This window comes from Acomys minous, assembly GCF_964271855.1.
Source record: "Acomys minous genome assembly, chromosome: 1".
Lineage (NCBI taxonomy): Eukaryota > Metazoa > Chordata > Mammalia > Rodentia > Muridae > Acomys > Acomys minous.
Genome location: NC_140483.1, coordinates 59,229,521 through 59,301,609, shown reverse-complemented (window position 1 = coordinate 59,301,609; position 72,089 = coordinate 59,229,521). Strand labels below are relative to the sequence as shown.

The 72,089-nt window shown below is 42.9% G+C and overlaps 1 protein-coding gene across 4 annotated transcripts; it reads right to left on the bottom strand.

Moving 5' to 3' along the window:
- Positions 1-21,742: 21,742 nt before the first annotated feature.
- Positions 21,743-51,585, bottom strand: CD55 (CD55 molecule (Cromer blood group)). 4 transcript variants are annotated; one of them, XM_084778638.1, is made up of 11 exons: positions 51,464-51,585; positions 51,175-51,308; positions 50,395-50,580; positions 48,110-48,301; positions 46,458-46,557; positions 44,556-44,641; positions 39,671-39,862; positions 36,644-36,850; positions 35,543-35,623; positions 34,764-34,784; positions 21,743-21,885 (listed from the first exon to the last, which is right to left on the bottom strand). In XM_084778638.1, the coding sequence occupies exons 2-11, from the start codon at positions 51,266-51,268 to the stop codon at positions 21,758-21,760; spliced, it is 1,287 nt and encodes a 428-aa protein (XP_084634764.1). In that variant the 5' UTR covers positions 51,269-51,308; positions 51,464-51,585; the 3' UTR covers positions 21,743-21,757. The 4 variants fall into 4 exon arrangements, with proteins under 4 accessions (XP_084634764.1, XP_084634766.1, XP_084634765.1 ...); XM_084778640.1 differs by lacking the exon at positions 51,464-51,585 and having other exon boundaries at positions 36,746-36,850; positions 51,175-51,405; XM_084778639.1 differs by lacking the exons at positions 21,743-21,885; positions 51,464-51,585 and adding an exon at positions 23,149-24,448 and having other exon boundaries at positions 51,175-51,405.
- Positions 51,586-72,089: the final 20,504 nt, after the last annotated feature.

Below are 72,089 nucleotides of genomic sequence, written 5' to 3'. Positions count from 1 at the left end.
CTGATCCGTGGTGGTGGGTTTAGCCCTAAATAACCTGGTATTAAAACATTATCCATCAGTAAAGGTGCAACCTGTGTTACAGGTGGGGTCTGAGTCGGGGGAGAGGGCCCACCCACTGAAGTTTCCAGGTCACTGTGTTCAAGAAAAATAATTGTACTAGAGTCACATGGTAAAGTACTACAAATAGAGACAGACTATTAAGAAAGGGAGCGGGCTGGCGAGCTGGTCATTTGCATAACACCTCCCTTTTCTTTTGTTTGCAAGTCGCAAGCTCTCCTGGAGCGCTCTCTACCTCTTACAAGTAATCTAGGCCAGAAGGGTTTCCAGCCTTTTCCTGTCAATTGGCTTCTTCAAATGCTCTTCTTGATGCTCCTCCACCTCCTCCTCCTCCTCCTCCTCCTCCTCCTCCTCCTCCTCCTCCTCCTCCTCCTCCTCCTCCTCCTCCTCCCCACACCCCTTCCCGCCCACCACACCCTCCACTTCCAGAGCAGTCCCGGAATGTTTTAAGCAGAAATGTGATGGTCGATGAGTTTTTTGAAACTTCTTCCATGCTAACGAGTGGTACAACCCCACCTAAGAAGGTGCCCCCAAGCTGGCCTTACTTTGGATGGATTTACTGTAGTAGGGGTTGGCTGGGCTGCCTTCACCATTCTGAGTTTAGTTTATAAACACTGCGTACCCTGGAAGACACAGTTCTTACCACATTACAAGGTTTAAGCAAGAGCAGCATGATTGGACCAACCAGTACCTCTAGGAAGAGTGAGAGTCAGAAAAACCCAACTGTGCTCCTCCACAAGAGACATTGCTGGATCTTGTTCTCAAGGATATACAGTAGGATTATTTTTTAAAAATTAACAAAAAAAAAAAACAGAAACAAAACATACTGATGGTTATATACTAATAACGTAAAAAATGTAAAAAAATAATAATAATCCGATGGTGGAAGAAATGAAAAGAAAAAAATGAGGAAACAAAGATATGAGCAAGCGAGAGATCACCCACAGATAGATCTGAACAAAACTCTCCACAGTGTTTGCATTCTAGCTGGGTGGCTGTGGGGCTCCTATCTGGCTGGTCATCAACTTATGCTCAAGCCTGAGTAATCTATTGTTCCTTGTGAAAACCTAGTCCGGTTTCCGTTTTGTACTGTTGCTTGTCACTTTCCGTGAGGCTATGCTTTCCTGAGGGCGTTTAAGATGAAGGCAATATTAATCGTTCTTTTTCATGCTAAGGTCAATGGAGGCCGCTTCTGGGGTACGCTTGGGGACTTAGGAGGGGCCCTGTGGCTCCTTTGCCACTTGTGCTATCTGGTAGGTTGGGTCAGGTTGTCACTGACCTCATGATTTCCATCAGAATCACAGAGGACATTGTTTTCCATGTTGACCCTCCCCCCTCTCTGTTGTTAGACCAAAGGCTTTCTCAGAGGCCCTGATGAAAGAACAGAGACTATGAGTTCCCTGTCCTGACCCAGAGGCAAACTTAACAAGGTCCAGCCTGGGGCTGGGGCCAGCACCTCAAAGTTTAAGGTTTCAGATCCTGGGAGATCTTCGGTTCTTTAGGTTTCTCCTGCAGAGACTGGAGTTACCAGCCCCACCTCCGGTGTATGTTCAGCCTGTGACAAACTAGATAAGAATTCTGTGGAAATTTACCTAACTCTACTAGGAACTAGAGGTCGGGATGTCCTCGCTAACTTATCTCAGCTTTCGTTTAACTGCCAGGTTGTGAGGAAACTCCTTCAGCTAAGCATTTACCTTAGTTTCTGTTATAACTGCTTGCTTCAAACTGCTTACTCTGTGAGACTCCACCTTCTCCCCTTGTAGCTGCTGAGCAAAATGGCTGAATGAGGTCTGTGCCCTTATACTCCGTGTCCTGAACACTTGAGGATACACGTAGGTCCCTGAGCCTTTGGGGGTGGTGCCAGCCAGTTGGAATAAAGGCTTTCAATTGGCTGTACAGGGTATCTGAGTGGTCATCTTTGGTGAGCTCCCCCTAACACCTTGGCCTCTTTGGGCGAGAGGACAGGTTGCTATCTTTAAAAATGAGATGGCACGCAACAGGTATGATATGGAGAGATTTATTTGAGGGAAAGGAAAGGCAGAGGAGTTAGGACCTGAGTGAGCCATGAAGGTAGAGAGACAGAGATAGAGACAATGAGAGAGAAAGGGAAAGAGGGCGCCCCTTAGAGCGCGAGAGAGAGACAGAGAGACAAAGAGAGAGTGTGTAGTGGCAGGTTTGTCATTTTTCTCCTGGACCCCTGGCAGTGGAGGCAGCAAGTGGTGATGTCATAGGTTGCTAAGCAACCCAGAGGCAGGCACTTACATGCCAAGACATTGACCCACCAGAGCTATGCATAATGGTCCCAGCAAAACTGTAAGATTCCTTTTCTCCATCGATGCATTCAGGTTGTTTCTTCACCATTGACTGTCTTTTAAGAAGTATAGAGCCCAAGGAAGTCAGTTGAGTCAAAGAACAAGAATTGCTTTGAAGACACCCTTCCCCCATCTCCCAAATCTGGTTCGAATTTCTTTTTTTTCCCCTGGTAACACTCTAACCTAACAGGGATCTTAAGTACCTCAAACTCACGCGCCGGTGTTTCTCAGCAGGCACCAAGATCCAAAACCTTTTCCAGCCTTGATAAAGCCAGTTCTGTCAGAAAGTCACTGTTTTTGAAAAATCTTCTTGCTTTGACATATAACATTTTTACATTTATGATCGTAAGAAAGCAGTTAATGATAAGTAAAAAACAAACCTCAAGTTTTTTATTTTGTTTTTTAGTGGCATAAGATGTTCTTTTTAGATGTTGGGCATCAAGGCACAGCACCGAGTCAGCCACATTTTATTTTGCTAAACTATGATATTAAGTAAAATAGGCATATTAGTAACTGCCTTTCACATTTTGTTTAAAATATATTTATTATTTATGTGCAAAAAAAAAAAAAAAAAAAAAAAAAAAAGAAAAATCTTCTGTGGTAAGGGAAGAGGTCCCCTTCTGTCAGAGGTCTAGGGGAGGGAAATAGGGTGAAAGAGGGAGGGAGGGAGGACGGGAAGATACAAGTGAGGGGATAACAATCGGGATGTAATCTGAGTTAATTATTAAAAATAATCTGCTTAACTCTTAGAGTGAATAATGCTAATGTCAATTCATGACTTAACCCCGAGAGTCTTTAGCACAAAGAGTGTGAACTGATGTTCTGAGGAAAAAATAGTCTCAATTGTCAACTGAGAGAAAGTCAGAGAGAGCACACTTCATGCACGTGTGCACACAGGCGTCCTTGCATGTGTAGGTATGTGTGAAGGTCAGGGGTTGACAGCAGCCCATCTTTCTCAATTCTTCTCTGCTTTAGTTTTCAGTTCGCTGGTTCCGCTGGGCTGGCTGGATAGTGAGGCACAGGGATCTGTCCATGTCTACCCCCACCACCAAACTCAGATGTGCAAGTGGCCCATGCCCAGCTGGCCGTTTAGCTGTTTGCAGAGCTTGAGGGCTTTTCTGGCCCAACGTTCCAAATTCTTCCACATTGCTCTCACAAACAAAAGGCCTATGAACCACAGAGTCAGGCTTATCCTAACAATGGTTCCATTTTCTAATACCAATTTTCAACATTAGCTATTATTCTTGTCGCTGTGACCAAGCACCGGACAAGAGGCAGCTGTAGAGAGAAGGGGACTTCGGTTTACAATTCAAAGGGACACAGTCCATGAAGTAGGAGAAGACACGGTGGCAGGAGCACCAGGCTGTGCTCAGCTGGCTGGCTACCTTCTATGTTGTTGAAGACCCCAAGCCATGTTCACATTTGTGATAGGTCTTGTCACCTCACTTAACCAAATCTGGAAAGTCCCTCAGAGGCAGCATGCGCAGTGACTCGAAATCTTAATGGGGGGCAGGAAAGATGGCTCGATGGGTAAAACACTTATTGTGCAATCGTGAGCATTACTCGGGAAACTGGGGTTCCCTTTGGGGTCTTAGTCCTAATAATGAAAGAATTTAAACAGATTCAGAAGCAAGTTATTTGAACTTGGTATGAAAACCAAGAGTGGTAGAGCTGAGTCACATGGTAACTGTGCTTCACGGCTTTCGAGACACCCCCCACCCACACTGCTCCACAGAGGCTGTGCCTGCCCACACTCTCATCAACAGTGAAAGTGGGACCCTGCGCCCCACAACCTCACCAGCATTTGTTGTCATTCGACTCCTTGACTGGCAGCCACTCTGACTGGCATGAAATAGAATTTAATTTGCATTTTCCTGATGGCTAATGATATTAAGTAGTGTTTTGTAGTTATTTGGATTTTTTTCCTCCTGGCAGTCTTTGTTTAGTATCATAGTTATTTTTCTATTGAGTTCTTTGTTTTCTTGATGCCTTGGTCTTTTTAATTCCCTGTGCACTTTGGCCACCAATCCTCTGTCAGAAGCATGGCTAGAAAAAAAAAAAGGGCTTTCTCCCATCCTATGGGCTGCCTCTACCATTGCCTGCTACCCTTGCTGCACAGAAGACTTTTGGTTTCATTAGAAACCATTTGTCATTTGGTTTGGTTTGTGTCATGAGACAATGTTTTTCTGAGTCATCCTGGCTGTGCTGGAATCCACTCTGTAGTAGACCAGGCTGGCCTCGAACTCAGAAATCCACCTGCCTCTGCCTCCTGAGGGCTGAGATTAGAGGTGTGTGACACTACTGCTCATTTTGGTTCTATGCCATGTGCTACCCGAGTCGTAGTTTTAAAAAAAAAGCCTTTATATATCTTATATGTTTCCGTTCACCCCCTAGGTTTTGCTCTAGCCACTTTCAAGTACTGGGTCTCATGTAAGGTCCTTTATCCATTTGGAGTTGAATTTTGACTGGTGAAAGATGGGATGTAGTTTCGTTCTTCTAGTTCCTGTTATTCTTCAAGGGTTTTATACATGAGACAACGTGTTTCTAATCATATCTACCTATCACCACCCCGCCACAGCTCTTCCTGGCTCCTCCAGCCAGGTGCCTAGCAAATTCATGTTTTCTCATGTTCTGAAATATACAACCTACTGACTGCAGTTAGTGTGGCCCAAATGCCACAGGGGTACAGTTGTTGCCCATCAGAGCATGGGTAAACCTATCAATGGTCAAATCAAGAAGAAAACTGACTGACTCTATCTCTCCTCCACCCCTACCCCCGAGAACTGCTTACGGCCTCTCAAGTAGAAATGGGGTCCTGTGAGTCTTTACCCATCCATGCTGGATTATTGGCAGGTCTGGCCTATGCTGGCAACCACAGCAGCTGGGAATTGGCAGGCCAGTGTCGCTGTCGTGTCCAGAAGACACTAATTTGCAGCAGTCCTCCTCATGGGATACCACTTCTGTGATGTTCCCAGAGCTCTGGGGGAAAGGGGTATATTGCCGATGTGTCATTTGGGGATGACCACTCCATGGTCATTTATTCTTTGTGCTCTGCCCTGTTGTGGTTCTATATAACAGCCTCTATTCACTGCAAGAAGCTCCCCCCCTCTTCCTCCACTCCTCCTCTTCTTCCTCTTCCTCCTCTTCCTCTTCTTCTTCTTTTCTTTCTCTGTCTCTCTCTCTGTGTCTGTCTATCTGTTTCTCTCTCTCTCTCTCTCTCTCTCTCTCTCTCTCTCTCTCTCTCTCTCTCTCTCTCTCTCTGTATAGGGTTTCTCTGTATAGCATTGGCTGTCCTGGACTTGCTTTGCAGACCAGGCTGGGCTCGAACTCACAAAGATCTGCTTGCCTCTGCCTCCCTGAGTGCTGGGATAAGAGGTATACACTACCACACCTGGCTAGAAAGCTTCTCTGATGGCTTGAGGGCTACACTATTCTGTGGGTATAGAAATAGGTATTTAGAAGGCAGTTAAATACTATATCACTTTACCGTAATAGGAGAGTTAGATTCTTCACTGGGGTCTATGACATTTGGGGCAACAGAATTTTGACCAGGTTCATAATACAAGGCATGAGTTAGCTCCTCCTATTTAGCAGGCTTTAAATCTAATCAGACAGATGGCAACCCTCCAAGATAGCCATAGGGCAAGTCATGGCAGGCTAGTTGTTGGTGTATTTTGCAAGGTTCACAGCTGGATAGGACTGATAAATCCCTCCCCCGCCCAGGCAGCCCACAGGGCATCCTATGATTATAAAAGCTAGCCAGCATAGAAGACTTCTACAGGTAAGTATCTTCTTGATTTTTCCAAGTCTTGTGACTAAACTGTGAGTTTTTCCTCAATAGGGTCCTAGCAGTCAGCTAAAAGTAATGGTGGAATCTTGTATTGTTTGGGGCATCTCTTGGTAGCCCTCAAACCACAACTCCAAGAACAGTACCCATAACCAGCAGTAAGCTCCTTGTTTATGCCTTCTGCAGGGAGCATTAATTACCTCCTCCATCCCCCAGTTATTTAAATTTTTCATAGATACACGGCTTTCAGAAAGTTTATACATTAGTAGATTTCCCTGTGGCTTTCTCAAACACTTCAAGTGTTATTTATCCCTCAGTGAGGCTACCTCTGCTTTGCCCTACCATCCACCTCCCCACTTTAACCCTTTTTCTGCCTCATTTTACCTTTGTGCTGCTCTTTCTATTAAGATCCGTCTCTGTCTTCTCTTCCAGGGCCCTCTCTCCCATTTCTGCCTTCCTGGTTACATAGCTCCTACAAGTTACACACACAAATCTAATGACACAAGGCTAGGATCTATATGTAAGACACAACATATGACATTTGTCATTTGGGGTATGTGCAACCTCAATATATCTCTTTCTAGCTCACTTCATTTACCTGCCATTTTAATTACTTCACTTTTCACAGCTAAGTAAAGTCTAGTGTGTGTGTGTGTGTGTGTGTGTGTGTGTGTGTGTGTGTGTGATTCCTAAATCCACAGGATTTCTGAAGTTTTCTATCATTAACATCAGTATTAATAATTAGGAATTGCTAGATCTACCTCAGCAAATGGAGTAGCATATAAGGCTTTTAATTTCTTTTTTATTATATTTAATTTTAATTTATTCACTTTACATCCCAATTGTAGTCTCCTCCCTCATCTCCTCCCATCCTCCCTCTCCCTTCTTCCCCCTACCCTCTTTACCTACTCCTCAGAAAGAGGGAGCCCTCCTCCCCCATCTGATCCCAGCCTATCAAGTCTCATCAGGAGTGACTGTGTCCTTGTCCTCTGTAAGCTGGCATGGCCACCTCACCATGGGGAAGTGATCAATGAGTGAGCAACAGGGTCCATGTCAGAAGCAGCCCCTACTCCCCATGTTACATCTCACGTGAAGACTGTGCTTACTACTGACCACATCTGAGCAGAGGGTCTAGGTCCTCTCCATGAATGGTCCTTGGTTGGCGCATCAGTCTCTGCAGGTGCCCAGATTTGTTGGCTCTGTTGTTCTCCTTGTGACTGTCCCCTTTCAGGTCCTTCTATGCCCCAACTCTTCCCTAAGTCTCCTTGCGCTCTGCCCAAAGTTTGGCTGTGAGTCTCAGCATCTGATTCAATCCTCCACTGGGTTGAGGCTTTCAGGGGATCTCTAGGCTCCCATCCTGTTTTCAAGCACTTCCAGGATCTACTTTAGTTGCCCTTCTGAATTAAGCATCCTGCATAGGCTCCTCCTTGTTATTTAGCTTCTTTAGGTCTGTGGATTGTAATATGGTTATCCTGTATTATAGGTTAATATCTGCTTTAAGTGAGTATATGCCATGCGTGTCTTTCTGGGTCTGGGTTACCTCACTCAGGATGATCTTTTCTAGTTCCACCCAATTGCCTGCAAATTTCAAGGTCTCTTTGCTTTTAATAGCTGAGTAGTATTCCATTGTGTAAATGCACTACAATTTCTTTATCCATTCTTCAGTTGAGTGACATCTAGGTTGTTTCCAGATTCTGGCTATTATGAATAAAGCTGCTATGAACACAGTTGAGAAAACGTCCTTGTTGTATGGTGACGCATCTTTAGAGTATATGCCTAGGAGTAGTATAGCTGGGTCTTGAGGTAGACCTATTCCCAATTTTCTGAGAGAGTGTCAGATTTATTTCCAAAGTGGTTGCATAAGTTTGCACTCCCACCAGCAATAGAGTTTTCCCCTTTCTCCACATCCTCACCAGTGTGTGCTGTCACTTGAGTTTTTGATCTTAGCCATTATGAGAGGTATAAGATGGTAGAGTTGTTTTGATTTCCATTTCCCTGATGACTAAGGATTGTAGGCTTCAACCTTTTCTAAACCTAATTTATTTGAAGTTCTTTAATGCTTATACCTTCTTTCCAACCCACCTGCCTTAGATAGGAGAGATAAGGGGTAAATGGGAACAGTAGTAGACCTTTTTGGACTCAGTTCCTGAGAGCAATTCCCCTGGCATAGTTGGCAGAGTTCAGCAGACCAGCAATTCAACCAAAGTTGCTATGGGAACCTGGAACAGCAGCCCTGTTCCAGACACAGAGCCCTGAATCTCTGATGTGGTTCTTTCTAGGAGCGTCTTAAAGTGGAGTGATGAAGAGCCAAACAATACCAAAACCCAAAAAGCCCTCATCTCATGTTCGGGGCATATATATCTCTCCTCTCAGAGTCTGTACTAAGATGTGCTCCAGCTGGCAAAAACCAAGCTCCCACATCAAGTGGTTCATCTTCTAGTGGATAAACATCACCTGTTCTCTCTCATAAGTCTGTTCAAGCAAAACCATGTTTACATCACTGCATATCCCATAGTTAGGATCAAAACATGTGTACACCCACTACAAAGGATGTTGAACATTTCTTTAGGTGTTTCTTGCCCATTCAATAGTCTCTTGAGAATTCTGCTTAGCTCTGTACCCCATATTTAATTGGATTATTTGGTGTGTCGGGGTTTAATTTCTTGAGTCCTTTATATATTTTGGATATTAGCCCTCTGTCAGATGTAGGGTTGGTGAAGATCTTTTCCCAGTCTGTAGGCTGTCGTTTTGTTCTGCTGACAGTGTACTTTGCTGTATTTGCTTTTCAGTTTCCTGAGGTCCCATTTATTAATGTTGGTCTTAGAGCCTGTTCAGGAAGTTTTCTCCTGTCCCAATGAGTTTGAGGCCCTTCCCAACTTTTTCTTCTAACAAATTTCGTATGTCTGGGTTTATTTTGAGATCTTTAATCTACTTGGGCTTGAGTTTGGTGCAAGATGATAAGTATAGATCTATTTGCTTTTTTCTACATGTAGATATCCAGTTTGACCAGCACCATTTGTCTTTTTTCCATTGTATGGTTTTGGCTTCTTTGTCAAAAATCAAGGTATCGGGGATTCCAAGATGGCGCCGACCAATAAGCCGCGTATCTGATCTACTCCGAGAAGACCAGGGACATAAATAGAGAAACAGATTGCTGGACTTTGAGAACTGTAGGTGAGTGGGGCCCCAAAGACTGCAGTCCAAACAGGGGGCCCACCCCCCTTCCCGGGGACAAACATCCCGGAGGTGCAAAACGCACTCCCCAAACTCTAGAACGGAATCCACATGCAAACTACAGCTGCATAGAAAGCACCGACTCGCTGTTTGGGGAGGGGATTTTCCGGAGACCCTAGCCAGGAGTCTCAATGAAGAGGGGGAATCTGCCCTAGGATTCCTCCTTCCACACCACCCCAAACTGCAGAGATCACCCGCCTGGGGCGAGTGGAAACACAGGCGGAGGGTCCCAACAGGTGGAGGGACTGCAGCTCGCTGGCCATCCAGGGCCCAACCTAACACCAATCACAGTGGATTGAGCCTGCAAACAGCGGCAGTGAGAAGTCAGCTTGGAACTGCTTCCACAGACATATCAGGAGACGTGGGTCTTGCCTAGAGCGATAGCTGAGCGTCAGAGCTCGGCGGGAAGACCTGGTTCCAACTCGCGGTTTTTCGCCAGAGCTCTCCACCGCTATTGTGCCTACCCAGCCAGTCACAAGGCACTGGCCCTGCACTCCCTGAACTAGAGAGCCGATCCGGGGCCCTTGCCCCGACCAAGGCAGGCACTCTCACATTATCGGGAGTCGAGACTTGGGTGGGTCGTGTTTGCAGTGTCTAATTGCTGACCCAGAGCATTAGTGGAGCATCAGAGCCCGGCGGGAAGACCTGGTTCCGACCCGCGGATTTCCTCCAGAGCTCTGCATCGCTATTGTGCCTACCCAGCCAGTCACAAGGCACTGGTCCTGCACTCCCTGAACTAGAGGGCTGATCTGGGGCCCCTGGCCCGACCAAGGCAGGCACTCCCACATTATCGGGAGTCGAGACTTGGGTGGGTCGCGTTTGCAGTGTCTAATTGCTGACCCAGAGCATTAGTGGAGCATCAGAGCTCTGCGGGAAGATCTGGTTCCAACCCGCGGGCTTTCTCCAGAGCTCTGCACCGCTTTCCTGCTATTGTGCCTACCCACCCAGTCACAAGGCACTGGTCCTGCACTCCCTGGAATAGAGAGCTTATCAGGGGCTCTTGGCCCAAACAAGGCAGGCAATCTCACAATATCAAGAGACAAAACGTGGGTCTTGCTTGCAGTATCTAATTGCTGACCAGGAGCGACCTTGGTCCCTCCAGGCATATAGTTCTGGGAGAAGGTGAACACCTCTAAAGGGTATAGAGATAGACCTAAAAGACAGCTACACCTCCAGAAGATCTGATTTACCTGGGATCTTGACTACAAAGCCACAGGAAGGACAGGCAGCAGAGATCAACCTACACAACCAGAACGTCTGTGTGTGGACCTTAATCTAGGTCCCAAAACTGCTGATCTGAATCACAGCAGTAAAATCCAAAGAGAAATCTACTTTGGATGACTCAGCCTGGAGCCCACGGTGCAGAGGAAACTCACTAGAAAGGAAACCAGATCAACTACCTGTTCCACGGAAATACTCCTTGATCCCCACAGGCAAGAGCACCTGACCTATAATCAGTCATCAATTAACCACTCTCAACCAGCGAAGGTCACTACAAAATATCTTCCAACATCAGAGACATCAAAATGACAAGAGGACAGCGAAAGAATGCTAACAAAAACCAAAACAGTTTGGCATCCCCAAATACCAGCATTCCCAATGAAAACAACCTGGAGAACCTAACAGCAATGGATAGTCAAGAAAAGGACCTCAAAGCCCTAGTAAAGACAATGATAAAGGAAGAAACAATTAAAATCTGTAAACAATTGCAGGAGGAGGCAAACAAGAGGGCTGACGAGTTAAAAGAATCATATAAAGAGGCATTTGAAGAATTTCAGGAAAATATAAATAACCAGATGAAGGAAATCATTAAAACAGTCCAAGACATGAAGATAAAAATGGAAGCTATGATACAGGAACACACAGAAGAAAAACGTGATCAAGAGGCATCAAAGAAGAAAACAAGGATCTCAGAGGTGGCATTATCTAACAGATTGCAAGAGATGGAAGAACGAATATCGGGACTTGAAGATACAATCGCAGAACTGGAATCAACCATCCAGGAAAATGCTAAATCTGAAAAGCTCCTGACACAAAGCATTCATGAAATAAAAGATAACATGAAAAGACGAAACTTGAGAATAATAGGGATAGAGGAAAGAGAAGGCAACCGACTCCACAGTCCAGAAAATATCTTTAATCGAATAATAGAAGAAAATTTCCCCAATTTGAAGAAGGAGATGCATACGAGCATACAAGAGGCCTACAGAACACCAAACAGAATAGACTTGAAAAGAAAATCTTCCCGTCACATAATAATAACAATGCAAAATATACAGAACAAGGAAAAAATATTAAAAGCGGCAAGAGAAAAAGGCCGAGTAACGTATGAAGGCAAACCTATCAGAATTACTCCTGACTTCTCAGCAGAGACCATGAAAGCCAGAAGGGCCTGGACAGGGGTTCTGCAAACCCTAAGAGAACACAGATACCAGGCAAGACTACTATATCCAGCAAAATTATCAATAACCATTGATGGTGAAAACAAGATATTCCATGACAAAAACAAATTCAAACAGTACCTAGCCACAAATCCGACTTTACAGAAGTTACTAGAAGGAAAACTCTACCCCAACTGGTCTACAACCAAAACTACATAGGAAATAGGTAACTATACCATTGCAAAATCACAACCTCACAAAATCTTGACTGTTACAAATACCAAAAATGAAGGGACTTTCCAATCACTGGTCATTAATATCTCTCAATGTCAATGGTCTCAATTCTCCAATAAAAAGACACAGACTAATGGAGTGGTTGCATAAACATGACCCAACATTCTTCTGCATTCAAGAAACACATCTCAACCACAAGGACAGACATTGCCTCAGAGTAAAGGGTTGGGGGAAAATATTCCAAGCAAATGGTCACAAGAAACAAGCTGGGGTAGCCATTCTAATATCTAATAAAATAGACTTTCAACCAAAATTAATCAAAAGGGATGAGGATGGACACTTCGTACTCGTCAAAGGTAAAGTCAACCAAGAAGACATCACGATTTTGAACATCTATGCTCCAAATACAAGGGCTCCCACATTTGTAAAAGAGTTATTAACAAAGCTTGCCCCACTTATTGATACCCACACATTAATAGTGGGCGACTTCAATACCCCACTTTCACTCAAGGATAGGTCTTTGATTCAAAAACTAAGCCAGGAAATAACCTCATTAACCAATGTCATGAATCAAATGGATCTAACAGATATCTACAGAACTTTCCACCCAAACACAAAGGAGTATACCTTTTTCTCAGCACCCCATGGAACATTCTCTAAAATTGATCACATAGTTGGTCACGAAGCAAACCTCAACAGATACAAGAAGATTGAAATAATACCTTGTATCTTATCAGATCACCATGGTCTAAGGCTGGACTTCAACAACAACAGAAATAACAAAAAGCATACTAACACGTGGAAACTAAACAACTTTCTACTTAATGACACATGGGTCATGGAAGAAATAAGGGAAGAAATTAAAGACTTCCTGAAACTCAATGAAAATGATGGAACAACATATTCAAATTTGTGGGACACATTGAAAGCAGTGCTAAGAGGAAAATTCATAGCACTAAGTGCCTTTAAAAAGAAAATGGAATCATCCCACATAAACAACTTAACAACACATCTGGAAGCTCTCGAAAAAAAAGAAGCAGAAACACCCAAGAGGAGTAGACGCCTAGAAATAATCAAACTCAGGGCTGAAATCAATAAATTAGAAACAAAGAGAACAATCCAAAGAATCAACAAAACCAAGAAGAGCTGGTTCTTTGAGAAAATTAACAAGATAGACAAACCGTTAGCCAACCTAACGAAAAGACAGAGAAACACTATCCAAATTAACAAAATCAGAAATGAAAAGGGAGACATAACAACAGATACTGAAGAAATACAAAGAATCGTAAGAACCTACTTTAAAGGCATTTATGCCACAAAATTCTAAAATTTAAGGGAAATGGACAAATTTCTCGACCGATTCCATTTGCCAAAATTGAACCAAGACCAGATAAACAAATTAAATAGCCCTATTTCGCCTATAGAAATAGAAGCAACCATTGATAGTCTCCCAACCAAAAAAAGCCCAGGGCCAGATGGCTTCAGCGCAGAATTCTACCAGTCCTTCAAAGAGGAGTTAATACCGATACTATTCAAGCTATTCTGAAAGATAGAAATGGACGGAACATTACCAAATTCCTTCTATGAGGCCACAATCACATTGATACCTAAACCTCACAAAGACCCAACAAAAAAAGAGAATTTCAGACCAATTTCTCTTATGAACATTGATGCAAAAATACTCAACAAAATACTCGCAAAGCGATTACAACAGCATATCAAAGACATCATCCACCATGACCAGGTAGGATTCATTCCAGGCATGCAGGGATGGTTTAACATACGGAAATCCATCAATGTAATCCATCATATAAACAAACTGAAAGAGAAAAACCACATGATCATCTCTCTTGATGCAGAAAAAGCATTTGACAAAATCCAACACCCATTTATGTTTAAAGTTCTGGAGAGATCGGGAATACAAGGCACTTATCTAAACATAATAAAGGCTATTTACAGCAAACCAACAGCCAACATTAAATTAAATGGAGAGATACTCAAGGAAATCCCTCTAAAATCGGGAACCAGACAAGGCTGCCCTCTGTCCCCATATCTCTTCAATATAGTTCTTGAAGTTCTAGCCAGAGCAATAAGACATCAAAAGGAGATCATGGGGATCCAAATGGGAAAGGAAGAAGTCAAATTATCCCTATTTGCAGATGATATGATAGTGTACATAAGCGATCCCCAAAATTCCACCAGAGAACTCCTGCAGCTGATAAACACCTTCAGCAAATTGGCAGGATACAAAATAAACTCGAAAAAGTCAGTAGCCTTTCTGTATACAAATGACAAACAGGCAGAGGAAGAAATTAGGAAAACTACTCCCTTCACGATAGCCACAAACAATATAAAATATCTAGGAATAACTTTAACCAAGCAAGTGAAGGACTTATTCGAAAAAAACTTCAAACCTTTGAAGAAAGAGATTGAAAATGACATCAGAAGATGGAGGGATTTACCTTGTTCATGGATCGGGAGAATTAACATAGTAAAAATGGCCATCTTACCAAAAGCAATTTACAAATTCAATGCAATCCCTATCAAAATACCTACAAAATATTTTGAAGATATTGAAAGATTAATTCTCAAATTCATATGGAGAAATAAAAAACCCAGAATAGCAAAAACAATCCTATACAATAAAAGATCCTCCAGAGGAATCTCCATACCTGATCTCAAGCTGTACTACAGAGCAACAGTAATTAAAACAGCATGGTCCTGGCAAAGTAATAGGCTGGTGGATCAATGGAATCGAATTGAAGACCCGGAGATGAATCCACACACATTTGCTCACTTGATTTTTGACAAAGAAGCCAAATCTATTCAATGGAAAAATGATAGCATCTTCAACAAATGGTGCTGGTCTAACTGGATGTCTACATGTAGAAAAATGCAATTAGACCCTTATTTGTCACCATGCACAAAACTCAAGTCCAAGTGGATTAAAGACCTCAACTTAAAACCAGAGACATTAACTCAGTTAGAGGAAAAAGTGGGGAAGAGCCTGGGACACATAGGCACAGGAAACAACTTCCTGAACAGTACACCCACAGCCCAGGCCTTAACGTCAATAATTAATAAATGGGACCTTATGAGGCTGAGAAGCTTCTGTAAGGCAGGAGACACTGTCAAGAGAACAAAGCGACAGCCTACTGACTGGGAAAAGATCTTCACCAACCCTTCATCTGACAAAGGTTTAATATCCAAAATATATAAAGAACTCAAGAAATTAAACACCACAAAACCAAGCAACCCAATTGCAAAATGGAGCTTAGAACTAAACAGAGAATTCTCAACAGAGGAATATCAAATGGCTGAGAAACACTTAAAGAAATGCTCATCCTCGTTAGGCATCAGAGAAATGCAAATCAAAACGACACTGAGATTCCATCTTACACCCATCAGAATGGCTAAGATCAAAAACTCAAATGACACCACATGTTGGCGAGGATGTGGAGAGAGAGGAACACTCCTTCACTGCTGGTGGGAATGCAAACTAGTACAACCACTTTGGAAAGCTATCTGGCGTTTTCTCAGAAAAATGGGAATAGGGCTTCCTCAAGACCCAGCTATCCCACTCCTTGGAATATACCCAGAAAATGCCCTAACACACAACAGGGACATATGCTCAACCATGTTCATAGCTGCTTTATACACAATAGCCAGAACATGGAAACAGCCTAAATGTCCCTCAGTAGAAGAATGGACTAAGAAACTATGGTACATTTACACTATGGAGTATTACTCAGCTATTAAAAACGAGGAATTCCCAAAATTTGTGGACAAATGGATTGACCTAGAAATTATCATAATGAGTGAGTTCACCCAGAAGCAAAAAGAGACAAACGGTATATACTCACTTATATCAAAACACTAGTCCAAGGGATACGTCCCATGAAAAACCTTACTTACCAAGAAAGTGGGTCAGAGGAGAGGACATCCTATTGAGTCTTTAGGCGAGAGTAGCATGGAAGAATGGGGAAATAATAGGACCCACAGGGTCCTGGAAATCTACAAGAAGAACTTTATGACAGGCAGATCTGGGTCCTGGGGTCCTCCTCAAACTAAGGCACCAGCCAAGGAAAAATAGGCAGTAAACTTCGAACCCCTACCAAGACCTAGCCGACGAACACGATATTCTCCACTGTTGAGTGGAGAGTGAGATCTGATTCTCACGTGAACTCTGGTGCCCCTTTTTTGACCATGTCCCCTGGATGGGGAGGCCTGGTAGCACTCAGAAGAAGGATAGCAAGTTACCAAGAAGAGACTCGATAATCTTAGAGCATACATAGGGGGAAGAAGTCTCCCTCAATCACAGACATAGGGGAGGGGAGAAGGGGGGAAGTGGGAGGGAGGGAGGAATGGGAGGAAACAGGGGAAGGGCTAACAATCAAGATGTAATATGAATAAATTAATTAAAAAAAAGAAAAAAAATCAAGGTATCAGTAGGTGTGTGGGTTTATTCTGTGTCTTCAATTTTATTTCATTGATCTACCAGTCTGTTTCCATGACAATACCAAGCAACTTTTACTACTGCTGCTTGAGATTAGGGATGGAGATACTTCCAGATCTTTTATTTTACAGGATTGTCTTAACTATTCGGTGGTATGGGGGTTGCTTTTCCATATGTAGAGAATTATTCTTTCAAGTTCTGTAAAGAATTATGTTGGCATTTTGAGGGGAATTGCATTGATTCCTTTTGGTAAGATGACCATTTCTACCATATTAATCCTACTGATCCATGAGCATGGGAGATCTTTCCATCTTCTGATATCTTCAGTTTCTTTCTTCAGAGACATGAATTTTTTTTTCATACAAGTCTTTTACTTGCTTGGTTAGAGTTACACCAATATGCCTTGGGTTTAGGGTTTTGTTTTTGTTTTGTTTTGTTGATGCTATTGTAAAGGGTGTTGCTTCCCTAATTTCTCAGCCCATTTGGTTTGTTTGTTTGTTTGTTTGTTTTATAAAGCAGAGCTACTGCTTTTTTGAGTTGGTTTTATATCCAGCCACTTTGCTGAAGGTGTTTATCAGCTGTAGGAATTCCTTGGTAGAGTTTTTGGGGCCACTTATGCACACTATCATAACTGTTTGTATTTGGCAAACTTGAAGTAAACATCTTTCCTATCTTGTGTCAGGAACTTTTAGTTTTAACAGTTTCTTTGATGGATGCAGCAATTTCTTCCATTGTGTCTTCTACACCTGAGATTCTTTCCTCCATCTCTTGTATTCTGTTGGTGATGCTTGCCTCTGTAGTTCCTGTTTTCTCCTCTAAGCTCTCCCACTCCAGGATTTCCTTAGTTTGTGCTTTGTTTTCATTTCTATCTCCAGATCTTGAATTTTTTATTTCCTTCATCTATTTGTGTTTCCCTCTATTTCTTTGTATGATTTATTCAATTCCTTCACCAGTTCGTATTTTCCTGAAAATCTAACAGTGATGTATTCCTCTCTAAAGGCCTCAAACTATTTGCTTGTACCTTCTTGTACATCTTTAAAGATTTTCTTCGTTTCTTCCATGATCATTTTCATAAGTATAGATTTAATGTCATTTTCTTGTGTTTCAGTTGTTAGGGGGTCCAGGGCTGCTTGCCTTAAGATAACTGGGTTCTGAAGATGCCATATTGCTTTGGCTTTTGTTGTGTTTTTGAGCTGGCCTTTAGCCATCTTGCTGTCTATGGTGTTGGCTGGTAGATCTGTTGCCTGCTGGGGCGCTGGAAAAGCCCTCAGCAGGAAGCTGGAAGTTCAAGTCCCCCTCCTCAGATTGGCAGGTGGTCCTCAGGGATTTACTTGGTGCCCTACCCAGGATCCTGTGGACCAAGTGGACTCCTCAGGATTCCAGGCATCTTCCTCTCAAGAAAGGAAGTTCTGGGGTAGGCTGCCTTGCTACTGGCTTTCTTGCTCCAAGGTTAATAAGGTCCCACTGCCCAGCCACTGTGCTCCGTCAATGTGCTCAGACACTGTGCTCACTGAGTCGGAAAGTCCGCTGCTGGATCTGCCTACTTGGGTAGCAGAAGGTATCCATCCATTCCTCCACAGGAAGGGCTGAGGCTTCAGTACCCTTAAAGTCTCTGCTGCCTGGCAGTGAGTGTGGGCACCTGAAATAGGAGTACTGCCTATCCTCTTCTTAGAAGGTAACCACTTCACGGGAGGGTCTGAGGTTGGAGCTGTGCCACTAGGTACCAGAAGGCCTGAAGCTGAACTCATGCCAGCAGACGCCTAGGAGTTTTTTTTTCCAGGGTTTAGCTAAGTGACCTGGGGTTGGGCCCGAGAGATTCCCACACTGTGGGCTCTTGTCTCACCTGGGAAAGATGGGCATTTGGGGTTCAGGGGTCCACTGCAGGCCTGCCAGGTGCCCTGCTCTTACTGCTGTCCTACTGTTCAGTTACAGTGCATACTCAGCACCTGCCATCTGGGATCTACCTAGAGGTTCTTTCAAGGCTTCTAATTTCTTGAACTGAGCTACCTGATTTGAGATTTGTATATACTAGAGTTCAAGGATTTAACCCCCTCCTCCCCCAAAATGTAAAGAATTTCATACGTGATGTGCATGTTGATTATAATCAACACTGGTATTTTTAATTTTTTAGGTTTAATTAAAATATTTTTTAAAAGAAAGTTTCTCGTTTAGTTTGATTTTTTATAAGATTTTGTGTTTATTGAAAAGATTGTGTAGGTTTTTTTTCTTTATTCTATTAGTGTGATAAATTACATTGGATAATTTTTTGATGGAAAAGCCAACCTTTTACTCTTGAACAAATCTCAGTTAATCAAAGTTTGATATGTTCTTATGGAGTTCATTAGTGCTAATAATGGGGATGTGTCATTAAACAATTCTGTTGCTGGGCAAATTGAGCAGAGTACTTAACTCAAATTCAGGTGACTGTCCCATTGGGGATACAAGCCTGTTGTTGGGCAGAGCATCATTGGAGGACACAGTTATAGTATTTGACTTGATTTGTTAACATTTTGTTAATGTTCTTATATTTGGAAGGGTTATTAGTAGGCAGCTTGCTTTCTCCCTCCCTCTCTCTCTCTCTCTCTCTCTCTCTCTCTCTCTCTCTCTCTCTCTCTCTCTCATTGTGGAATATTTATCATTTCTAGAAGGTTCTTCTATAACTCATCTATGTCACAAATAATTGAGACAGAGGCCTACTGGTTTATTTAAACAAGCTTTAAGCACAATAACTGGGCAGGTATAATTTATACTAATTTTCCAAGCTAGTCAGGCTGCCTCCCAGCCTCACTTCCCAAGTTACTTGCCAATATCCATCCTGTCTGGGCTGCTCCATCAGGCCACTCCCTCTCCTTCTCTTCTTCCCTCTTCCTTTCTGAGTCTGGTGTCATTCCTTCTATAAACATTAGGAACAATAGAACTTAAAAGCCAAGCTTTGGGGTATAATTTTCTTTTCCTGAACAGGTTTTAAATAAAATATCAGTTCTTGCTTGGCATGGTATCTTGTAGCTATTACTCCAGATCTTGGGTGACAGAATCAGGATTACCGAGAGTTCAGTGCCAGCCTTGACTACACAGGGAATATCAGGCCAGCCTGGGCTACAAAGTAAACCTATCTCAAAAAAGTAAAAAGAAACAACAACAAAAAAACACACACACACACACAAACTAAAATAAAATCCGTTGAGCTAATACAGGGCTATCCAGGAACTGTACTGATTATTGGGCCAGGATTAATAATTTGTACCTTCCCATGAATTGGTGCATTAAAGACAATTAAAGTTGCTAACCATATTACCTTTCTGCAGTCTTTGCAGTGAGTGCTACCTGTTATATCTCTGATACTGATTATTTCGTCATTGTGTGTCTGAGTTTTGGTACCCTCCCCCATCTAGCTTTTGGGTTACAGGATTTCTTCATTACTGTTTCATTTTCACCACCACTTACTTTCATAAAAAAAGAAAACGTTCTCATGTATCCAGTCTTGCCTCAAAGACTATGTAACTGATGACCTCAAACTTCTAATCCTCCTGCCTCCACCTCCTGGGTGTATGTGCCACTGCACCCAATTCACATGGTACTGGGGATTAAAGTGAGGGCTCCACACATGGGAGACAAGCAGAGGCTGGGCTAGGCTGGCTTAGAGGCTGCCACGAGGCCCTGATGATGGAATGTGGGCATTTCACCTCTCTGTTAGCCAAGGTCATAACAGACAAGGCTAGCAGTGGACTGGCACCAGGGCCTGGTGTCTGGAAACCGGCACTTGACATTTCCCTAGTACGTACATATCATGTGCTTCCATTGCCCACACAGATTGTATCTCACTAAAGGGGAAGCTGAGATATGGGAGTTTGTTATCCGATGGGTTTTACTGTTTCCTGATTCCCCATTGGAGGTGCATAAAAGAACCATGCCATTAACAAAAGTGCTGGCCTGGCTCATCAGCCATGTAGCTCCCCTACCCCAGCTTCTGATGCTCACTCCCTACTTCCTTTCCATGCCCATCCTCCAACTAGGGACCTTGTCAACAACACTGACATGGTTGGTCTGGGTCACTACAACTGGGCTACATCCTCCGGCCCCTTTTCTTTTTAATAATTAGCTTATTTTATCCTTTCTACTCAACTAACATGAGCCTATTACATTGTAGAAATGCAGTTCGTCTATTTTGTAGGCTGTCCACGTTACTCTTTTTTTTTTAACCCCTGAAGTTTCCTCATAACTTGAATCTGTAATTTGTGTATTTTATCACTTGCAAAAAAATTTAACAATACCATAGAATGATGCCAAGTTCTTATTTGCCACATTCAAAAGATCTGTTATTTTTTTCCCCATAGTTAGCATCACAGTGACCAAGTGGTAAAGCATAAATTCCAAGTTTTTAATATTACAAAGTTCTTTCAGGTAGGAGGTGTCCTGTGTGAGAGTTAAGTGTGGGACAGAGAATTAAAAACTGTATTGCACAATGACCCAATGCCTCATCAGATTTTCACTGGTGAATCTAGCATCCGTTGATGGTGTCTGCCTGAAATCATTTACTGTGCTTCCACTCACGCTTATTTTTCTAAATATATAATTCCTCTGTGTATTTACAATTCTGCTGGGAGTTTTCCTCTTGTTCATTTAAATGGACTTAAACTATTCTGTAATTACATATGTTATCTACTACCAACGTCTTAGCTTGAAGGATTTCAGGCCTCCCTGGTCGGGGCTTGCCCTTGCCGGGCACTGACTCTTTTGAACATGTCACTGTCATGGTTGAATACTTACTTTCTGAAACCCTTCATTTCTGATACTTAGAAGATCTCTCATGCTCATTTCTTCTTCTTCTTCTTCTTCTTCTTCTTCTTCTTCTTCTTCTTCTTCTTCTTCTTTTTTTTAATTTTTTCCCTGCTTCCATTTTGGAATTGGCTATTTGTAAACCCTAATTTTGTTCACTGAAGAAAGGCATTTAGAAATAAAAATCTTGAGGTCCTGATTTTAACGAGAGTTTTCAAGGCAGATCTCTCTCCTCTCTCTCCTCTCTCATCTCTCCTCCCCCCCCCCACACACACAAACACGCACACACAGAGTAATAATGATTAACCTCATATGCCAACTTGTGCTCACAAAAGGGTTTCCCAGATAGCTAGTAAGCTACTATTTCTGGGTGAGTCTTGGGATGATTCTAGACCACAGAAGCATTTGCGTCAGCTGTGTAAATAAAGAGCAATCTCACAGTGTGGGCAGCCATGGTATAATCCATTGAGCACCCACCCAAACAGGGTGAAAAGATGGAGAGTGGATTCTTGCTCTCTTCTTACTCTGGGACATCCTTCCTCTTCTGTACTTGGGAGTCAGAGTCAGAGCTTCTCTCTGGTTTTAAAAGGGCCCCAAGAGTTTTGACCATAAGTATGCTATCAATCACTGCAACAACAGCAACAAGTCCTTGAGGGAGAAAAATTAGGCAACACAGTTAATAGACATATGGGCAACTTTATACATACTGTTCGTTCACAATGGTGATACATAGTAGTTCTGAGGCAAGTTTTTTTTTTTAATAAGAATAGAGTACATTGTTTATGGTTTCATCATGCCATAACTTTAACAGGATCACGCTGCTTTTCCAGACTTCTTCAAAGGAACACCAGTGAAATATTTTAAGAGTCACAGTGCTCAAATAAAATTGTTAATAAGTTTCAGAAAGTGTCAAGTATTTCAACATAACCATGTCCAATTTTATATATTTTGTTCAGGGGGCATTCATATATTAGGGCTGAAGCCAGACCTAGTACTGAATGCCTGCAATCCTAGCACTCAGGGTGCTGAGGCAGGGGGATCATGACTCTGACAGTGAGACCTTGCCTCGAAAAGTCTAAAAGCAATAGTCAAAGTTCAAGTTCAGCATTTCTCAATATCTGAAGTATGTGTTATCACAAACCTACCCTCATTAACTTTCAACTTGATCAGGTGGAACGGAAAAACCTCCTAAAGTGAACACACAGGGCACCGTCATCTGCTTCTGAACCCATTGTGCCGTGGCATCATCCACAGTCCAGACACCATCCATCCATTTCAAAACTACAGCATAAGTGCCCATATCTGGCATAAGTGTGTGGTATAACTGAAGTCTATATTCTTACTCCCTGTATATACAAAGTGCCTCACTGTTAAGCTAAAGTTGGCTTGAGGACAGACATTACACTGTGATTATCTTGATAGCCTCAGCACCAGAGCAAGGTAGCATGCGCATGTGACACTCTGAGACGGTTCTGAATAACCAAATCACTGTTATTTCTGCTGTTTTAGGAAGTATCAGGCAAACTGCATGTGAAAGTTTTTGCATGTGGATTTTTTTTAAGTCTCTTAACACCAAAACCAACAAAATAGTTGAAGCAATGGATTCCCAGTCATTGCTAGCCTCACAGCATGTATATTATACAACAGTCCACATTTAAAATACAACTAGAAATGAAAAGACTATATTCAAAGCCTACATGTTAATGTGGTTATCTTTCAGTGAATTGATACCAGAAAAATAGTAGAAGGTGATGTGCCGAGAATGTAGAATTTCAAATGAGCTGAAAATAATTCACATGGGGATAGCCAAAATATAACAGTCTTACTATTTATGGAGAGATGAAAAAGAACCTCTTATCTAGAAATAAAATATTCACAATTAAGAAATTTCAAATATTAATGAGACAACAGTGTGATTATTTATTTATTTCTATTTAAATAAAATGATTTTTATTACATATCATCTTGATATACATTCAAAACCAAAATGCACATTGATATAAATAAATATAAGTAGATTTATCTCAATATTACAAAACAATAAGATTTATAATTTGGCTATGAACATATCACGTCAGAAGCACAGAATCTTTTCATCTGGAGAGGTTATGGAAACACAGGGCACTATTAATGACCAGTCAGTGAAGTCACCTTCCTAAGGCTTTTTCACTGGGAGAAAAAAAAAAAAGAAAAAAGAAGAAGAAGAAGAAGAAAAGAATTCCCTGAGAGCAAAACTGCAGCTTATCCTTCTGAAAAATAGAGAGCTACTCCCGACTCAGATCTGTGTTTAAAGGGAGATTAGTCTTTAACCTTAACCTCTTCTTTCACCACCAACTAAGTCAAAAGTCTCAACATTCTTCATTTTTCCTGTCTGTCTATCTATCTATCTATCTATCTATGATGTTTATTTCTTGAGACTGACTCTCAAGTATCCTAGACTGGCCTGAAACTCACTAGGTTACAGGGAATGACCTTGAACTTCTGATCCTCTTGCCTTCACCTCCCAAGTACTGGGATTACCAATGTGTACTGAGGGAGGAACTGGGGGATTCACGCATGGTAAGCAAGCGCTCCACCACGTCAGCTACTTTCCCAACCTCCTTCCACTAGTTTGTTAGCATGCTCTTCGTTTAGGACATCTTGCCAATTTATCTTCATAGAGAGTGAAAATGAAAACACCTTCAGGTCAAGGGTTAAATTAGGATGTTCCATCTCTGTGGCAATTTTGCTTAGAAGAAAGGAAATTTAGTTTGGGGGGTCTTTATTCTACTTTTGCATTCTAATTAATAGTTTTAGAATAACATGATAGGGCTAGCAAAAGAAATCATGGTTTCCCTTTCCCCATACCACTGTTCTAAGCATGAAAAATGTCCACATTTCCCACACATTTTAGAAAAGAGAGCATTCGATGTTGTGAATTTTTCCAGTTCTGAAATATTTTCAGTAGACTTATGTGCATCGAGATACCATTGCAGACAAACTCATTTCCTCGTCCTTTGTTAACTTTCCTCACACTCCTTAGAGACAGTGATAGCATATAAAAAAATACTATTACATTTATTGTATCCATTCCTCATGAGCATTCTAACAAACTAGAAGTAGTCTCAGTGGTTGTGTGCACTTTCTTCTTAACTCTTCTTTGGCTAAGTCAACTAGCCAATGAGTGATAGCATCGCATGCAAAACTGTCAAGGTTATTAAACATGTACGCCCTGAAAGTTAAAGAAAAAAAAAATTAAAATCAAGACGATTTTATTTACTGATGGCTCAGTGACTGAGAGCAATGCCTGCTTTTCCGGATGACTGGGTTCATTTCCCAGCACCCAACACACAGCAGCTCACAGCTGTCTGTGATTCCAGTGCCAGGGAATCTGCTAGCCCCTCTGGCCCACACAGGCCCTGCACACAGGTGCTGCACACACATATATGCAGGCGGGACATTCACACATACAAAATAAAGGTAAATAAAACCTTAATAAACACATTCATTTATGGAATTCCCAAACAATATTTAAAAAAACAAATAACTGACGATGTATATCACAGCAACAGGGGAACCAGTATGTTAGACATTCATTCAACAAATAATAAGTTCAACAAACATCTCGAGCAATAACTGAAACTTAAGAGGCTATTACCCAAGTCTGCAGAAGCTATAAGCCAACTGTCCTAATTAATAGACATTTTGTACGATGCAGAAACGTGGTATTAGGCCTTCCATACCTTTCACAATTAATTAGAATTTCAAAGGTCTCGCATCACACTTAGGAAAGTTGGCAGTGGGCTGATGTGCTCACGTGCTCATGCTAAGTATCCTAAGTACTGCACAGGAAAGAGGGAAGCGCTGACTGGATGATGTGACTTCAATTTTTTCTTTCTTTCTTTTTTTTTCTTTTTTTCTTTTCTTTTCTTTTTTTTTTTTTTTTGGTTTTTTTTTTGGTTTTTTAATATAGGGTTTCTCTGTGTAGCCTTGGCTGTCTTGGACTCACTTTGTAGACCAGGCTGGCCTTGAACTCACAGCAATCTGCCTGCCTCTGCCTCCTGAGTGCTGGGATTAAAGGCTTGAGCCACCACGCCTGGCACGTGACTTCAATTTCAATCAAAAAACAAAACTGAACATTTGCTCCTACTGCCATCCCTAAACACAGATACAAACCAATGCTTCCAGGGAACTATAAGCCTTCTGATGGACACAGGATGGCTGGACGGAGATACATAATCACCTCACCCACCAACTGTGTCCCTTGTCATTTCTAATTATCTAACTACAAAGTCGGGAGACTGAGCAGACACTCACAAAGCCAGGGCTCACCCTCCACAGCGTATACTTCTGAAATGAGTGTTTTCATTGGTTACTGTCTGGTTTGCTCTTCAGGTACTATTGTTGTTGTTTTGTTGTGTCCCCCACCCCACCCCCGCTCTGTAGCCTAGGCTGGCCCCAAATCACGGTCCTCTTCCCTCAGCCGCCCACGTGCTGAGATTAAAATCACCAGCGTGTGCCACCATACCTGGTCATGTGGGTCATTACTTAAGCATGCAGGTAAAAGGCATCATTTTAGAGGCTTGCGTAAAGTTCTCTGTTTCAGAAACTAAGGAACTGTAGGGCAGAACACCAGAATACAACTCAGGACCAATATTCCCTAAATGGTCCAGCACTTCCAGCCTATTTAAAACGTGATGGCAAGTAACCATGAGAGTGTGCCTACAAACTGGAGGAAACCAAGACGGGGGGGGGGGGGGGGGGTCTCACAGCTCATCACACCTCCAGTCCCCGCCCCCCCAGGCGCCAACTCCAGTGAGCTGCTACCACTCTGTAAATGGATAATTTGTAATTAATCAGCAACAACAAAACCAGAAAGCTGGGGCAAATCCAAACAGAACAGGAGGCAGGTGGAGTGATTTTGTTTTTCTCAGTGTGTTTTGGCTGAAGGGTCTGCACAAGTTTTTATTTATTCTATGACTATGTTCATTTGTACTAAGTTCTGAATTTCATTCTCCAATGTTCTGCGAAAGCGACGCCTTAGTGCATTTGGTATGGTAGAACCCAGAATATTTAACTGGTCTCAAACAAATTCCTGTAAAAACTATTTACCATGCTCAGCCCAGACCTAATGATCAGAGGTGGTTTTTTTTTTGTTTGTTTGTTTGTTTGTTTAACAAAAGAGTGAACACTTTAGTGGTTTGAATAATATTCATGTACTTTATAAGCCCCATTTTGGAAGAGTAGAAAATAATGCATCTTTTAAAGCAGCCATCTCTTGATGCCGGCTAAGGAATGGGGGGGACTGGCTCCAGGAGGCCCTGAGGAGGCTAAGATCCACAGGTGTCCAGGTTCTTGCTACAAAACTGTTTAGTAATCACAGATCAATTAGAATCTGCACGCCTTTCATAAAGCGTGCACAGAGGCTGGAGATGGCTCTTTCCAGAGGACCTGGGTTCAGTTCCCAGCAAAGGCAGTTCCCAACTATTTGAAACTCTAGTCCCAGGGAATCTGATGCCCTCTTCTGGTCTGTGTATGCACTGCATGCACTCAGTGTATAGACATACACGCAGGCAAAATACACACACACACACACACACACACACACACACACACACAAAACAAAAGAAAGAAGTGTGCATATGTAAACACTGTTGCTAGTTTAATGAGGAAAAGAATGAGACCTACAGAGGGTAAAAAGAAAAATAATCTGAGCTAACCATTAAAATGGGCAATTTGGTAGCAGCATTAAAAAGTAGTTGTTCTAATTAATTGGCTGAAATAAGCAGGAAATGAGTCAGTTTTGAAGTAGTGCAAGTGTACACAAACTATTTCACTTCTGAGTAGTTATGCCTCCAAAATAAAACAGCATCAACTTAAATCACCCTGCTTGTCCACGGGATATGAGAGCCAGCCATGACGTTTATATTTAGTGTGTACATTCAAAGCACACCAGCTGTTTCAAATAACACTGACCGTTCCTTACCCTGCTGCTCCCTAAACGACTGGATCTTTGCTTTATGCTAAGCAACGTTTTATTCTCTTTGCAGGTGACAATCTATTTGAGCCTCACTCAAAGCCCCACAGGGAGTTTGGTCTTTCACCATCTTCAAGAAGTCAGACCACTCCAAGCCACCGGCTGTAAACAGGCAGCCAGAATTCAGAACTGATCCAGGTGGCTTAGCTTCATGCCTGGACAAGATGTGGAAAACTGCCTAATCACAGGCAGCTTAGAGACACTACAAGCCAGCTCTTCCTGGATTTCTTTGCTTTTCTACAACACACAGATATTACCACAAATTCACTAAAAAAGAGTAAATTACTCATATATCATGAAGAGGAACTTTGACATTAATATCATTTTTCTTTGAAGTATCATTACTACCCTAAATACTGGTGCAGGGAGTAGGGAATCTGTCCCTCCAGAGTGGTACTAACAGAGGGGAGGAGACAATGTTCCAAAAGAGGAATTACTCTAAGAGAGTGATTTGCTAACACAGTATTCAAGTCTTACAGGGGGAAAAAAAAACCCTAAGAATAAATTTTTTAAAAAATCATCAGCCTGGTGTGGTGGCTCTAATCCCAGCACTGAGGGAAGCAGAAGCAGGCAGATCTCTGTGAGTTCAAGGCCAGACTGGTCTACAAAGTAAGTTCCAGGACAGCCAAAGCTACACAGAGAAACCCTATCTCCAAAAAAAAAAAAAATTAATAAAATAAAATTATCAAAATTTCTGCTTACCCTGAGTTTTCATAGTGCCAGAAAAACTGACTAGCACTGGGGTACCAATTACTATATCATCATCAGCAAATCCTGGGGAAGGGAAACTAGGTAACACATGAGCGCCAACTACATATACTGTAGTGTCACAGGGCTAACGCAGAACAGTTAGAAGGCAAGTTCAAGGAATAAACATGAGAAATGAATTGCAGTTTGCATGTGGTTTCCTTATCCCAGAAGACTCAACAATAAAGATTGTATACCACCCACTTCTCTTCTTGGAAGAAAAACCAAGTGAAATATTTTATAACATCTCAGGGCTTCAACAGGAAGGCCCTGATAGCACTGGGAGAGACACTCAGTGTTTGAACATAGCCTGGCTCCAGTTTAAGTGCACTGCTTATCAGTTAAGTCGATGACTGGTGGTGGCGGTGGTGGTGACAAAAGATGTAATTTTAGAGTTGAGGACGTGCCTTGGAATTCACTCAGATTGGGTAGGTAAATAATCTGAGTCTCAAGTGAAGGTTATGTTTTAAAGAGAGGTTGTCCGCAGAGTTCATAATAAACACATGGCGTTTCCGCCTCTCAGGAGAGATGCTGCGCAGTTGAGACTACAGAGTAAATGACGTTTACTTTCCCTGCAGAGTGTGTGTGTGTGCCGGCATTCTGTCTAGCGTACACATCATCTCAAGTAGGTAAGCAGAATTTAAGACTGCCAGAGCCCTTTGGAGGTGAATACAGGCAAACAGGTAAGTTGACTAGCACCCCTCTGCTTTCACAGCGCACTGCTTAGGGCTGTTGGTTTGGCTTTGGTCATGGGGGTAGGGCCTGGCATGTGACAGGCAAACAGTCACCTACTCTCACCTTTCACCAGCCTCACTCTCCCGCTAATGGCCCTAGACTCCACCCCTTTGACTGGTAATACACAACGGAGATTGCACATGACACTAGATGAGTGACCAAAGCTGACACATCTAATGAGGAAAACACAAACGTTGCACAACTGTGCTTCCGTGTACAGCTTAAGAATCAGTTATTCACACGGCAGTAAGACTTTTACAGAATTTTACCTACTGTTTCTTTAGCTGCTGCCCCCAGGGCCACACTGTTACCTCAAAAAGACAATGTAATCGGAATTACTCAAAAGTTTTCAGTTTCTCTTCCTATGATGAATTCTCATTGATCTCATCACTTTGAAATCTAATTTAGAATCTGGATGAAAAATGAAGACAGAAAATACAAACATGAGCCTGAATGTCAGGGTAACCCAAGTTAAAAAGGCTACCTTAAGAGTGTGAATCAACGTGTTTAGCTCTTGAGAAAGCTGTGGAGGTTGGTGGCTTAACAGAAACCACACAAACATAAGACACTAACATAAAACCCACAATCCTACACATGTTCCCAGTGAACACATAAAAGCATAACTCTCAAGTTGCAAGCAAGGCCTTTGACATCAGTGCAATTGCCTATGATCTCAGATTCATTTGGTAATCTATTAAAAAACAAACTCAAAGGTGAGCAACTACTACCAATTTTAGGCTTGTGTAACTTAGGATAAAGGAAAATATACAAATTATCTATGAAATTATAATAAGTCACATGCCCCTAAATCATAGCATTGAAGAGAATCAAGGAAAATTATGTAACTTTAGAAAATGCCATTCCTCAATAAAAGGAGCATCTCAGAAAGAGTCCCTGTTAGAACTGCATCTCTGCCATGTTTAAAGCATCGCCTTTAATCCTTGAACTCGGGAAGGCAGAAGCAGAAGGATCTCTGGGAGTGAGGCCAGCCTGGTCTACAGAGTGAGTCCAGAACAAACCAGGCTACCCAGAGAAACCCTGTCTTGAAAAACTATTAAAAAACAAAAACAAAGCAGGTGTGGTGGTGCACGCCTTTAATCCCAGCACTTGAGAGGCAGAAGCAGACAGATCGCTGTGAGTTCAAGGCCAGCCTAGTCTACAAAGTGAGTCCAGGACAGCCAAGGCTACACAGAGAAACCCTGTCTCAAAAACAAACAAACAAACAAACAAAAAAAACAAAAAGCCAACACTGGAAAGATTTTATATCTCATTTGATCACTTCAGTAAAGAAGCACAGTGCTGGGCAAACTGGAAGTGCTTGATAAATAGTTAGTAAACTTCACTGGCAATATTATTTTTTGCAGGTGAGAAAACTTAGATCCAAAAAAAAATAACCAACATTGATGTTATTTTTGCTTATTATTGTTGTGCATTGCCACAACAACAAAATCTTACTTTTAGCCCAAGGTTCAGGCCGCAGCTTTTTTGCATTAAAACATGAGGTGGGCTAGTGAGACAGCTCAACCGTTGAGGGTGAGCACTCCTCTTGCAGAGGACCTGACTTCAGTCCCCAGCACGCACAAGTGGTTCCCTACAGCTCCAGGGGGATCCAACACCTCCGCACTCGAGTGTACATACTATATACACGTGTGTCATCAGCTGAATGCTGACCAATATATAAGCTATCACTTTGATGGCTGAAAACTCAAGTCAGACATGTTTCTGCCAGCTGCTGTCCCTTAAAATGCTGCCTGGCACATCCTCTTGACGAAATGTGGGGTGGCCCTATCTTTTCAAAATGTCTCACCTGTATATCTAGCCACGTGAAATGTGACCCACCATGAAAACAGACTGCAGTGGCTAGACTGAGTTCTTGCTTATAACCCACTTCACAAAACAGAACAAGAAGCAGAGACACTATGGAATTACACTAAAAGGAGACATGTGGCAAGGGGAAAAAAAAGAATGTGATAGAGAAAAACCTAAAATTCCAGATTTCTAAGCACAGGCTCATAAGGAAACTTAATGGCTACCTGACTTCTTAACAATGAATAACCGGCAGATAGCTGTGGCCGTTCTACAGCGGACTTTAAGAAGGTCACATGTCAGGACCCCAGAAGCCAATGTCAATCGTCAGAGCAGCATCTTTCATTCAAATACTGACATGAGATTCAGGACTCCTGCAGGCTGATCTGCAGTTCATACCATATTCAGGATAATGAAAATGAGTACACATGATGTGTTTCATTAAATATTTTCTATTTTTTAAAAATGTATTTATTATATTATGTATACAGTGCTCTACCTGCATGTACACCTGCACACCACAAGAGGGCGTCAGATCACATTATAGATGGTTGTGAACCATCACGTGGTTGCTGGGAATTGAACTCAGGACCTCTGGAAGAACAGCCAGTGCTTTTAACCTCTGAGCCATCTCTCCAGCCTCAATTACTTTCTAAATTTAATATTACTTCAACTGATCTCTACATGAGCGTTAAGACAACAGGGTTTGAGCACTGGGGACGATGGCCAAAGCAACATGAGTAGAGAATCCAGGTACTTTGTCTAAGTTGAGTTATACAGTCTCCTGTCTTATCAGTAAGAGGAGAGTCTATAACTTTAAAGTGTCTGTCACTGGCCTCTACTTCCTTCCTTATTTAGTGTTGAAACTCTGGATGAGTTACAATTCCTGTAAACTGCATTGGTCAATGGAGAATCATTTTTCTTTGTGGGTGTGGCCACTCCAGCAAATGGGCCCTCAAGCATCTGCATACCGAACTCTGAGTCAGCAAGTGCATTTAAAAAGAGAGCTCATCAAGTTAGGAAGAGGTGAGAGATATGCTGGGGGAGCTGGGGACCGGAGGGGGAAACGGGATGGATATAAATCAAAATCCACTGTATGCACGTATGAAATTCTCAAAAAAAAGAAAGAAAGAAAATATTTCAGCTTAAAAGAAAAGAGTATATATGCTACACCCCAGTATTGTTGTAAATTAAAAAAATATATACATGTAAAAAAACATCAACTACAGCAGCACTTGCTACACAGTAAACACGCAAAACTTACTTGAAAAATGGTTCTTGTCCTTCAGTGTAGCCAGGGGGATAAAATGTGTACAAATATATCTCAGAAAAAGAGTGGAGACTGCATGCACACTGTGGCTTTCAGGTGTCTTGTGTATTTGTCCCTTATTACTACACTAGGATGGTTTGTATCCTTCATCACATATAAACTAACACAGGATCTGTCTCATAGGGGAGAAAAATGGGACCCAGGGACATTAACTTAATTTTTGGGTTGAATACTTACTAAATTAAAAAAGCCAGATTGAAACCAAAGTTTGACTAATTCCTAAGCACCAGTTGTTTTTGGTTTTTTTGGGGTTTTTTGGTTTTTTTCCTTTTTCTTCTAGATGATATTGACTTTAAAAACAAATAAACTATGTTGACTTCATATTGCCAAATGGGGGCTCCAAGAGGGTAAAAAGATTATTTTTATGTAAAAAAAAAAAAACATCACAGGCATACAGAGAACATAAGCTGACTTATTGTGTGTGGGGGAATGAATATTTCATGTAGAGTGATTAATTAGGAAAAAAAAATACTTAAACAGAGCCTTGACAGAGGGAAGAAAAGACTAAGAAAGAAGGGTGGGGAGCTGACACAACATAGAGCCAGAGCCATTTATAAAGCAAATTAAGATCTGATGGGAACTTTAAGGCAGCAGCATAAAGGCAACTGGCAGAGGGTAAGGGGCTCGTTCTCTCATATGTGGGAGGTTGGAGTTGCTCTTTGTTTGTTTGTTTTTGTTTTTTGTTTTTTGTTTTTTTGAGACAGGGTCTCTCTGTGTAGCCTTGGCTGTCCTGGACTCACTTTGTAGACCAGGCTGGCCTCGAACTCCCAGCGATCCGCCTGCCTCTGCCTCCCGAGTGCTGGGATTAAAGGCGTGCACCACCACGCCCGGCTCTGGAGCTGCTCTTAATTCACATCCTGTGCTAGGAAAGCATCTGTGTGCTTGAGTATGAAACCCGGAGGCAGCGAAGGAAGTGGGGATGCGTGACAAGGGAGCCAGGAAGAGTCTACTAAAACACACTTGGGAAGGAGAAGGCTGTAATGGTATCTAACACTTTGTGTGTTAATAGTTAAATTAAAACTTTATAAACATGAAACAAACAAACAAACAAAGAAGATCTGATGGTTTCTATATTCTCTTAAGAGGAATTAAATGGGAAAAATTACAGATTTCTTATATATTACCATATGATCGACAAAAGCATTTTCCCAGGCGAGAAGAAGGTCTGGCTGAACAAGAACGGAGTATAATGACACGTGTGCAGAAACCTCCCCAGGGACACTCACTTCTTTGTGCACTCACTAAAAAGTCAAATTAAAAACACTCCCAGCTGTCTATAGAAATAAAATAAAAAAAAAAAAACATGAACAGATAAACATTTTCCCTGTAATACGGGTTTCATCTTTAAAATGAGATAACAGAATAAGCTTAAGAAATTACACTTTTGCCGTATGTCTGACTGCAGGAAAGCTGTCAGAGCCCAGAAATTACAGTATATCCTACAGAGAGGTTCCTGGGAATGAGGTCTACAAGACAGAAGGAATTCAAATGTAAAAAAACGAGAAGGGGGTGGAATTCATCAACACCTGTGCCTGACATGTACAAGGCCCAAGTTACATGCCCGGTACTATAAAAGTTAAAAATATGAAATAACAACTATTTCAAATCTCCACTAAATACCACTGAGTAAATAACAGAAGCTCAGGCATCATACTCATCACTTTGCAAATCATTAAATCAGGAGATTTTTCACTCACTTAGAATATATTTATTTCTATATAAAATATAAAATGGACAAAAGCAATTCCAACTGCTGGGATATTTCTAGGTAAATCTTTAGCTTGAACATCAAGTAAGTATGACAAATACTGGTAAAAGTAACAATAGAAACTAAATGTTTCCGGCTCATGTCCCTGAGCTCATACATTCATGTATAAAACGGGGGTGTCACTGCTAAGTACATAATTGCAAAATAAACATCTTTTCATGAAGGGTGTTTTCAGTTGTACATTACTTTAATATGCCACTTCGCTATTTCACTATTTAACAATTTCTCTTACCATTTTGTTCAGGGGTTTCTTGGCCTTATTAATAAGTAACAGCAAATAATAATGTAATGTAATAATATAAACAATAATGTGCAAAGAAAAACACTGACCAAAAATAAGTAGCAGTAAATAATAATGTAATATAATAATGTAAATAATAATGTACAAAGAAAAACACTGGCCACATGCTAGAAGGGATTGCAACACTATGTTTTTACCTTCCCCAACTATATTAAGCATCAAGAGAATATATTTTAGAGACCTTTGCTTGCCGGGAGTGGTGGCCCACGCCTTTAATCCCAGCACTCGGGAGGCAGAGGCAAGTGGATCATTGTGAGTTCAAGGCCAGCCTGGTCTACAAGTGAGTCCAGGACAGTCAGGGCTACACAGAGAAACCCTGTCTCGGAAAAATGAACAAACAAACAAAAAAGAGACCTTCACTTAAAGCCAGAGATGGAGGAAAGATATACTCAAAAGTGGGGACTCTTACTTACAGATGGCCTATATCAGATATCTAAAAATGGTCAAAGAGTTGGTGAATTTTAAAGCTTTGTGGATAAACACCGTATTATTGACAGTTACTTCTCATATGCCTAAGACAACAGACTGACACAGCAGGCACTCAATGCTACCTGACGGATTGGCCAAATGACCCGAAGCTGTCCTAACATTACCTTAGAGCAAGGACACTGTTGGGAATATGGCAGCCCATAGTGGGTACCTAGCGGTGTCCACAAAACCAGCCGATTAAAAGCATTTACCCGCCTTCCCTCAGGTGCCCATAAACACTGTATTCTGATAGTTTTCCTGAGACAGTTAAAAGATAAGATTCTCTTGCAGAAATACGGACCGCTCTTCCCACAGTGACGGCAATTTCTTTTAACTCCCTGTGAATCAAACTTACCATATATAAGATGGTCAGCACCTAAAAAAAGTAAAGGGATGGGGGGACAGAATTATAAAACTAAGCATTTGAACTTTTCATTAATTTGCTAACTTAATATAGTATATAGTAATCAGCTATACCTCAGACCTCAAAACCAACCCAAATTTCCACAAGGTAAACATTATATATACACATGTATATATATACATATATAATTTATATTCAAATATACATATTTGAATACAATTATACATTATTTATTTCAGTAGCATCAACACTAATATTTGAATCAGCTGGGCAGTGTTACCAACGCTGACATTAGCCACAACAGTTATAGAACACCAAAGCAAACACTACATATATGTAGTTATATGACTCGATAACAAGAAACAACTCTGAAAAGCTGAACTAGAAAACAAATGACAATATGATCTACTATCAAAAACTATCAACCCATGTATGGAGGCACAGGCCCGTCATCCCACAACTTGGGAAACTGAGGCAGGGGGGTATCAAGAATTCCAGTTCAGCCTGGACCCCCATAATGAGACTATCTCAAAAACAAGAATAAAAAACCCAAGACAAAAACTATCTGAAACCCAAGTCCCTTCCCACAGACTCTAACAAGACTCAAAGTTACCTTACCAACACACGTGTCACAGTGTGCGGTGGAAATCAAAACATGGTATGGAACACTGTAGCCACAAGCAGCTGGAGGCTGGGGAACCCTGTAGTCTTAGTTAAGTTTCCATCCTAAAACAGACCTGTGTACAGGAAGCTGAACAAATTCAACTGACCTGAGGAAGGCTTTTCTTTGTCTTTGGATGTTTTCGTTGGATGATGTGCCGTTACCTTGGTAGCAGGTACATGCGGTGTCACTGTAATACGAGCAGAAGTGAGCCTTTGGGTAACTATCTGGAGACCCTTGGTCATTGAGAAGTGTGAAATGGTGGGCCTCTGTGTCGCTGGCAGACTCTGTGTAAATGGAGGTTTTGCTGTGGCAAATCTCTGGGTTGTTTGTGTAGTTTTTACAGCAGGAGAGTTAACTGTGGTGGGATTCTTGGTTACCAGTAGGGTTTTTGCAGATATAGGAACTGATGTGGGGGACATCTGAGCTGTTGTTGGTTTTGTGATTGAACTTTTTGCTGTGATGGATTTCTGTGGAGTTGGTGGGATTTCTGTAGCTGGGGCATCTGCTGTGTTGGCTTTCTGAGGTGTTAGTAGAATTTGTGAAGTTGGGACATTTGCTGTATTAGTTTTCTGAGTTGTTGGTAGAATTTCTGTAGCTGGGACATCTGCTGTATTAGTTTTCTGAGATGCCGGTGGGTCTTCTGTAGCTGGGACATTTGTTGTGTTGGTTTTCTGAGGTGTTGGTGGGATTTCTGTAGCTGGGACATCTGCTGTGTCGGTTTTCTGAGGTGTTGGTGGGATTTCTGTAGCTGGGACATCTGCTGTGTCGGCTTTCTGAGGTGCTGGTGGGATTTTTGTAGCTGGGACATCTGCTGTGTTGGTTTTCTGAGGTGCTGGTGGGATTTTTGTAGCTGGGACATCTGCTGTGTCGGCTTTCTGAGGTGCTGGTGGGATTTCTGTAGCTGGGACATCTGCTGTGTTGGTTTTCTGAGGTGCTGGTGGGATTTTTGTAGCTGGGACATCTGCTGTGTTGGTTTTCTGAGGTGTCTGTGGAATTTCTGTAGCTGGGACATCTGCTGTGTTGGCTTTCTGAGGTATTAGTGGGGCTGCTGTAGATGGAATATTCCCTTTGGTATGTCTCTGAGGTTTGGATGAGACTCTTGTACCTGCGACATTAACTGTGGTATGTCTCTGAGGTTTGGGTGAGACTGTTATACCTGCGCCATTAACTGTAGAGTGTCTCTGAGGTTTTGGTGAGATTTTTGTACCTGGAGCATTAACTGTGGTGGGGCTCTGAGGTTTTGGCGAGACCGTTGTATCTGCAACATTAACTGTGGTGAGTCTCTGAGTTTTTGGTGAGACTGTTGTACCTGGACCATTAACTGTAGTGGGTCTCTGAGGCGTGGGTGGGACTCTTGTACTTGGACCATGAACTGTTGTTGGTTTCCGAGGTGTTGTTGGGATCTTGAATTTCTCTATAAAGAGAAAAATGTTAAGTTAAAAAATAGCTAAGTCTTGCTAACCAAATAAATCTTCCCTACCCATTACTTGCTCAGTGACTATTCTCTCTCTCCACCAACATCTAGACAGTACTTTTAGAAAGCCAGTCCTTACTTCATCTCTCACTATGTGGCATCATGTTTCATGAGTACACTTTAACTCTACACAGCAGTGAGTTTCATAAAGATACGCCCTACAAATATACCACGTGTTTTGACCACCAGCCTCCCTCTTTGTTCCATTATTCCTACCAATTCCCCCAAGACAGTCTCATTTTTCCGAAGACAACTGAAAACCACTCTACTAGGTTAAAAGAAAAAAAAAAACAGTCTCTGAAAGATGAATAGTGCATGTTTTCCTAGATTTTATACAGCTATATTTTTTTTAAAAATCCACACATGTATGTAAGAGATCAAAGCAGAAGCGACATCATTTTTGCTTTGCTACTAATTATACCCACACATGACTGAAGTAGACTTAGACCAATATAATAGTTCTTAAGCTTTTTTCTTTCTGTGCCAAGAAAAAAAAAAAAAGGTCAGACTATCTTATGTGACACGCCTCTCAATTTCCTCTTCAAAACTGTCTTCCTCTACACACACCAAGACCAAAGGATGTTTTTATATAAAGACAATGACAGCAGTTACTTTGTCTGTTGTCTTCAGGATGTGTCGGTGCATCTGTAGACTTATTCCTTCTGGTTGCCTTTGGCGCATTTTGACAAACCTCCTTTAGGCGGCCCTAAGTAAGGCTGAACTTCAGCAAAGATTTGCCTTCCTCACCCAAACTCTGAGGATGCACACAGCACAGACTCATCAGATCATTACACTTTGTATGTTCTCTCTGAGACATCAGCTAACCTCCTAAAGTCATATATATAAAACAAACAACAGAACCCAGTGGAGAAAGTTTACATAAGTTACATTGCTCATGGCCTGTCCCTGAAGCCACAGGTTATGTCACCCGTGACACCCTGCCCTGCCTTGCCCACCACACATGATGTTCTAAGTGTTCAGATGCTATATGTATTGTTTCCCCTGCTTTAAATAAAATCTATGTCACAGGCTACTTAAAAGGGACACCTCAAAATTCCTGCCAGGCAGTCACACAGTGATGGCGTGACTGGAGTCAATGACGTCTCCATAGAGGTTATTTTAAGGCCCTCAGACATAAATAAAAATGGATTTTCGTCCCACTGCGTTCTTATTTTAAATCCAAAGGGTCTTCGTACTCCCACTGAGTTTAAATTTCCTAAGGACCTTTTGGTCATTGATAACCTAATTTGTGGTCAGAAAGAATGTCATGAATACAAGTACCGAGGGTGAAGGGCAGCAGACGTCAGTTCTGGAAAATGTGACTCGCAAAGGACTGATCACCTGTCACGATGGGGGTCAAGTTCTTATGAAGACATCTGCTTAATCTTAATTAATCACTGTTGCTCATCCTCACCTATTCTTAGTGTTTTTTGTTTTTATTTTCTTTTTTCCTTTTGTTTCTTTTTTTCTAGTGTTTCCTTTGTTTTTGTTTCCTTTTCCTTTTATGGGACGAGGTATGTGAAATTCTCCAACTATGACTGTAGATTCATCTGGTTTTTTTCTTTGTGTCCAGTCTTTTTTTTTTTTTTTTTTTTTTTTTTTTAATTTACTAAACAAGAGACCAGAGGCAAGTGGCATCCAGGGCAGTCATCCTCCCTGGTAACGTGTCTAAAGGTTCAGTGCTGACTGTTTGACAAAGCCATGGCTGTCCTTCTTCTCAGTGCCTTGGGTAACATGGGAAAGAATTCTGCTTTCTGCACACAAAAAGTTAAGCACCAAGCTGGACTTGCACTCAGGTGCTGGTTCAGTGTCACTTAAGATAGTGTGACTAAGACAACAAAGCATAGGTCCTAGGACAAGAGGCAATGTCACTAATATCTTGGGAACCTGGGGCCTCACGCTGACTTTCTGCAGCTACCCTACTACTCTGCTAGTCGTTTCTAGGCATTGTATTTTATTTTATTTTATTTTATTTTATTTTATTTTATTTTATTTTATTTTATTTTATTTTATTGAGACAGGGTTTCTCTGTATAGCCTTGGATGTCCTGGAACTCACTCTGTAGACCAGGGTGGCTTCGCACTCATAGAGATCCACTTGCCTCTGTGCCTCCCAAGTACTGGGATTAAATGCATGCACCACCGTCTGCCTTCCATTCTGGGCTTGGTGAGTGAGGCAGCTTGGATTATGACCTCAGTTGCTGGGGCAAGGCAACACCCGGGTGAGTGACTGACCATCTATGCTAGGTGGTCCTTTACCCAAAGCTCCACTGCAGACAGTGAAAAGACCACTGAAAACAGGACAAGGCCCATCCGAGGAGCCTGCCCAAGGTGTCGATAAATGTTAACGAGTTACAAGTCGGCTTCAGGAGTACAGGGTACTAAATTCTGATATTCATTTTGAGGAAAGACACATTAATATCTTGTTTTTGTTTGTTTGTTTGTTTGTTTGTTTGTCAAGACAGGGTCTCTCTGTGTAGCCCTGGCTGTCCTGGAAACTCACTCTGGAGATCAGGCTGGCCTCGAGCTGGCCTCCGAGGTCCACCTGCCTCTGCCTCCCAAGTGCTGGGATTGAAGACGTGCACTATGGCCACCCAGTTTACATTGTTATCTTTTAGCAGGAAATCTTTTCTCATTTGATTGGTGAGTTAAGTAGTGACACTTGAGTTTACTTGTCTTAAGACCCATCTAAAGAGTTCAGTATACATAAACATATACTAGGTGAGGCCTCGGGCAGCCAAAGAGGAACACGATGGGTTACCTGTGCACTTGGGTGGTGGGTCACTCCACTGCCCCTCGTTGTTGTTGTTCACAGTACAATAAATCGAGCTGTTTCCTACCAGGATGAAGCCTTTGGCACACACGTAGGTGACAACCTGTGTATAGACGTAAGAGTCGCTCTCCTCTCTTATTCCTCCATTGTCGATTTTTGGCGGGTCTGGGCAATGAATTACTTTAAAAGAATAAAAAGTATTTTTTTTTAATGAAGAAAAACCAATATTGCATGTTTAGAAATAAGACTAAAACATGTTTAAAATGTTTAAGACGACCTAAAATCAACCGTTTTTCTTAGTTCAGCCACTGTCTCTTGACGGTGACAAATACCTATGACAGTGGTTCTCAACCTGTGGGTCGCGGCACCGGGTCCACATGTTCACCTCTAGGGTATGGTGTTTTAGGAGAGGCTGACTCGCTGGAACCTTACACAGGACAGAGCAGTTTAATTTAAAAAGTATCTGCAAGAGGATATCTCTTTCTGACAGGTATCCTAACAGCAAGATCAGTGGGCTTCACATTCTTCAGCACCATTAAGTTAATCAAGTAAACAGTATAATTACATACGCACATCAAATGAAACTACCTCAAATGCACGTAAGCAGGCAGAGAATACTAGCAAAGTCATGACGGATTTTAAACTAAGCAAGAACCACCTACCTGTCCAGTCCAAATACGCTCTGAGCAGCTAACACACAAGCATCATTCTATGATGAGAAGCAAAACAAAAAACAAAAACAAAAACAAAAAAACCACAAACAAAAACCCAAGTAAGGAACCCTTCCCTGGTCTTAAAATTTTAGTAGCACTTGCAAAGCAGAGGCAAGGTGGATCGCTGTGAGCTCGAGGCCGCCCTGGTCTACAAAGTGAGTCCAGGACAGCCAAGGCTTCAGAGAAACCCTGTCTCGAAAAACAAACAAACAAAAATCTAGTGGTAAAAGAGACTGGAGATGGTACGTCAATACAACGTGAAGGCTGTCATAGAAGCCAAGGACATTAGCCAGCCTAGGAAATCCTACTGAAAAACTAGGGAAAAGGTGACTGTTGATGGGGAAAACACAGCCAAGCAAAGAAGGGGTGGAAGGACCTTCTAGGCCAATCCAGCTATAGAACAGTGTAATGGTATCAAAAATCATGAGGTAGGGTCTGGGTGAGAGCTTAGTCGGGAAAACACTTGCTGTGCAAGCACTCCCCTAAGCACACATAAGAACGCTGGGCTTGGGGCTGAAGAGCTGGCTCAGAGGTTAAGGGCACTGACTGCTCCTCCAGAGGTCCTTCAGTTCCCAGCAACCACATAGTGGATCACAGCCATCTATAGTGTGATCTGATGCCCTCTTCTGGCCTGCAGGTGTATGTGCAGGCAGAGCACTGTATACATAATAACAAATGAATAAATCTTTAGGGGGAAAAAAAAGTTGGGCTTGCTAGTGTGCACCTGGGGAGGATTGGGAGGCAGAGACAAGCAGGCCCCTAAAGCTGACTCAGAGCAGGCCTACTCCAGCCAAGCAACCCCAGGACCACTGCACACTGCCTCCAAAGTCCAAAGTTAACAAGCCCTGAGGAGTAACACCTGAAGTCATCTTGGTGCCTATCACATACATGCCTCTGTTAACATCACACATCCACACACAGATGGAGGGAGAGATGATCATGAGATAGCTAGGCCTGGGGGCTCAGGACTGTAATCCCAGAACGGAGGAGGGTAGAAAGAGATGCTGCCAAAGTGTGAGACGGGCTTGTGCTACACACTTAGATCCAGACTCATCAACAACAACAATAGAAGTCTTACATAAATGGACAGATAGTAAAGAACATGGCAACAGGCAGGCAGTTTGCATGGACAGCATGGTAAACAGGAAGGCAAAAGCTAAGTGTTTTCTGCACTTAGCAGAGAGACAGTGGCGGCCTTGAACACCATTAGCAATTAAGCTCTGTAAGGGCTCAGACACACTGATGAAAGGGAGGAGGAAAAGGCACGCCGCATCTGCGGACAGTGAATGGAATGGTAATGAGGTACAAAGACGAAGCATTCTCTCTCACCCTGGAAGTCTGCCAACTGAGGTTCCTGCATAGACAAAAGTTTACAGAAGCAGTTCTGAAAAATAACGTAGCGGTGGGGATTAGATGTGAGAAGCTTAAACAGAGAGGGGCCTGGGAAGGCAGTCATAGGACAGAAGCACTGATTATTCAAGGGAATATTAGAAATTAATATTCAACAGAAATTAATTACAAAAAAAATAAAAGCAGAGTAACAACAGAAAGAGAGGAGAAAGCAGGTCCTCTGACAGTGAGCCTTAACTCAGGGGTCAAGGACCGCCCTCGTTGTGTGACTGAAGAGGACCCTGGAAAGTGCTCACACCCCTCCTTAGCTGGCTTCCTCTGGAAACCGACTAAGACATAGCCACACCAGAGACCAGTATATCCTCACTCATCTATACCCCAAGGCTGCACCCTGGTTGACAATTCACTTTCCATCAACTGTGAAGAGCTACACTGCAGTGGACTCAGTTTCCCTTATGGGCTGACCACTGGGAGTTTGACCATGCTCCAGTGGGTATAGGGGCAACACAAGTTGGACTTGGTGGGGTTTTTTTGGGGGGTGGGGTGGGGTGAGGGAAGCATAAGGGTAGAAAAGTGGACCTGGGAGGAATGGGAAGTTAGTGTGACTGGGGTGCACTGTATGAGATTCCCCAATAATTAATAAAAATATTATGTTAAGGGAAAAGAATAAATCCACCTTCCACTTTTTGTTTTGGTGATTTCAAAAAACAAAAGAAAAAGTAAATCGATGTGGAAATCAAAAATAGACTCTTGCTGTTGGGATTCACAAGAACAGATGATAACACTGAATTAATTGATCAGGTACAAAGGGCTTTCCTAAGAAATGCACCTCTCAGCAAGCTGCTGATGGAGAGGTGGCTGAGAGCCAGGAAAGCAAGGGTGTTCGCCATAAAGAGCAAAAAGAAAACAGGGCTGCTGCTTAGCTGCAGTACAAACAGGAAGTGGGCTCTGTGCAAACACTTCCGCACTAGGATACATTCCTGGTGGGCACATTTCTGGGAAGCAATGGGCAGCGCCTGCTGGTGAAAACACCGGCTTCACACAGGGAAGCTGCCCGCCCAGGCTTTAGGCCAGGTTGCCTGTGGCAACAAACTGTGTCCCAGCTCCCTTTTGCTTCATCTTTTCGTGTCATTACAAGATCATTTACTACTAATGGTAAGAGAATCGTGGTAGTGAGCAGAAATGAAAAAACAAAAACAAACAAACAAACAAAAAAAACCCTTCAGATGGTCCTGCAGTGGAAGCTTTGGTGTCTTTAAAAACCCAGTTATGTTATGTGAACATGTTTCTGTTCTAATCCCGGGTGTGGGATATGGGGTTGATGCAGATTGTCTACTGCAGCTATTTGCTTCATGCTGGCTCTGAGAGGGGCTCTTTGCCAAATGCAGAGAGTTTAATTCTGAGGACTCTGGAGAGGGAATCAATGCCAGAGCCCAGAGAGAGAGAGAGAGAGAAATGGGACTCCGAGAAAGAAGGTTCCTGATGCTTCCCCCTGCTGCTCCGGGTTGCTGTTGATGCAGTTTGAAGAGAAGTTGGAGATACCCTGAAGCAAAGATTGGACTTGCTCCCAGGAACCCAACGGCCCTAACTAGCAGGAAGTGGCTAAGAGAACTATGCCCTTTCTCCCCACTGACCTTTCTCTTCTAGCTGGCGTTGGGTGTTGGAAGGGATTGGGATGGAGAGGGGAGAGAGAGGCATAAGAACACTAAATTAAAATAGAGGTTTTTTAAAAAAGGTGCCTACAGGGTCCTATGAAGAAAATAGAAATAGTGGACCTAGCAGAGTGGGCCATGATGGGTGTGACACGAGTGGGCTCCTTGACTTGCTATCTGTTGGCTCATATCAACTGATTGCACACATTGGCTACCAGAGTGTCATCTATTACTTCAACTTTTCTCCTAGTAACACACACACACATACACACACACACACACACAATGGAATTAGCATTAATTTTGACATTACAGTTTTAGAAACTATTTTTGAGGAAGTTGTAATTTAAGTATCAAAAGAATGCAAGATGGAAGAGATTAAACTCTACATTTTTAAAATATGTGGGGCTCAGTGGAACATGGTGGCCTTAACATACATGAGGACCATGAATCTATGCCCAGGACTGAAACACATAAATAAACTACACATATTTTACTTATCTCAATTTTCAAAGGCAGCCATGTCTCTAATGGGACTAAATTTGACTGGATATATTTATTTTTGATGTTCTTTCTCATATTTCTCTCTTTAGAAGGTGAAATTCTCAAGCGTAAGAATGGTTTCTTTATCACACAACCTAATTTCTCTAATGAAAAAAAGGATATCATACCTTAAAACCGTCTATGTAACTACCTCAACTGATAGCCATTCTCTAAAAGGAGACAGGTAGGCAACACTGGGTCTGAGAGAAAGAATGGGTTTGCAGTAGGGGCCTGTATGATACGCCTTCCAGTGACATTTCCTTCAGGACATGGGACCAAGGATATTTCCTTTCCTACAGCTGAGAAAGATCATGCTTCTCTGGCTATTAGAAGGAATGGTTATACAACAAATGACCAAGCACAAATGTAGACCAAAGTTGGTTCTTAATTCGTAATTATTTTATAGCTGAGAATATTACTGCTCAGGACCAGCTTCAGAAGGCCTCCCATGGCTGATAAATTAAGACGTTTATCACTAGTAGAGACACAATGAAAAGTGGAAGGGCACCACAAATAATAGATGTGGATAGTTCTTAAACAACAAACAATTGATTTCATTGACCCTTTGGCCCCACAACTTGAGTATTTACTTAAAAAAAAAAAAAAAGAACATACCTATGCATTGCGGCAATGGGTCGGTCCAGTGAAGAGTGTTTTCATCAATAACACAGTAACTAGAGGCTGAACCAACTAGCCTGTACCTAAAGGAGAGGGCAAGGCTGTTATATTCGCAGATGCTTAAGCCTTGCCTTTTCAGTTCTCCAGAAGTTCATTTTAAACAATTTACCTCACCAGAAGATGAAATAATAGTGGATAAGAATCTATATGGAAATTTTAAAGTATCTAGTTCACAGAAAAGACACTGAAATGGCAAGACTTCCAAACAAGCAAAAATGCTTCTTTCCCTCGCAGGATTTAAAAAAAAAAAAAATACACCCGTGAGAAGAATGAAAAAGCCATATGTCAGATGAAATCTTTTATTCTAAGTTCTAAAAGAATGGGCTTCATTAATAACAGAGTGCACTTCTACCTAAAGCGTTCACAGTGCAGCACGGGCCCGACATCACACTGACAACCCAACTGAATCCCCATTGAATAAAGGTGACAATGTGCTACTATTTACTTCTCCCTTTTAAAGTTTGAAATGCACCTTGCTTTGTTTCGCTTTGAAGAATACTTCTTGAGAACTTGATGCGTGTCTACAAGGTGTTCTGACCGAATCCGACCCAGCGTCCTCCCTTCTCCAAGTCCTGCCCTGGGCCTGTACCTGCTCTTCCTTCCCAGTTCCCTGTGTTCTCGTTGTAAACCCATTAACCCATGCTCAGTGCTGCCTGTTTCTCTGTTGTAAGTAGGGGGGTGGGGGGGTGGGGGGGCGTGGCCCTCAACCTAGAAATAGTGAGGAGCTTCCCACTGGACAAGTCACTGATGACACGTAAATAAAGAACTTCCTTGTTCTACACAAAGAACTAAAAAAAAAAAAAAAAAAATGGGGGGGGGGCGGGGCATTTTCACACTAGACTTTTTTGGCCCATTTGTTTGTGTAGAAAATCTCAGATACAAATTAATATTTAAGTCAGTTTAATATGGGTTTGATTTTTTTCACAATTAAGTCGTTATTTTTTTTCATTTTCTGCTTCTATTTTTTTCCTGTTTTTATTAATTTATTCTTGTTACATCTCAATGGTTATCCCATCCCTTGTATCCTCCCATTCCTCCCTCCCTCCCATTTTCCCCTTATTCCCCTCCCCAATGCTGTTCCTGAGAGGGATTACCTCCCCCTGTATATGTTCATAGGGTATCAAGTCTCTTCTTGGTAACCTAGAAACCTACAAGTAGAACATTATGATAGGCAGATTTGGGCCCAGGGGTCCCGCTCAAACTAAGGCACCAGCCAAGGACAATACAGGCGGTAAACTTTAAACCCCTACCCAGATCTAGCCAATGGACAGAACATTCTCCACAGTTGAGTAGAGAGTGGGATATTACTTTCTTACGTACTCTGGTGCCTCACATTTAACCATTTTCCCTGGAGGGGGAGACCTGGTGGCACTCAGAGGAAGGACAGCAGGTTACCAAGATAGGTTTGATTTCTAACACTTCCAAGGATTATTAATTTTGTATCATCAAAATATTTTGATTGTTTATTTGCTAATCACATTTAGAATCAATCACATATGTATTGGAATCTAATAATCTAGAAAAGTTACAAGTAGAAAAAAATCTTCTTTTCCTGGTCCATATTACTAAGTACAAGTATAATGAGCTCAGGACAAAAGTTCTGTGGGGAGAGCTATTGTGTTTCTTAATTTTTTCAGTAGCATATATAAATAGCTTTCATTTGACATTTACACACATGTACATCACTGTGCATTGGCTCATCCTCACCCTCACTCCTGCTATGAGGAATTGTTTTAGACACTACCAACCTGTGACCATAGGTCACAAATCTATCAGTGTCCCCTAAACTCCTAATTTGTTTTGTCCATTAGTTAAATATAGAGTTTTAGTGTGACTTACCCTGTGTTGCATGAGAAGACTATTTTTGAACCAAATAATATGTCCTCTGATGTATCAATGTGGCCATTTGGTAATTCTCCAGGATTAGGACATGGCTTTTCTAAAAAAAAAAAAAAGACAGAATATCAATATTTGTTTTATTCAACTACCATACATAGGCAAAACAAAAACAAAACCTCTACCTGTACTGATAAGAAAACAATCATATATATCATGTACACATATATAGACACAATTATGTTAAAAAGTGAATGGGGAAGAAAGAGGTCTTAAAGGAAGATTTAAAAAGTAAAAGCAATGGGCTACAGGCAACATGAGAGCAGAAGGGAAGAGGACCTGGGACCAAGATCAGCAAGACTGTGATGGGTTGAGCAGTGCAGAGGAGAATGAAGAAGACCAATGGCATGGATGTACAAAAATACCACAGTGAAACAGATCGCTTGTATTTTAACTTAAGAAATAAAATTGAGCGGGGCGGTGGTGGCGCGCACCTTTAATCTCAGCACTCAAGAGGCAGAGGCAGGTGGATGGCTGTGAGTTCGAGGCCAGCCTGGCCTTCAAAGTTAGTCCAGGACAGCCAAGGCTACACAGAGAGACCCTGTCTCAAAAAAAACCAAATAATAATTATAATTATAATAGTAATAATAATAAAATTGAAATGAGGGAGATAGAGAAAGCTGGACTGGTTTACCAGTGCTTCCTGACTTTGATCCCCAGGACCTGCATCAAAAAGCTGGGCATGGTAACAAGCACCTGTCATCCCAGAGCTGGGGGGACAGAGACAGGCAGAGCCCTGGGGTGCACCGGCCAGCCAACCTAGACTCCTTGGATGCCCCAGGCCAATGACAGATATTGACTAAATTCCAGGTGAGCAGAGCCTGAGGAAGGACACCCAAGGATGCCCGTTGGCCTTCGTACGCACAGGTACACAAGGGCACGCACTCGCATACTCCCCGCACACACAGAAACAAACTCAAGCACACGGGTAATGGTCAGGGGCCTGGGGATGCCTCAGTTAATGAAGTGCTTGCTTATTGTCAGTGTCAAGACCAGAGTTGGGGTCACCAGAGCCCATGTCCACAGCTGGGCACAGTGGCACACACCTATAGTCCCAGTGCAGCAATACGGGAGGCAGGTCCCTGAAAGCTGGGGGGAGGGGGAAGGGAGGGAGGCAGAAAGAGGACAGTTCAAGTGGCTTATGAAGGAAAGTTCCAGACAAAAGGCACCTAAAGGATGACACCCAGAGTGATCCTGTAACACTCCCAACACATACACCGTGCACGCATTAAAAACATACACATACAAGTGATAAATATATATGCAATCATGTAATAGCATCTACCTTGATTTTTACCTATTAATTATACCTTAGGAAAACAGGGGAAAAATTAAATATCGGGCACAGATACACAAATACACAGACACACATCTGAGCCACTGATGTTTCTAACCCTTATATTTCTTTAATTCTACATTCATGTTTTGGTGCTTCAAAAAAATAAGCCACCTACTGAGAGTATGTCATTGTTTTAGGTAACCTTAAATTAAGTAAATGCAAAACCTATGAGGATCCCTATTATGTAAATATTTGCCTGGTTTAAAAAAAAATGACCCTCATGATTCTTTGAAGACTCATTTTATGTGATACTCACTTTTACAAGCTTCATTCACTTTGGTCCATTCCAAGTTCTCAAGACAAGTTGACGTTGCTGGGACTGCAGAAACTCTGTAATGCCCTGGCAGGCACTCATATTTCACAACAGTGCCAACTGGGAAATAATTCATACTGATGAATTCTTTTTTGGGGGCTGCAAAAGACACCACTGGTGGACTACCACAGCTTCCTAAAAGAATTAACAAAGCAATGGAAAAAGAGGGATGTCAACTTATTTTACAGCCTGTGTAATCTGGTAATACCTGGTCGCTAAACCATCTCCTTTTCACTTAACTATTTACTTATTTGTTTTATAGGGATTTTTATTTATATATTCGTTGTAAAATAACAGCACTGTGCTATCTGCAGCACATCAAGTGTGTTCACATGCATACCTTCACTTTTTCTAGATGTCTGTGAACTTCTAAATGTTTTACGCACACTTACTCATTTAACCTCACAAGAGCCCCTTGGTGACAGGGGTCAGATGAACCAACTGTGGACACAAAACATGCACCAACAGCTATGCAAATGTGCTCTGAAGAGCCAAGGCCTAGCATAAGAAACAGTGTCTTGGGAGCCCAGAGGCACAAGCCTGAAGCCTGGCTCCTTGACATGAGAAGCTCCTGATGGGTCCCCTTAACTCTGAAATTAAGAGAGGAATCCCCACTTACATAACTTAACAATAACTTGAAGGAGTCCATGAAGCAATACGGTGGAAAAGTTACACACTCTGAAACGTGGTGAAAGCGAGTAGGTTTCTTACCTCGTGTGGGGGTTGGAAAGCCCATTTCCCTCATGGTTTCAAAAATCAGTTTTGAATGACTCTGGATTTACTGTGGTCAGTCATGAACTGCAGAATGATACTCTGATCCATGATGGGCCACATAGATAAATGTGGTTCCTGCAGGTACCTAGTGGACCTGAACTATTCCTGTTGCCTAGCAACACTGCAGTCATCCTAGTGTAATGTAATTCCTTACCAACATGTTTGCATTGGTGCTGGGAGATGGCAACACACACATTACACAAAAGTAAAGATAAAAGGCTTGATTGCTGCCTTTGAGTGACCTAACCTGGGGGGAGCTACAGTCTGTCCAGAATCACTAAATCACACAGAAGATAGCATTTGATAATATAAGTGTGTATGCTGCCAGCTTGTGTGTTTATCACACTGTACTTTTTATTTTTGTTATTTTGGAGTATAAAAAAATGAAAGAAAGAAAAGGGAAAAAAGACAAGTATCATGGCTTCTAATTCCAGCTACTCGAGAGGCTGATGAGTCCATGAGTTCAGGCCAGCCTGAGCATCATACATGCAAGTAAAAAGTAAACTTTTGAGGGGGAGGAGGTCCCCCTCAGTCACAGACCTAGGGGAGGGGAGTAGGGGGAAAGCAGGCGGGAGGGAGGAATGGGAAGATACAAGGGCTGGGCTAACAACTGAGATGTAATATGAATACACTAATAAAATATTTTTTAAGTAAACTTTTGTTAGTCTATTATTTTTTAAAGAAAACCAGCATAGATAGCCTCCGTGTAGGATGTATATAAGCCCTATGCAGCAGGCAGGAATGCCTTGAGAGCCACTCCCCCCCACCCCCCCCACCCCCTCCTCCGCCCCATCTGACAATGTGTTCTAATTGCCAACAGTAGTAAAATAGCAGGCTATAAAGATCTACAGTCAAAGAATAAGCAATAGGCTACAGTACAGAACCCAGGTGGGTAGACAGACCTCCTAGTTCTGGACCCTGTATTGTGTTCAGATTATGCAGGAGCACCTAAAAACTCTATCTTAAAGCTAACGCAGGGCTCTACGTACAGAAGATTTTTTTTTATTTATTTATTTATTTATTTATTTATTTATTTGCAAGTAAGATCTTAAAATGTCTACTAGGAGTTGTATCTGTTACTTAACAAAATGAAGTTGACAAGGACAGGTCACTGTGTGTGTGTGTGTGTGTGTGTGTGTGTGTGTGTGTGTGTGTGTGTGTGTCTCAAGGTAATTGCCAACTATACTCACATATAATTCACTCCCTAAACAATAGCTATCATGTATTTTCTCTATTAGCCTGTACAATAGAAAGAAAGACTCTTAATGAAGAAGCAGGACTCGCTATAGGAAGTACCGCCTTCAATTAGCTCGAGTGTGAACTGCCAGCACGTATACTCTGGGGTTTAATAACGGTAGAAACTATCAATTACCAGTCACTCCAAAGAGGTGTAAAAATAACCTCAACAAGATGCACATTCCCATAATATTTCTAAAAAGAAGCCAAGAACTTACTATTACAGAATGTTTCGAAGCTTGACCAACTGCCATTTTCAAGACAGATCACTGTGGCTGGCTTATCTGGGATATTTTGAAAGCCATCATTACATCTATAGAATACGGCTTCATCCACGGAAAAACTGGTTTTTCCACTCAATGATGGTGTGGCATTAGGTATTTCAGGAGGTAGGCCACAGTCACCTAGAAAGATAAGAGCGGGTGTGAAGCGGAAAGAATGCCTAAACTTTCTTTCCCCAGACCTGGTTAATAAGGAAAGCAGCTATGGCTCTTGACTTCCTCCGGATACTGATTCTGCCCTGCAGGAACTTGGATCCACCGCCTAGGCGCTCATCGACACAAGACAAAACTAAGTGGAGAGTTAATGATGCCTCCCCCTCCCCCTCGTCCGTCCAAGTGGTTCAAAATGTACAGAATTACCCACACTGACACCGCGGCTAGGCGCGAGATAAGACGCCCAAGTGGGTGGCGCTGCTCGCGGATGGGTTCTCACGGACGCTGGTGGTCAGCCATCTGGCCTCCACCGTAAGAATAAAAGAGCCAGGAACCCGGGCTGGAGATTCGCATTCAGCCCTCCCTTTTGCTGTTTCCACGGTCTCTCCGGTTAAGAGGAAATCCATTCACAGCCAAAACAGCCCAGCACTCCACACACGGGCAGGCAGCGGACACCTGGCTGCGGAGCCAGCAACCAATTACAGAGAACAATGCCGGCCAAGCGTGCGCGCGCCTAGCCCTCAGCTACCCGTCGCAGCTCGCGCCCCACGCGTGGCCACTCACCCCGCACCGCCGGGAACAGCAGCAGCAGCGACAGTAGTGACAGCAGCGGCGGCGTTGGCGGTGGCCGAGTCCCCGGCGCGCGCGACCGGCCCATGGTCCCAGGTAGAAGACGAGGTGCCGGACTGCGGCGGGAGCTGTTTCGCACCGCGGTTAATTGAGCGGCTGCGTCGGGGCGGGGCGGGGTTCCCGTCACCCTGGGTGCCTAGGGCGTTCCCTCCGGGGCTTGGGCGGGCCGGGCTCTAGAGTCACCCTGGGGACCCAGATGTTGAGTGGGCCTACTGCGAGTTACCTTGGGCGGAGGGTTTGGGGAGAGGGGTGCCTTCTAAAGTAGGGCTCTTCGCTTCTCTAGACTCGGGGTGTCAGCACTCTGGAATAGCAGAAAGCTACCCGCACTCCCCAAACTGCGGTCTGCTGAGTGCTGGCAAAGCGAGGGGTAGGCGCGGTTGGAATTCCTGGGCCTGTGGGAGCTGAGAAAAAGGGATACACCCAGGACTTCAGCTGGAAGATATTTGATGGGAGGGTGGGAAGCGGTGACCAAATGTGTTGTCTTATAGGTTTCACCATGGTGTCAAAACGGAAAGTAGGACAGGATCCAAGAAAATAAGTGTAGGCTAAAAGGAAGCTGGAGGCCAGCCTGCCAGAACCCTGTCTCAAAACAACACTTAGAGGTCTGTTGTTGTGTTGTTGTTGTTGTTGTTTTCAGACCCTGTCTGGGTGAGGAGTCGCCTTCTTAGCCCTGATTCTTGGTATGTACCAAGAACACCACTTGAATTCTACTTGGGGATTATTTTAGTCCTGCTATAAAATGAAACGCAGAAATAAGTAGTAGACCCTAAGAGAAAGATTTGTTTCTTGCTGTGAAGAATAGCCAATGATATGCAAACGCTGGAATCACACTGGAGCATAAAATAAATAAATAAATAAATTTTTTTTTAAAAATCCATAGGGAGAAGCTGTGCCCAGGACAAGCTGAACATCGCTGAGGACAACACTAGGAATTAGAATTACTTCATGTTGGTTTGTCACTGTGCAACCCAGTTTATGGAGCTGCAGATCCCTGTGATTCCATCAGAGGAAAGAGCCGCATACCTCAGTGTGTCTATTAAAAACAAAACAAAACAAGGGTGGGGGATGGGGGAGGCGGGGGGGGGGGGGAGTGAAAAGGAGAAACACAGAGATGAAGAGAGAGAAGGAGGAAGGAAAAGGTAAGTTGCTGGTCCTCCCCCAATGTGTTTCTCCTTTAATTGAGTGTCGCAGTCTGGTTAGCAGAGTCCTAGCCTGGATTGCTTATCCCCACAGCTGCTTTACCTGGCTGGTGAAATCCCTCACCTGAAGTCTGCCTTCAAAGGTGGACCGGCTGTGGGAGTATTTGTCACACCCTATGCCTAGAATCCTTCCTCAAGTTTTCTTGTGGCTCATCTTGAAGAGGAAAGTGGGTTTTAGCAACAGTTGTTTCCTGAGATTCATGCTTAGTTAACCAAGCACCGTGTTGCCAGATGCAGAGACTCTAGGAAAGGGGTTCCTATAGATCCTCATTGAACTCTTAATTAGTGACTCATGCCTGTACATCTGGAAGGCTGAGCAAGATGTTTGGGGCTCAAGGCTAGCCTGGGCTTCAAAGTTCCAAGTTAGCTTGGCCTATATAATGGGGCCATTTCTCAAAAACAAAAACAAACAAACAAAAAAACATCCTGGAGTTTAAAAGTCTCACAAAGTAGAGAGGGTTTTTTTAATCATCAAGTGTATTTCTTGTCCTTGATGTTAAAGACATTACTCTTACTTCTTTGTGTGACACACGTACGTCAGGGCCCAGCAGTGACTGAGAAGCATGGCTCATGGTCCCAGCCAGCATGTATCCTTCCTTCATGTTGGGCCTTCCTTCATATTTTCCCTCAGGGCTTTCAGTGACATCATCTGCCACTTGTTTTCTGCCATGCCATAGGTAACTTGAGTCAGATAGGGAGCTGTCAGAAACCATTGAAAGAGTTCTCTAAATTTGTGTTAGATGGTTGTCATGGAATTTTGTCTAGGGCTGGAGAGATGGCTCACAGGTTAAGGACACCGACTGCTCCTCCAGAGGTCCTGAGTTCAATTCCCAGCAACCACATGGTGGCTCACAAGCGTCTATAACATGATCTGATGCCCTCTTCTGACCTGCAGGTGTAAATGCAGGCAGAACACTGTATACATAATAATAAATAAATTTTTTAAAAAAGAGCTGGGCGTGGTGGCGCACGCCTTTAATCCCAGCACTCGGGAGGCAGAGGCAGGCGGATCGCTGTGAGTTCGAGGCCAGCCTGGTCTACAAAGTGAGTCCAGGATGGCCAAGGCTACACAGAGAAACCCTGTCTCAAAAAACAAAAACAAAAAAAAGAAGAAAAAGAAAAAAAAGAAAACCCTATTTGAAAAAAAAATTATGTCTAGCTAGAACAATGGGCCCAGCAAAGTGTCAAAAACTATCACCCAGTTTAGCAACACCAAATATTCTAAACATTCACTTTCTGAAGAGCTTTGTTCTCAGTAATAAGTTTTTTCCAAGGGTGGACCCTTAATGCTTGTCACCACCCAGATAATTACGACACTCCTGAAGGAAGCATTACAAATTTCACATGATGCATTTACTCAATTTACAAAAGGCCTGCATTAAAATGTGAACATTACTTCTTAGTTCTTTATTTAATTTAATTTAATTTATTTACTTTTGGGTTTTCCAGACAGGGTTTCTCTGTGTAACCCTGTTTGTCCTGGACTCACTTTGTAGACTCACAGCAATCTAACTGCCTCTTCCTCCCAAGTGCCAGGATTACAGACATGCGCCACCTTGCCCGGCTGTTCTTAAAAAACAAAACCTTCAAATTTGTAATTTAGAGCATTTTATTTTAAATGCTGGCCCAGATGTTGCAGGATATTTGATCCTATTGTGAACCCCAAAATTGTGAACTGTAAAAACCTGTTCCTAATTGAGTTATGGCTCAGTCTTTGATGGTAGAGCTTTCTATTTACTGTAAACACGTACCTGCTTACCCCAGCACATACCTTTAACTCAAGAGCTTTCTGAAATCAGGATTAAATAAAGTTAGCCCTAGGTCAAGAGAGGGAGCAAGCAACCAGACTGACAGAAAGTGAGCATGGGGGGGGGGGGAGGACATAAAAAGTGAGAGGAAGTCTGAAGACAGATAGAGCGAGATGCACAGGAAGTAGAAAGGAAGGACATTGAGTTGAAGGGTTTTTAAGACAGCGAGGAGAAGGAAAAGAGCCGTTTTCCTTCTGGGATGTCAGCTGAGGAGGAAGGTCAGCTGGGTGCTTTCTCTGCCTCTGAGCTAGCAGATTTTCACCTCAGCATCTGGCTCCTGAGTCTTTATTGGTAAAAATCGAATGATTGGTTTTGGGTTTTTTTTTCTTCTTCTTTTTTAAACTTTAAAACAACACCAAGATCAGCTGTATTCCAGTTGTTTTATGCATGTACCATTCTATAAGTATGGCTTCATAAAGTGGGAAAGCTTTCACAGATGAGGGAACATGATACTGTACCAAAAGCCATACAGTTTAAGAAGTAAACAGATTAGAACGCAAATCTCAAGTGATTCTAAAACTTAGGTTTGTGTGTACACATCTGCATTTATGTTTGTGTAGGGGTGTGTGTGTGTGTGCGTGCGTGCGTGCGTGCGTGTGTGTGTGTGTGTGTGTGTGTGTGTGTAGTCTCAGGTGTCATCCTTTGGAACACTTCACCTCCCTTGAGACAGGCTTCTTACTAGAACCAAGGGCTCATTGGCTGGGCAGACTGGCCAGCTGTGAGTCCCCGGGGCCCTCCAGGCTCTGCCTCCCTAGTGCCTGGATTGCAGCTGCACACCAGCACATGTGGCAATTTTACATGGGTCCCAGAGATTGAATTCAGGCCCTCACGCTTGTACAAGAAGTATTTTACCAACTATGCTGTCTCCCAAGCCTATTCTCTGCAATGAACAATCAGGAGAAAGATGTGTTCTCCACACAGTATTAGGGTGTATGCAGTGGGGCTGTACAGCGAACTAGAAATCACACCACACAGCAGATGCACGGGAGAGGTTTTATTCTGGAGAAGGCATACAGACACAGTCTCTGGAGGCCCCTGAGGGGCGAGAGAGGAGGGGAATGGGAGGAATTCCCTGTATAAGGTGACCTAGCCCATGCACATAATGTGCGCATGCATGCGCAGAGTGCACAGGTGACTTAAGGGGCCTGAGTCCTGCCATCTGGCAATGACGCGTTTCTGGGGTGGCTTGGAAGCTGCCTGTTTTCCCACAGCCCTCAGGGCCCTTGGGGTGGCTGCATCACTGCCTGATTACTAACACAGAGCACCATTTTTGAAAACCTAGAGCCTTCTGGTGTGAACATCAAGTCCGTGCTTTTAGCTGGCTTCACATTCCACATTGATATAAAAATGTCTGGGAACAATATTTAATCCCTATAGAGATCTCCAATTCCCAAATGACACATTTATGTGATTAGGTCAGAAGACATAAAGATACATAAGATAAGTCTGTGGTTTCGAAGGAATGAGAAAGCACAGCTTTTGCCCGAGTAGAAAAAAACTAAGCGTTTAAACATTTGGGGAATGTTTAGAATTTAGGAATATTTCTTTTTGAGATTCTGTAATCTATGCGATCAATACTCTGCGTATGCAACAGCACCGGAAAGGAAAGTGGGTAGAGCAGACTAAAGATCCCTGGAATCTACCAAACAGGACTAGTGAGTGCCAGGGTGATGGGACAGAGGGTATGAGAAGAAGGAAGGATGACGTATGCAGGAAAGGGCCAGGCACATGAGTGTTGGCGGACTGGTGTGTGTGTGTGTGTGTGTGTGTGTGTGTGTGTGTGTACAGGGAAGCGTATACAAAATTTTGGAAGTTTTGTATAGATTCTCAAAATGGAGTAACTCCAAAGGCACAGCAGTTAGGAGGTTGACAGGGAGGGGTAGGAGGGAACAGAAATACCTTAGTTTCAGCTTTTTTAGTAATAAATCTATTTTAAGGAAATACACCTGTTGCTCTGAAAGAAAGACAGAGACAGAGAGAGACCTAACACAAATATTATAAACCCTTGGGTTTCCATTCGTGCTCAGACCAAAGGCGTTTTGAAGGAGGAGTCCTCTGCATTTGACAACTGAGTGGAAACCAAGCCTTAAAGACGACTCTGAAATGTGAGCATCTGTAAGGCGAAGGGATAGCTTTAAAAGCACCCATTACATTACTCCAGAACCAGAAGGCAATTTAGGGAAGAAAGAACCACTTGGCTTTCGGTTTGGCTACGTATAAAATGCATCAGCAGCATGTCTAAGTGGAGACACACAGGATGAGATTGCAATGAGGCAAACTGTTCTGGAGCCTGGAGAGAGACCTTGGAGGTGAGGCTGCCAGGATTCAGGAAAGGTAAGGAGCTTAAACCATGTAAACAACAGCTCAGAGCCTGAAGGTCCCAGGCTGCTCCACCTCCTCTCTCTTCCAGGAAGTCCCTGCTGCGCTCACAAGGTCATAACCTGACTGAGTACTTTCCTCCTTGCTGCCCTTACACTCTACGAGGTCTGTCCCTCCCGCCAAGGAACCTTCTGTATGCATTCCCTTGTGTATCTTTAAACAGCCAACAAAGACAAAACCTTTGGGCTAAGGGGGTTTTTTTGTTGTTTTTTTTTTTTTTACTGCAAATCTCAGCACTTCACTGCAAATTATATGGGACATGGGACATGTCTTCTAAAATGTAATGAAAACAGATGCGCACAGACACAACAAACTGTTGAAAACATTCATACATACTCTGATCGTGATTTCACCTGCAACTCCTCTCAGATCTTCCCCACGCACCCAACTCCACGCCCTTTCTAACAGGCAAACAAACAAAACCAGCAACTAAAAAAACAATAAAAAGGGAAAACACAAGAAACACCCACATAACCTCCAGTCAAAAAAAAAAAATCACAAAGTTGGAAACCATGATATTCAAGTAAAAGATTGGTAAGAAAAAAAAATCAACAAAAAACGGGCGCAGGGGTGAGGGGGTGGGGAGCCCAAACAAAGCAACATGACACAAAAGTCTACAAAATACCATTGCGTTCATTTTGCATTGGAAATCTACTGCTGGGCACGGAACCTACTCTTAAGTGTGATTAATGTGCCCATTAAGGAAAGCAAATTTTTCCTTTGTAAGTGGAAGCCAATTGCCGATAGCATCGAACACACCATTTTAATTAATTAATTAACTTAGTTAGTTGTTGGTTTTTTGAGACAAGGTTTTTCTGTGTAGCCTTGGCTGACCTGGTCTCTCTTTGGTAGAGCAGGTTGACCTGAGGAAACCCACCTGCCTCAGCCTCACAGAGTGCTGTGGTGGTGCACGCCTTAACCTCAGTGTTGGTGTCCAGCAACAGCTGAAGACTCCAGACCCAAATAGTATGCAAACAGCAAAGAGCATTTTTTCTGCAGAATCCAACATGTAGGGGGCAGGTGTCACCATTCAGACATGATGGCGACACCCCACCCCCACCCCTCACCATCCCCACCCCCACCCCATGAATTAGCAGACTTTTTTCTTTCTTTTTTTTTTTTTTTTTAATTTTTCGAGACAGGGTTTTTCTGTGTAGTCTTGGCTGTCCTGGACTCACTGTGTAGACCAGGCTGGCCTCAACTCACAGTGATCCACCTGCCTCTGCCTCCTGAGTGTTGGGATTAAAGTGCCTGCGCCACCACACCCAGCAGCAAACTCTTTTTAAAGGTATTTAGCGCCCTATGCGCTGGCAGGCTCTTTCTTTGTAAAGGCATTTAAATTCCAAAAGGGGGTTAAGTAATCATTAGGTTAGAGAGCCCAGGCAAACTGACTAACCGCGGGATACTCGGGCCAGGTCAGGAGTTTATCCAGACCCACAGTGTATCTTCTTAATTAAAGCAGCAGTAAGAAACCATCTTTAATTGGCTAGATCTTTCTCCGGGCAGGTGGCTAGGTGGTCTCTGGTTGGCTGCTCGCTCTTTGCCCGCATTCTCAGGGACTGCTGACCCCACCTCCGAAGAGCGGAGGCTCAGGCCTGCTCCGAACCAGCAGTGACTGAAGCCCTGTTGTGGAGTCAGCTTAGCTCCTAGATCAAGCCTTTTGAGGCCTCAGTGTTCCTCAAAGGTCTTGAATAGGGGTCCCTTCTGGGCCCCACACCAGCACTTGGGGAGGCAGAAGAGGCAGGTAAATCTCTGTGAGGGCCAGGCCAGCCTGGTCTACAAAGCAAGTCCAGGTCAGCCAGGGCGACACAGAGAAACCATTTCAAAAAAACAAGATTTTTAAAAAAAGTGGTGAGGGGATGTGCCACCACAACAGGCTCACCCTATTTCTTATAAATGACTTTTTAAATTTTCATACAGTACATTTTGGTCATATTCTTTCCTTTTCCCCATATCTTCCTCTCCTCTCATATCCCCCTACCCTGCCCTTATTTTATAGTCTTTCTCTTTTCTAAAAAAGAAAGAAATGAAGACCAAAAAAAACCATGCGTGTGCACATGCCCATTTGTGCAGAGGGTGCATTCACACACGGAGTCCATTTTATTCCTGAGCATTCAAGAAAACTGATCTTCACTTCCCTTCCAGCAATCAATTGCAAATAGCTTCCTGGTTGAGAGGGGGACCTTCGAGCCCACTCCCCCTTCTCCCTGCTGGGATTTTTGTCTGTTTTGAACCTGTGCAGGTCTCGTGTGAGGTATCTTGTCCTCTGTGAACTCACATGTGCATCAACCCGGTTCTGTTTAGAAAGTGGGATTTCCTTGGAGTCACCTCTGCCTCTTACAATCCTGCTACCTCCTCTTCCACATAGATCCCTGAGCCTCGAGGATGTAGCACAGACATCCCGTTTAAGGCCGAACACTTCAAAGTCCCTCACTGTCTTCATGTGGTCCAGTTGTGGGTCTCTCTGCGTAGATCACTGTCCGCTTCAAGGAGTTTTTCTGATGGAGGATACAGCAGTTTGCTGATCTGTGAATATAGCAGAGTGTGGTTAGGAGTCATTTTATTGCTAGGTTAATTTAGCACAGAGGTTCTTCACCAGTGGGTCTTGACCCCTTTGGTAGTTAAATGACCATTTCACAGGTCATATCACATCAAATATCCTCCATATCATATATTTACGTTACAATTCACAACAGTAGCAGAGTTACAAAGTAGCAATGAAAATAATGTAATGGTTGGAGGGGGGGCACCACACCATGAGGAAGTGTATTAAAGGGGGTTGCAGAATTAGGAAAGTTGAGAACCACTAATTTAGCAGAATAATTACAGTAGACTTTCCTCTATGGTCCATGACCTGTATAATCCCTGGTCCTTGGCCTCATACTCCCATAACACTTGGACCACTATTGGCCCAATGGTATGTCCTGTAGGCAGGTTGCTCTTGTAGCTCAAAGAGGGTTCATAGTTGGATGGTGTTGATGATGGATGGCATTTCTTCTGCAGTCGTTTGTGTAGTGCCTTTCCACACCACACATGCTGGTCAGTAGAGATGATGCTTTTAGGTGAGTGGCAGCTCCATGTCTCCATGAGCGTGGTCCCTTCAGGAGCATGGTCCTCCTCCACGGAAAACCCAATAGCATCAGCAATGGCCTGTAGTACTGGGGGGACTCCATAGCACTCCTTTGTCCAACAACTCAAAAGATGTAACCCACTGTTGTCTACTTGGGCTACTGTCCCCCCCATAAGATGTTAACTCCAGTTAAATTCCATGTGTGTGTATATATATATATACATATACATAATATATACATATATACATTAGGAAGCTTCTACAGTAGTCAGTTTCTATAAAGCGTTTCAAAAGGCCTTTAGTGTTATTTGTCCCTCCCCATATTCCCTTCTTTACCTACCCTTACACACACACACACACACACACACACACACACACACACACACACACACAAACAAACAATTTAATCCTAATTTCCGTTTATCCCTTTATAACACTCTATTTTTTCCCTTCTTCCTTCCTGGTCCCTCATTAACTACCTAACCCCTGTGGATATTCTAAATGAAACCCACATCACTTAGACTAACACCAGCATTTAAAAGAAATGCATTGTTGGTCTTTCTGGGTCTGGGTTTCTCCCTCAGGCTGTTTGTTTCTAGCCCCAACCATTTTCCTGCAAATGTCAAAATTTCATTTCACTTAGCAGATGAATAATATGCTATTGTGTAAATAATATGCCATTTCATCATCCACTCATCGGCTGATGAACATCTAGACTGTTTTCAATAAGGGGCTCAATTTACCAATAATCTGCTAATTAAAGTGTCAGTGTGCTACAGCACCTAGGGTTTGTATGTTTATTTCTCACTAGGCTGGGATTCAGTACTAATTGGTTAAAGTGGCCAATAAATATGTGACATGTCCACCTGGAAGAATGGCCTCAGCCTGCTTCTGGTGTGTGTGTGTGTGTGTGTGTGTGTGTGTGTGTGTGTGTGTGTGTGTGTGTGTAAAACTTCTCCGGCCAAATGAGAGTGTAATGTTGGCCTCACATGACCAAATGTTTCTTTGACAGGGCCTGGTTTTGTGGAACTCCAGTGAATTGTTGCTGCCAAAGCAGAGGAAGAGAAAGGGCAAGAAAATTCAAGCTGGTGGGGGGGGGAGCAGATGTTTATGCATGGGGGGGGGGAGGTGTGGGGAGGAGACAGAGAAAGAGACAGACACACATGCACACGCGCGCGCACACACACACAGTTGTGTGTGTGAGAGAGCACATGTAAACACACCCATGATAAAAGACAACACAGCACAAAGACAGAGTAGGCAAGTCTCAGATCCAGACACACACAGGCTCAAACGCTGGCACCGTTGCTCCTTGGCCTCTGTTCAGGCCCACTATCAGCCACTCTATAAAACAAACTGGCAATAAAATAAATATGTGTGATCATATTACTGACCTTGTAATGTTCTGAAGAGTAAAAGAAGACACGCCAAACATTTGGTATTTTGTTTAACATACAGTAAATACTCAGTAAATCACTGGCAATCATTAGTGGCAGTGTCTGACATGAACAAACATTTCCAAAATCGAGAGGGACCTGCCCATGGTCCCATGATCTGTCAAGACAGAGACTAAATAAACCTATTTAAAAAATAGCATATTTCCAAAAGGGATGCAAATGGTGCAGAAGCAATCCAGTTGTCCTCATTCTGTCTCCACCCCAGGAGAATTTATTCTCTGGCAAAAAGTATCACTTAGCTCATGGGCTCAAATATTCAAAATTGTTTAATGGCTGGACTTTTTCCCACCATCGCAGCATCCCATCTGTAATGTATTCGCGTTCACTTAGGGACTTGCAACCGAAGAAGCAGATCCACAGTCTGTGCCAAATACTTACACAAGATGAGGGGAGAAGAAAAGCCGCTAGGGGGCACGTAGCCTTTCTAGTTTGAGACCTGGCCTTGCTAAGCCATCACAGCACTGCTGTCTTTGTAAACTGTTCTTACGTATACGGTGTCGTTCTGTCAGGAATAGCACAGCAAAGCCACTTCTCCCCCTTCCTGACTCAGCACGTCGGCTTCAGTCCCAGTAATGCTGTATTGTGGGTTGGACGTAGCTTACGTGCCACCCGGGACCCAAGTTTCATGTGTTGGGCTTGGTTTCCAGGAAGATGGTCCTGGGAGATGCTCTGGAACCTTGACGGGCTTAGGCCAGGAACAGTAGCTCTTGCATAACTATGACTCTCATCTCCCCACTCCTCACCTTCTCCTGCACAGCACTGTTGTAAAAGGACCACCTGTGACCCTGCCCAGCTCCTGGTTAGAGACACAATCATTTTCACTTGTCCTTAGAATATATGGACTGTCTTGTTTTACATTTGATTGATTATATCAAGTTTTTGTTTCAGTAGTAAGGTGGTTGGGGTTTTTTTGTTTTTGTTTTGTTTGTTTGGTTGGTTGGTTTTTTGTATGTGTGTGTGAATGGTCTGTTTCTGGAATTCCTTTTTGTCTGCATTTGTTAGCTTGGGCCTCCGTTTGTCAAGTTGGAGCCATCCCCTAGTATCTTACACTTTCAGACATGGCTTTCTATTAAGGAGTGACTATCTGGAAAGTTCTGCCTTCGTGGTTAAGACTGGCTTCCTGATGAGTCTAAGTGAAGACCTTTTAGGGTCAGGAACTCCGCTGTGTATATCATCAACTAAAAGCATTTTAACTTAGCTGCACTTCTCTAGAAACAGAATTTAAAAAAAAAAAGAATATGTAAGGCGCGGCCACGCCTGATAATGGCGGCGACCTGAGATGGCAACTGTTACAGCTCCTGCACATGCGCAGATGTAAGCCCTCTCAATGCACCCCTCCCAAACAGGGATATGCAAATGAAGCACTCCAACACAGCCTCTCGGCTGCGGGCATGCTAATGGGACATGCTAATGAGGCATCCGAATGTAACCAATGAGACATTGACACGCCACATCCAGACAGTATTTAAATGGCGTGCTCGCAGGCATTCGGGGTCTTTTGCTTCAGCGTCAAAGGATGCTCTCAATAAAGCGTGATTGAGAAGGATCCTGGTGTCGGCGTCGTTCCTGTTGGCGGGAGGACGAGACAAGAATAGTCTTGTCTAAGTGAATAGAGAAGTAAGCAGATACCAACCATCTCAGATCTAGGCAAAGAGGACTAAGATGTTAGCATTCAACATCTGCCAATCCTATTTCTTTTCTTCCCCCCTCCCCCTTGCCCCCCCCCGTGGTTTTCCAGTGTCAGGATCTGCAGCACACTTGGGTGGGGCAGGGTCAAGGATGCCTGTGGGGCAGTTTCTGCAGAGGCCCCACAAGAGTAGGAGGGTAGTGGGCCACCCCCACCCCGGCTTTCTTGGCAGCAGGTGAGCTAAGTGAGCCACCAGAATCCCGCGTCATAAGTGTCCCCCGCCTCCATCCACCTCCAGGGCATCTTCCCAAAAGGAGATGGCTTCTCTTTGGGCAAATCTCAGGCAGTGGGCCCTGAGCAAGGCCCGCAGCCCTCTAATCTGGGACTCCTTTCGACGTGATAAAGTGTGTCCTAGGATAGAGAAGTTATGGGACCGTCAAGGCCAGAGAGGAACTTTCCCGGAGCCTTGCGGCACCACGTGTGATTTCCCAGAGTCCTACATGAAATCTTGCCAGAAATTTTCAGAGAAACTGGTGACCACCCTAAGGGCTTTTAACTGGACCTTCTGGTACCGGGTTTTCTTTTTTTCCTCAAGGAGAGAAAAAGATAGGGGGTTATGGCTGGCACCCAAGAACGCTGCTGGAGTCCAGGCAGAGGGTTAGAGGCCTTCTACCAACGCCAAGGAGTAACCTTAGCCAGAAGGTGTCAGTTGCCCAGTCCCTGGAGATGGCAAACCGAAAGTAAGAAAAGGAAAAAACAAGACTGCCAGCCCTCGTAATGGAGAGGTAAGATCAGGCAGGCAGGGCTGATCGAATTCCCCTGGGGGGCTGTCCCCCCTCCCCCCGCACGCAACTTCCTTCTGTGTGTCCTGGTGGCCCTACGTGGCCGCCCAGCTGCTTCTCAGCCTGTCACAGCCAATGGAGCCTGAGAAGGAAAGCAAAGTGGGAACCGTGGGATGAAAGAGACCTCAGGCAGCAGTGAGCACACTGAGAACAGAGGCAGCTCCATTGAGACAGCTCGTGTAGTGGGGAAACAAAGGCTGCTTAAACATTTAGGGAGCACTTTGGAGCTGCTTTGTGCCTAGTTTCTATCTTGCAAGCGTTACATTATTCACACAAAACAGTTTCACTTATATCCCAGAAGTGCCACAAATAAGACAAAAAACACAAACATTTGACTTTCTGAATATATATGGACTCCTTCACGCCATATAATATTCTCCAGAGCCAACCATCTACCTGCAAATTTTCTTTACAGCTGAACACAATTCTACTGTGTGTATGTTTGATTTTCCACTCATCAGCTGAAGGACATCTGGGTTGTTTCCATTCTGCTCCTGGCGAATGTCTCCGTAGTAGGATACTGAAGCCTTTGGGTATATGCCCAGGACATGCGTAGCTGAGTTATATGATAGATCTATTTTTAACGTTTTGAGATGTCCCCACACTGATTTCCAGAGTGACCGCACCGGTTTGCAACCCCACCAGCAGTGAATGAGGGCTCCCCTTTCCACATGCTTGCCCATGTTTGTTGTTGCTTGCTTTCTTGTTCTTAGTTATTCTGAAATCTTAAAGTCATTTAAAGATGGCATTTCCCTGATTGCTAAGGATAGGGAACCCTTTTAAAGCTATTGCTTGACCATCTTTATTTCTTCTTTTGAGAACCCGCTGTTCAAACTCATAGACCATTTATAAATTGGGCCATTTGTTTTCCCAATCCTTAGTTTTTTGAGGGATTTCAATGGTCTAGATATTAACTCCTTATTGGATACGTTGCTAGCAAAGATTCCCTCCCACTCTGCAGCTCCCTTTCCTTTGCTGTAAAGAGATTTTACATTTTTTGAGGTCCTGTTTGTTGGTGGTTGGCCTCGCTCCCTGGGCAAATGGAGCTGTGTTGAGGAAGTCCTTTCCTGCACCCATTTGCTGTATGGTGGCCTTTCCCAATCTAGCACTTTCAGAATCCCAGGCTTCCTGTTGAAGTTGTTGATCCAACTGGAATTGAATGTTGTGCAGGGTAGTAGAAATAACTCTAATTTCATTCTTTCCTATGTGGACATCATGTTTTTCCAGTACTGTTTGTTAGGGGTGTTCTCTTTCTGTAAGTGTGTAATTTTGGCATCTTTTTGTTGTTTTGTTTTGTTTTGTTTTGTTTTGTTTTGTTTTTGGAGACAGGGTTTCTCTGTGTAGCCCTGGCTGTCCTGGACTCACTTTGTAGACCAGGCTGGCCTTGAATCGACAGAGATCTGCTTGCCCCTGCATCCATGAGTGCTTGGGTTATAGGTGCGTGCCCAGTGCCCAGATTAATTTTGGCGTCTTTATCAAATGCCACAGGGCTGCAATTATGTGCACTAATATTTGGGTTTTCTATTTTGTTCCAGTGACTTTATGCCTGCTTTTGTGCCTGGCCCCTGCTGGTTTTATTACCGCAATGCTATAATATAGCTTTAAATCTGCCATGGTAATCCCTCTAGCATTGCTTTCTTGTCCAGGGTTGCTTTGGCTGTCTGGAGTCTTTGGTGCTTCACTGTGAATTTTAACTTTTTTTTTTTCTGTTTCTGTGAAGAACATCATAGGTATTTTGATTGGCATTACATTGAATTTACAAGCTGCTTTAGTAATATTGTCATGTGGACAAGAGTAATTCTATCAGTCTATGAGCTTGGAAACTCTTCCCATTTTCTAGTGTTTTCTTTCGTTTCTTTCTCCAGTGATTTAAAGTCTTCATAGTAGAGGTCTTTCATCTCCTTGGTTAAGTTTATTCCTAGATACTTTACCTTTTTTGAGGCCACAATTGTAAGAAGGAGTGCTTCTTTCCTCTCTTTCTCAACCTTGGAGTTTTCTGTTCTTGTCTATTTTGTACTATGTGCTTTTTGTGTATTGATATACATGTGCCTTTCTCTAATTTGGGGAGTCTTCCTCTTTGATAGCATTTAAGATATGGTCTATGCCATTGATAAGGAATTATCCTCCTCCTATGCCTATAAATCATAGATTTAGTTTTTTTCGTAGTGTCCCAAATTTTCTTCATTTCTTTCTTTCTTTAAAAAATTATCCAATTCTTTAATGGACTGGTCCAGTTAATCTGCTTCATCTCTGATTTTTCTCTCTTCTACTTGATCCATTCTACTGGTGAGGCTTCCCTTTGTTTTCAAATTGGGTTAGAGTTTTTCAATTCCATCTTCATTTCAGTTTGGGTTTTGTTTGGCGGTGCTACCTCTTAACCGAATTTACTTTTAAAATCTTGAATGGCCTTTGTCATCCCATCCAGCTCCATACTCGTGTTCTCGTCAACCGTTCATTTCTCTGGTCTCTAGGGTGTTCCCTTGTGTTCTCTTTAAATCCCTTACATTCTTTGATCATCTCCCTGATTATCTTTTAAGTTCTGTGTCCTGGGCTCATCTAGGCAGTTCTCCCTCAAGAACATCTCTGTAGAATGGAATGGATGGTCCTCCTTGATCATCGATGTTGTCTGCATTTGAGAGATGTGATCTGGATGTGGTGTCTTGCTCTTTGGTTCTGTGTCTGATGTGAGATGCTAGCCTGAATCTCTCTTTTTTTTTTTAAACTTTTTTATTTTTTATTTTTTACCTATTTATTTAATCATTTTACAGCCTGATCCCAGCCCCGACCCTCCTCTCCTCCCAGTCCCCCCTCACACACCCGCTTCTGCCCCTGCCCTTCCCTCCTCTCCTTCTCTCTCAAGTACAAGCCTTTTGATATTTCCCAAACTTCATTGATTTCAGATCAGGTGTGAAGGCCTGGTAGGTCAGTTGTTCAATATTTTCGCTTTTATTGAAGAGATGGATTCCAGTTCAGTGGTTACTGAGAAAGTGTGCAAAAGTGACTCCCAGCTGGGTTGAGCTGCACTATGTACAAGCTGTTAACACCGTAGCTAGGCCTGGAAGGAAGGGGACAATGAAGGAAGGCAGGGACCTGGGCACTCACCTGGCTATGCTTGTGTACAAGTCACATGACCCAAGCTAGGCCTGAGAGTGTGGGAATCATGCAGGTGGGCAAAGACCTCTCCAACCTATTTTTCAGTCATCAGCCATGCTTTTTTTTTCCTTCTAAATATCTCATGTTTTCTCTCAACATCAGTGTTGTTTGTTTGTTTGTTTTCTTTTTTCTTTGTCTCTGTAATAGTTTTTGACATGAACTGCTGGTCTTGAAGTCTTCCTGACCTCACCTGAGTCCATTATAATCCATGTTATTAACATTATAGTGTAGGAGGCTGGAGAGATGGCTCAGCGGGTAAGAGCACTGTCTGCTCTCCCAGAGGTCCTGAGTTCGATTCCCAGAAGCCACATGGTGGCTCATGACCATCTGTAATAGGATTTGATGACTTCCTCTGTTATACATGCAAAGAGAATACTCATATAAATAAATTAAATTTAAAAAATTACAGTGTAAAAAATTATTTTAAACCGTATTCGGCTTAACTCTTCCGCTAGACTCTGAACGCTAATCACTGTATCTAAAGCCCTGCAGCTCTGCTCACTGTCTGCTTTCTCTCCTGCTCCCTGCCCTGTATCCTTTCACCTTTTCTTTATTCTGTGCTCTCAGGCTGAAGAGATGGCTCAGCTGCTCAAGTCTAGGCTCACAACCAAAATTCTTCTGTACCCACTTCACCTCAGTTACTTTGCCCTTTACCTATACTGCCTGTCTGACACGTATCTACCTGACTTCCCTTATTTCAGGAAGTCATCTCTGTGAAGTCTTCTGTCCTAGTTTGCTGCCCTGTTGCCTTGATAAGACACTGAAGAAAAGCCAGTTGGGTTTTGTTTGTTTGTTTTAGTTTCTGGGTTTTCCCGCTGTCATCAAGGGAAGACACAGCAGGAACTCAAGGACCTTAGAGCTAGGAACCAAAGCAAAGACCATAGAGGAATACAGCTTAGTCACTTGCTTCCAAGCTCATGGCCAAGTATCTTTTTAATGCAGCCCAGGCCCACCTTCCCAGAGACAGTACCACCCACAGTAGACTAGGACCTCTTTCCTCAATTAGAAACTAATAAGATACTCCACAGGTGGGCCCACAGATGAATCTGATAGAGGCTGTTCCTCAACTGAAAGCCTCTCTTCCCAGCTATGTCTAGGTTTGTGCCAAGGTGACTAAAACTAACAAGTGGCACGTTCTATGACTTCCATGCAATGCACAGCGTCCTGTCCCATTACGGTATTCAACAATGCTATCTATGGATTTGATTTTGCCTTTAGTCCAGAGCATTTCAAGGACAAAGATTAAGGATTACTTGTTTTTAAATCTCTATACCTAATGCAGTGTATGGCATATAAGATATGCTCAATAAACACAAGCATGTATGGATAAAAAGCTGCCATAGACATTTAGCTTAATCTGATGCTCGTTTGTTGCTAGTCGTGACCTCAGGTATATATACTCAAAGCTCTATAATAAGAAAATCATAAAAGGAGAACACACCGAGCTTTATTTTTTAATATTTCATATATCTTTTTAAAAATCAAATTCTTTCCCGTTCCCCAATTCCCCCCAGACTCTCCCCATCCCTATGCACCCAACTTCATGTTCCTTCTTTGTCTCAAAATCAAAGCAAGCACACAAAAACATGGAGTCCCTCTTGGCTTGGCTAATTGCTGCTGGCCATGGGGCCTGCCCTGCGGTGTGGTTGATATACTCCGTGTCACTCCACTGAAGAGAACTGATTTTCCTACGCCTCCCAGCTATCAACTACAAATAGCTTACTTCTTGGTTAGAGGTAGGACTTTGTGCCCACTTCCTTATTCCTGGGATTTGGTCTGGTTTAAACCTGTGTAGATTGTGCACGTTGTCACAGTGTCTGTGGGTTCATGTGTGTATCAGTCCCGTTGTGTCTAGAGAATGCTGTTTCCCTGGAGTCAACCACCACCTTGGATATGACATTCTTCCTGCTTCCTCTTCTGCTTAGATCCTTGAGCCTTGAGGGAAGGGTGTGAGAAAAATGGCCCATTTAGGGCAGGGTGCTCCAAAGTCTCTCCCTCTCTGCCCTTTGTCCAGCTGTGTACGTCTGGGTTAATCACCATTAATCCCATGGCTTCAAATGAATAATTAACTGTCCCCCAGTTTTCCTAGGAACTATGACTCACAGGATCTGGATGTTATATAAGATGCATCATATTAGTAACTATATTTATAGCTACACAGACACACAGCAGAAGTGAAAGCCTAAAATCAATAGAAACTCAAGGGCAGAAAGAATGACTTAAAGGAAACATGTAAAATGGGAGAAATTCAACCTACTATTTTTATAAGATGCAAACTCATTTTCCATTTAAATTTTTATTTAAAAAAAATAAACAACCCAGCTTCACTAATTCCTTGGTTTCTGTTAGAACATAAAAACTGTTCCACAGCCAGGCGTGGTGGTGCACGCCTTTAATGCCAGCACTCGGGAGGCAGAGGCAGGCGGGTCGCTGTGAGTTCGAGGCCAGCCTGGTCTACAAAGTGAGTCCAGGACAGCCAAGGCTACACAGAGAAACCCTGTCTGGAAAAAACCAAAACCAAACAAACAAACAAACAAACTGCTCCACATCATTTTGAAATCATTCCTCCTACACCCTCTCATAAAGCATTTCTTGCCCTCCTAGAAAAAGTTCCATTAAGCAATCATATTCTATAACTTTTGATTGTGATCAACGACTGATCTCCCTGCCACTGCTACTCGCTGAAGAATGCGGCACTCCCACAGCGTTCATTTTTATCCACCGTCCACTTGTGTTTTCAGAATGACGCCATATCCATGATTGATGATTTAGACCATGTTTTTCCTTGTCTGAGTCACCACCAGTGACGGCGTTTCTTGTCTCTTTCCCTCTGCTCCTTCCTGCCAAGTGGCACACCCTGCACTTTGTCATCATCTAACGCTGTTTCACATAGGAGAACATTTGTTTTAGATGTGGGACTCTGGGATACTCTAGTTCGCTATTGGTTGCCCTCACGGAGACCTGCAATTTATTCAAGGTTGCCCACTTTAGACCTCCCTCTCTTCCGGTCTGCCTTCATTCCTTCCTCGTTTGATTGACAGCTACCGAGTTTTGCTTCTTCCTTCTCCTTCTCCTTCCTTACCTTCCCGGTGCTCCCACTGTACCTTCCCGATGTCACACAGCCCTGGGTGAGCCTTGTGGTTCCCACTCTAAAATCTTCGGATGAGTTAGTGGAGAAAAGAAGACCAAACAGATCAAACAGATACCCCACAGTTCACCCAAACACACCTTCTCTGACCCTCTGACAGGGGGGTGGGTGTGGGGGACTTCCTGTTCTAATTATCAGGTAAAAGGGGAGCAACAGTCCCTCCAATACACACACTAAGATTGCTATTGACAATTCAGTTCCCTGCCATTTTAAGAGAAGGAGGAATTTGTCCCTTGGCAGCCAAAAGCTGCTCCTCTGTATCCTCTCCTCCCCCCACCCCCGACACCTCCACTTCCCATCAACCTTCCTTAGCTCCAGCTCCAGCAAGGCCAAGCCTCTGCTGACCCCTTCTCCTCCTCACAAGGACACTGCCTCCTCAAGGACCTTTTAGCAGAGGGGTAAATATAGGGCAGACCACATTTTTTTAAATGGGCAATGCTATCATGTCAGTCCATCCTGATCCCCATCAGACCACCCCCCACCCCCCCCACCCCCGCTTTTTCAAGCCTGTGCAGTGTGAGTATTCACTTCGATTCACGATAGCCCTATCCCACCTTTGTGGGTGGGTCTGGCCACGTGATACCATGAAGATGACAAGAAGGAATGTTGGCCAATGATAGACAAGGAACATGGTGACAAGTTCCAATAGGGAAGAGGCCCTCTTTATCTTGCTGCTGTTTCTAGAGAGAGAAGAAACGGAGACAGTCTCGATGGGAAGACGTTTGTCCGTGTTGTGTATCAAATGCGCTTTGTATTCCCGACCCACGAAAGCAGACGGTTCTCAAGCGCGTCTCCTTTCTTGAGCTTCCTTATTCCTTATGGCGTTCAAGTAAGACTTCCCCACTGCCCATTCATCCTGGTCCTGAAGTCCGTGGCCCACTGATGGCTGGCGGGTTAAACAGGGGCCACAGCTGGTACCTGTCATTTCTGCAGAGGGCCGATGTTCTTTCACACTTATCTCAAGCTTCACACTTAATACCAAATTAATATACATTTTAACCACAGGAAGCACATTAACGCTGGCGTCCTCATTAGTGTGTGCTGCCAGCGCACAAGCTCATCCTGCTTAAGAAGCTTAACAATGTGGAGAGGCAATCCTTTTCCAAGAAGGGAAATAACTTTTCTAAGAAGGCAAAGGAGTCAGCAATCACAGGACACATTAACAGTACCCAGAGCTTTCTTTTCTTTTCTTTTCTTTTCTTTCTTTCTTTCTTTTTTTTTTTTTTTTTTTTTTTTTTTTTTTTTTTTTTGTGCTTTTTCTTCCTGGCCCCAAACTCCCAGCAGGCAATGCATCCACACATTCCTTCTACACAGAGCTGTTGACTCCTGACAACTGCCTGCTCTAACTTTAAGATCAAAAACTTCCACTGTGCCCTTCTAAGACCTGTGTGAAACAAACCAGCACAGAACAGCTAGCCAGGAGAAATGACTTAAGCCCATCCCTGTTTAAGAAACAGTCACGGAGTCTCTGTGAAGAGAAATTTCCCATTCAGGATTGCGCAAGTGCCTGTGCTCTTTTATAAAAGTCAGTTTACTCATTTGTACCAAGTCTGGAGATATACAGCCTCCTTAAAACACCTCGCTGGGATTCATGTTCCATTCCTGCCAAGCCTGCTCTGCTCTTCCTTAGTTCACTGACCTGAGACCTTTGTAGCTTCCTTTACCTGCCTCTGCAGAACTTCCTGTTCTCTGGTTTCTTTTTTATTGTGGTTTGTTTTGTGTGTGTGTGTGTGTGTGTGTGTGTGTTTGTTTGTTGTTTTTGGTTTTGTTTGTTTTGTTTGTTTGTTTGTTTGTTTTGGCAGTTTTGTTCTCCAAGAAACTCACTGGGTTATTCTTCTGCATGGTTTTTGTAACTCTACTAAGGTTCGTTTTAGCAGTCTTCAAACACATCAAGTACCCAGCATATGGAATATTCATGTGCAATTATACTTGACCTTCACAATAAGCATTCGTGGTAATGCTTTCAGAGGGTCATAATTCCATAATTGGCATAATATGTCACAGTTACATTGGTCAGGTGCCAAAGTTTTAATTTAAAAAACAAAACAAAAGAGCTCCCCAACACATCTCCAAACCTTCTAATTGTTTCCTTTTACTGGACCTATTATAATTTATAATGTTCCCATCAGAGGAATATATCATGTGGCATTCCTTCTTTATAAAACT

Bases quoted from the DNA above. Each gene is read 5' to 3' on its own strand.
- CD55 (XM_084778638.1), bottom strand. From the start codon at position 51,268: ATGGGCCGGTCGCGCGCGCCGGGGACTCGGCCACCGCCAACGCCGCCG. The intron at 48,302-50,394 runs GTAAGTTCTTGG...TAATTCTTTTAG, and splicing joins CTTCGAAACATTCTGTAATA to GAAGCTGTGGTAGTCCACCA. The intron at 46,558-48,109 runs GTGAGTATCACA...TTTTTTTTTTAG, and splicing joins AGTGAATGAAGCTTGTAAAA to AAAAGCCATGTCCTAATCCT.